Source organism: Chamaea fasciata, unplaced genomic scaffold (genome assembly GCF_029207755.1).
Source record: "Chamaea fasciata isolate MVZ Bird 193981 ecotype frontalis unplaced genomic scaffold, bChaFas1.0.hap1 SCAF_8, whole genome shotgun sequence".
Classification (NCBI taxonomy): Eukaryota; Metazoa; Chordata; class Aves; order Passeriformes; family Sylviidae; genus Chamaea; species Chamaea fasciata.
In genome coordinates this window covers 18,885,347-18,946,294 of record NW_027094093.1, presented here as the reverse complement: position 1 = coordinate 18,946,294, position 60,948 = coordinate 18,885,347, and the positions used below count along the sequence as shown (strand labels likewise).

At 44.7% G+C, this 60,948-nt stretch overlaps 3 protein-coding genes across 5 annotated transcripts; 2 read left to right on the top strand and 1 right to left on the bottom strand.

The window, feature by feature from the left end:
- The first annotated feature begins 317 nt into the window (after positions 1-317).
- METAP1D (methionyl aminopeptidase type 1D, mitochondrial) lies at positions 318-45,401 on the top strand. Of its 3 annotated transcripts, none has more exons than XM_066189940.1 (10): positions 318-374; positions 23,601-23,767; positions 26,291-26,440; positions 29,811-29,959; positions 30,634-30,676; positions 34,349-34,512; positions 42,978-43,075; positions 43,725-43,772; positions 44,661-44,739; positions 44,873-45,397. In XM_066189940.1, the coding sequence occupies exons 1-10, from the start codon at positions 335-337 to the stop codon at positions 44,949-44,951; spliced, it is 1,017 nt and encodes a 338-aa protein (XP_066046037.1). In that variant the 5' UTR covers positions 318-334; the 3' UTR covers positions 44,952-45,397. The 3 variants fall into 3 exon arrangements, with proteins under 3 accessions (XP_066046037.1, XP_066046036.1, XP_066046038.1); XM_066189939.1 differs by lacking the exon at positions 318-374 and adding an exon at positions 17,979-18,293 and having other exon boundaries at positions 44,873-45,401; XM_066189941.1 differs by lacking the exons at positions 318-374; positions 23,601-23,767 and adding an exon at positions 26,014-26,081 and having other exon boundaries at positions 44,873-45,353.
- Positions 45,402-48,756: 3,355 nt separating this feature from the next.
- Positions 48,757-52,089, top strand: DLX1 (distal-less homeobox 1). Its single transcript, XM_066189938.1, has 3 exons — positions 48,757-49,344; positions 49,858-50,057; positions 50,402-52,089. The coding sequence occupies exons 1-3, from the start codon at positions 49,032-49,034 to the stop codon at positions 50,654-50,656; spliced, it is 768 nt and encodes a 255-aa protein (XP_066046035.1). The 5' UTR covers positions 48,757-49,031; the 3' UTR covers positions 50,657-52,089.
- Positions 52,090-58,448: 6,359 nt separating this feature from the next.
- On the bottom strand, positions 58,449-60,594 carry DLX2 (distal-less homeobox 2). Its single transcript, XM_066189255.1, has 3 exons — positions 60,190-60,594; positions 59,805-59,992; positions 58,449-59,550 (listed from the first exon to the last, which is right to left on the bottom strand). Exons 1-3 carry the CDS (start codon positions 60,512-60,514, stop codon positions 59,236-59,238), a joined length of 828 nt encoding a protein of 275 aa, XP_066045352.1. The 5' UTR covers positions 60,515-60,594; the 3' UTR covers positions 58,449-59,235.
- Between the last annotated feature and the right edge of the window lie 354 nt (positions 60,595-60,948).

Sequence of the window (60,948 nt, the reverse complement as noted above, 5' to 3'; positions counted from 1 at the left end):
AGCGGTGCGGTGCGGAGCGGTGCGGAGCGGGGCGGTGCGGTGCGGAGCGGTGCGGTGCGGAGCGGAGCGGGGCGGTGCGGAGCGGGGCGGAGCGGTGCGGTGCGGTGCGGGGCGGGGCGGAGCGGTGCGGTGTGGAGCGGTGCGGGGCGGAGCGGTGCGGAGCGGTGCGGGGCAGAGCGTTGCGGAGCGGGGCGGAGCGGAGCGGGCTGCCGCGGCAGCGCGGCTCCCGCCCGCCGCCCTCACGCCCGCACTGGCGCCGGCCGCGGGCGGGCGGGCGGGGGGCGCTCCCGGCCCGCCGCCGCACGGGGCCACGTGACGGCCTCACGTGGGCAGCATGGCGGCGCCCAGAGCCGCCCGCGCGCTGCGGAGCGGAGGTGAGTGCGCGCCGCCGCCGCCGCCGGGCTGAGGCGCGGGCCCGGCCGCCGCTCCGCCCTTCCCGCCGGCCGCCGCCGCGCCGCTGCTCACTCGGGGCTCGCTTTGAAATCGAGGAGCGAAAGGTCCCGCCGCCGCCGCCGCCGCGCCTGCCGGGGCTGCGAGAGAGCGCTCCGCCGGGCGGGGGGCGGCGTGTGGCGGCGGGCCCTCGCAGCTGTCAGCGGCCGCGGCTGTCACGTCTCGGCTGCCCTCGGGCCGTGTGTCCCCGGCGCCGTGCTGGGCGTGGGGCCGGCACACGGCAGCCCCCGCCGTGCCGCGCACCCCGCCGTGCGGGAGGGCTGTAGGAATGTTTTGCTCTGGTTTTGCTGTGGTGGTTTTTGCTGCTGAAGTAATCTGACATAAGTATCCGTGTTTCTTCTACCAAGCCGATCGAGTGCAGGACTTCTTACCTGCTGGCATGCCCGTCTGCGTAGTGGCTTTTCAGCGCCCGTTGTCCCCCGTGCCCTGAGGTTCTCTGACGAGCACTTTTTTACCACAAAACCTTTCTGAAGCTGAAGTTGTGTGCCCGTGTCCTACAACCGCCTTCAGCCCCATGCGCACGTAAACGCCCAATGTCTGTCATCCAGTTGCGAGAACCTAGCGAATTAAATTTGTTAAGCCTTCTTACCTTCCGGTCAGGCATCAAACCTTGTTCAGCTTCCCCAGGGGATATGCTTTTACAGAGACTTGAGAAACTGAAACTGTCATAGTTAAGACTGATTAAACGAAATCCAATTTTCCCCGAACTGGACTGTTCAGTATAATTTAATTTGCAAATACTGAAAGACAAAAGTAATTTAAATTAGGTTTCTGCTCACCTAAGGGTGTCTGTTCTACCTTTATTGAACAAAAGTTACTTTTTATAGCCTCTTTTTTGTTTGTTTGTTTTCTTTTTAATATGTCTGATGTTACATTTTTTAAAATTATGGATGTTTTTGTAGTATGGAATTGTTTCTGCATAAGTGCATTTGAGCAGTAGAGATCTTGGAAGTTTGTATACCGATTAAATGCTTTCTGTGTGTATCAGAAGGACTTCAGCTAGCCTAAAAAAACCCCTTTATTTAAAAAAAAAGACTGAAAGATACTAGGAAATTAAAAAGTACTTTTCGGTAATCATATAGGGAAGTTATTTGAATAGTCTCCGCCTTACTGATGTCAGAATTCAAACACTTTCAAACCAAGGAGAAGTCGCACAACCCTTTAGGGTGTGAGTGGTTTCCACAAACCTTTGTGAAATTCTGCATGCTCAAATGATGCATTTCTGAATGGACTAGCAGTGGGTTGAACTGCATTTTGAGCTATCACCTTTTCTTGAAGAGTATTCAAAAAATTTTACAGGGTGATGCATAGGAGTGTGAATTGAATTTGCTATTTTGTAAAAGAAAACTAGGAAACACCCAGAACACAGGCACATCGAGCCACTGTCACAGTTTGTAGTTAGAAATAGTATGGATTGTGTGCTGATTCAGTGGCTTGTAAATGCTCTGATTAGGTATTATCACAGTTTCAGGTATTGTAATTGAATCTGCGCTACTTTATTGGTAATAAAGTAGAAGACATGAAAGAACTGCATTTATATCTACAATTGTATCTCAGATGATTTAAATCATAGTAATCTCTTAGAGATCTATTTATTTTATACAGGTGAATTATTGTACAGTACAAGCCCCTAATTTCTTATAATGAAATTTCAGGGTTTAGAGCCACAGGGAAATAATTGATGAAAAGACATCCCATGTAAAATGAGTTACTTTTGCATTACACACCGATACAACTGATTCCTGATCTTGCTTCCCTAACAATGAATAAGAATTCTGTGATAATCGGTGTGACTTACTGTGGGCCGGGTTTTTAAAGTCAATTCAGTATAGACTGAAGGGGTGTGATACATCCCTTGCATAGGTAGTTTGTGTTCCCAGGCTGGCTGTTTGCGTGGTGAGGGGCTGAGCTGCCTTGTTCAGCCTCTTGTGGAACTGGGGATTTGTCCACAGGGTCCTCAGTGAGAAACCTGGAAACTGCGTCTGACTAGAAGCTATAGCTGACTCCAGTACCACAGAATGTGAGACGTTGTGGATGCTGCTTCTTCTGTGACTACAGAGCCTTTTAGAGATGTTTGGTTTCAAAATTTTTTCTGGGAATGTTATTCTTTCTCCTCTGTTAGTAAAATGAAGAGAAAATACATAAATCTGGTTTTAAACTTTATTTTTTTATAAAAACAGAGGGACATAGCTGGAGTTGATTCTGTTGCAGTACAGCTTCAAAACCTCACACTTTCAAGTTTGCCCAGAAGTGCTGAGTCTCATTAGAAATGAGTTGGGGGTTAGTTTGTTGGGGTTTTTGTGTTTGTTTGTTTGGGGGGTTTTGGTTTTTAGGGTCTTTTTTTGTTTTGTTTTGGTTTGGTTTTTTTCTTTTTTGGGCCACATAGGTCACAAGTTTTGTTCAGAAGCCTCGTCAGTAATGCATGGTTGAGTATTTTCTGTCCTTCATAGTTAGGTTAGCCAAAACTGTGTGTATTAAAGGAATAATGAGCTGCCCTCCAGCAGGGTATTTATATGAAAATCATCAAACAATCCTGAAGCGTTACTCAAGTTAGAAACATTAGTTGAACTAATAAAGAAGGTGTAGTAAGGGACTGAGGCAATGTGAAGTGATCTGGTTTACATGCTTTAGATAGAGTGCAGACATGTAATTTTACATAGTTTTTCCTTCTGGTCAGACATAGCTTTCACATTTAGGATGGTAAAACTGGTGACTTTAAAATTGCCATTTTATGTTGGACTCTGTGTTACTATACAGAAGTGTGCTATGGGGTCTGCATCTGGGAAGTGATTAAATAAATAAAGTACCTGCTTTACTGAATCTTTTACTGAGCAGTGTTTCTGATACAGTTAATTTCTTGCATTTTTTTAAATCTGCAGACCTTGGCAATGGTCACGGTTTTACAAAATTCAAACTTTTCAATATTTCTAAGAGGAAGTGAAAGGACTCAAAATTAGATGATTTTCTTTTTTTTTTTTCTTTCCCTGAAATCAAAGTATTCGTTTCAGACTTTTTTTTGCTGCCATATGCTACTGAATCAGTCTGTTTCCATCTTTCTGATGGTGCATTTTGAAACAGGAGTTGTATTTCTTTTATAAAATTTGTCATAGCTTGCTCTTTGATAAGCATATTTAACCACAAATTTCAGCATATTAGATACCATTCTCGTGTTAAGAATGAATCACAAAAGTCATCTTACCACTATTAATATTCAAATGGTAGAAGTATCTTTTTGTCTGTATTTTCCTCACTCTTAAAAAGAAATTCAGAAATGTACAACTCATACAATTAATCCTCACCTATAGTAACTTCCAGTACTTTTAACCTAATGCTTTAAAAAAAATTAACCGTAGAATATACAGATAACAGTTTTAGGGAGACTTGACTGTTTCCTGGTATTCCAGACTTACGATTAAATACGTCCTGTAATTCTCTGTTTGTTGGGGTTTTTTTTAGAAAATGAGAAAAAGTGATTTAAAACTTGTGCGAGAGAGTTTTCAAGATAAAATGTGCTTGGCTGCACTGTGGAATATATGAGTTGTGCAATTAGCCAGAAGAAAATATTAATTCGCATTTTCCATTAATTTGTAGACAGACTCATGTCTCCAGAATTTAACATTAGCATTATGAGCTGCAAGTGATGCATGGTGGAAGTTCAAACCATTTGATTGTAGTACACTTTCAACATTTTTTAAATGATCCTAGGGTAGTTTCATCCCTGTCTCGAAAATAGTCAGGCAGGCGAGGAGTTATTCCCATTTCAACTGTGCAGCAGCTCTGGGGAAGACATGCACTTTCATGGTTTGAGGCACGAGAGAAAAATATTCCCCTTTCAATAAAGTGTTTAATTGTTCTCTTCTTTCAGTTGAGAGGTAATGTATTGTTGGCAGCACACTGTGTCTTTTTTCCTTATGAGATCTATCACTTCTGGCTGTGGGTGGATGTGTAGGGTGTGGTTTTTCTGTGAGCTTAGGTTTATCAGCATTAGCTAAGATTGCCTTTAAATAAAGAAAGTCATTAGCAGATGTCCTGGACAGCTGCTGGAACCCAACATTTTCTGCCACATCAACAGCTTTAGTGACCCACTCCTTCTCTTGTAGCCGTTTATTTCAGACTAAGAAGTCTTTTCTCCTTTGTAGGAAGATGCCCATTGCGCTGACACCAGAGCGTCACCATTGTGGTTACAGCTAAAACCCACCCAGAGACAAAGTTAGTGACAAGTTCCTGAAGAGTGCTTAGTTTCAGCTTTTTTTGAATGCTTTCTCTGCTCTGCATGCCTTATATCTTGGGTGCCCGGGTCCCAGGTAGTGTCCTGTATCTGCCTGTGTTTAGTCTGTGATAAATGTATTAGACAGGTACATTTTCATATGCCAGAAGTTAAGGAAAGTAAGCCCAGCCATAATCCTTCAGGCAAAACTGACCTTGTTTGGAAATGTATTTTGCATGTATCCCTTTTCATTTTGCAGAATTCTCCTTAAAGCTCACCTGGAGCTTTCTCTAAGCAGAAAAGACCTACTTCCTCTTTCCATTCCTCTGGCAGAGCTCTGAGACTTTTCCACCATCTGCAGAAGCTCACTACCCTGGTGTGGTGTTGTTGAGCTTTGTGCATTGGCTACTGACCTTGAAGGGAAATACCAGAAAGCTCTGGGAATGACTCTAGCAAGAAACTGGGATGCCCTATCATAGGGAGTTTTCTTGCTGCTGTGCTTCCAAAGTGGATTTTACAGTGCTGTCTCTGTCTTCACAGTTGGACATGGGGAGGGATATCTGGGAGCGAGGACTTCGACACTGCCTGCCAGAGTCTTTCCTGGCTGCAGATGTACAAGCAAAGGCTCAACATCATACCGTGTGATAGGTGGAAAGTCTGAGATGGAAAGTCATGTCTGTGATTTTAGTTCAAGATACTCAGTTCAGTGCTGCCTCTGGGCAGCACAGAAGGCAAACTTTGTCTCTTCTTTAGGTGTTGCTTCAGTCTTCTGCTCTTCAGGCTCACAAATGCGGTGTTAACCAACACACACAAATCTTAGTGTTGTTCTGCAAAGAACCAAATAATTGATTTAACCTCCTCTACACTCATACAGCAAATCAGTGAAATAAAGAATGCCACTTCACAATCTTTAGAGATTAAAGGGAACAAAAATACAGACCCCTAAAATCTATACTGGAAGATGACCCTGCCAAGGCTATGTGCAGGATCAAACTGTGATGTGCCTGGCTACTTTGTCCTTGCATGCTCTGTTGCTTAAAACATCAAGAATGGTGTTAGAGTATATGGGAGATCTCTGGTGGCCTATAAGCTTGTTTAGAGTAATATATAGTGTTTGAGGAGACAGAATGAAGAATTGAATCATTCCTAAAGAAATTCTGGACCTCAAATAGTGAATTACCTTGTATTTTAGAGCAGATAGCTTCACTCCCTGAAATCACAGGATCAAATGTCCTGTGAGCATATAATAAAACATTTTCTTCTTTTTTTTTGCCTCTGAGAGCTCACAGTGCAGATAGCTAAGGCATACAAAAGGGGCTGAAATCGTGAGCACCAGCTGATGGATGGAGAAACTCTAGCACTGAGGGAGTGATTTCTGGAGGGTTTTGTGGCAGCACAGCATCAGCAGGATGAAACGGGGCCTGAGCCTGCCCCAGTGTCTGCTGCTCCTAAGTTACCAGGCAAACATACAGCTTAGCAGTGGACATAGGTAAAGTGGCTTTCTAGATTTAGATGCAGAATTTCAGACAGACAAGTTTTTGCACTGTATTACCCTACCTAAACCAGAAGCTGAATTTAAGGTGCACATAAAAACAACATACCACATATCTGTAAAGTCTGGGATTTCTGTGTCGTGGGTGTTCCCTAGCTGTGCAGAGGAAACCCGACTGAGCCAGTTTGACTTCATTTCTTCTGTGGCTTTCCATGTATAGCTATAGTTGGAGTGTAAAGTTGAGACTACCAAAAAATATTTCTATGGTGTTATGGTATTTTCTTTTTTATATTCTGAAGAGATGTGAATTTTGGCTGAAGTCACCTTGAAGACAAGCTGCTTCTGGTTTTGAACCTGTTCTGATGCTAAAGCTGCAGTGAAGGTCTGTGTCATGAAATCTAAACTGGTTTTCCTTTCCATGGTATTTGGATGTAGTAGACATGATGTTCTGATTGTGACAGTTGTGAATCAAGGGGAAATTTAAACAAAAGCTTAGGAGATTTTGAGCATTCTGCAGTGGTAGTCCTGCTGGTCCACTGCAGTCTGTGATTTCAAAGTAGTACTTGATCGTGTATGCAGTCTGAAAAGGCCTTTTCTGTGCAAAAACTACCTGTAGGACACCCAGTTACAATGGTCTTATTCACTGGGTAGTCATGATTTTCCTTTTCTTGGTTCCTCCTTCTTTCTCCACTCCCAAACAAGCACATTGCTGTAGCACTTCAAAATGCACATCTGGTGAGAGTCTTGCTGCCTCTTCTTCTCTTTGACAGTTTGACATGATGATATGCCCTGATGGGTAGCTTGCAGTGCTTCTAGACACCACATCCCAGTGCTGTTGATCTAGCAATACTTATTAGCATGAAAATTTAATTTGAAAATATTTTGAAGTAATGTAGTGGGAGGGAGAGTGAATTACAGGGCAATGACTTCTTTTTAATGTATTGTCTATTCAAGCCATGTGTGTTTGTCTCAGTGGTTTCTTTCCTAAGCATTTGTATTGAAAGTCAATGTTTGTTAAAATACGCTTGTCTGCTCCATCCAGCTTTCATGTTATCTATGTCAAAAGGCAAGAGAACACATATAAGGAGCAGTCTGTGTGTTGTAAACTCTTTGCCTTACAGTTATTGCATCCTGTAGAAAGAGGCTGTTTGGCTACAGCCTTGTTTTAATTTCATTTTTTAGTTTTCAGTTACACATTTCTGGAGTCTCCCTGACCACTGCTGTTACCTGATGGCGCCTATATTTCATCAAGTTTAGACAAGCAGTCTACCTGGACTTAGGCCCAGAGGAACTGCCATAACTGATGAACATGATCCCCTCTGCCTGGGAATTCAAGACCTATAGAACCATGATTCCCAAGGGAATTGAAAGAAAACTGTGTTCAGACCTTGCCTCTTGCTTTTTTTATTTTCTTTGTTGTTTTTATGGAGCACTGCCTTGTACTGATGGGTAGCATACTTTACCACAAGTGAAATCTGGTCCTGGTTTGCTGATGATTAGGAAAAAAGATTCTTTTTAACCTACCCTGAAAACAGAAGCAGGAAAGAATAGAGCACACAGAGTCAGACACGAGTTGCTGTGACATCTCTTCATTACTGCACACAAATAAAGGGATGAGTTACTAAACAAAATAGCAAAAAATGCTGTGGCATTACTGTTATGGTGTTGGGTAGGTTTTTACTGCATCATCATTTTTAGGCTTCCAGAGTTTAGTGGATACAATTGCATATTTTAATTTTGTTCTTGCATGCTGCTCTTTAATCTGTTCCGTTCTGTTGGAAAAAATGCATTATATAAAGATTGCATATTATTTTAGCTGTAGAATATTATGGTGGAGTTTTTAATTTAGAAAATATTTTTAGGTTTTTTTTTTTTTTGTGATTGCAGAATGAATGTTAGTGCTCGATGTAATTAAATTTAATTGCACTTCCTGTATGTTTTATTCTTAGTTTACTCTTATATGCCTTTATTTTCATCAGGAGTTGTAGATTTGACTTTTTTTTTTTTAAAGCATGGCGTTGGTAGTCAGACACAGGCTCGCTTTAAATCAATGAAATATTAAGCTTAATAGCCTTCTAAATATGGGGAACTTGTAGTTTCTGCTTAGTGATCGGGAGTTGTTTCTTCATGTTGTTTTGGATTATGTGCTTTTTTCTTTATAAGTTTAAAACGTTTAGATCGGGAAGAGTAATTAAAGGCTGCTTCTTTCTTCTTACTCTGCTTTTTATACCCAGGTCAACTGGGCAGGCTGACAGAGCTCTTTTAGCTACATGCATTTTTGCCATTCATTTATCTTTTGCTGCTCATGTTTGTTTAACTAACATGTTATACCATTATTTGTAGAGAGAGTTTTTCTTCAATATCTTAAGAAAAAGTGGGGTTTGTTTTTGTGTTATTGTAACAGTTTGTCATACTGACCTATATTTTTAAACATGACCTGTTTACCCAGGGAGGAACTACAGTGACTGGAGAACCTAGCTGGGCTCTGGGTTTACAAATGTGAACACTGAACAGATAAGGATTCTCAGATCTATATATTTAAATCTAGTGACTAATAAACATCTGAAATAAAGATGTTATTCCTAAAAGTTCATTATTCTTTTTCTCTGTGTAAGGGAATATAAAGTCTGCTGTAGCACAGCACAGATATTGTATTGTTCACACCTTCTACGTTTCTCATCTGCTCCAGGTTTGACATTCCTGGTATTTCTGAGGTTTAAGAAAAATCATATCAGATATTTTTAAACATCAGAAAGTTAAAATTACAATCATGCAGTATAATCACATGTAGGTTTTTTTTTTTTCCAGTCACTAACAGGAAAGAGAATTACCATTCTTGAAGGCAAAATTTCATTACAAGTTTTTAATAGTTAGAGAACACCAGAGGAGTGAAGCTGTTTTCTTGAATTGTGGCAGTACTCAGAAGCAAGAGGCTTCAGGGTTCTGTTGTCTGACTTGTAGGAATCTCCTGCTCTGGAGTCTCTGCAGCAATTATAAATAAATAGGGAGAGAGGCAAAGGCTTCTGCCAGTGCAGGGGCTTTTTCAGCTCACTGCTCAGTGGTGAATCACTCTGAGAATCTATGTTGTGAGTCTCACTCTGGCATCGCATGGACTTCCTGGGGTTGGTGATCCTGGTGGGAGCTAGCAGTCCTTGGGAACTTACCAGCTTTGAGTGAGGAGGGTCTCCATTATGCTGGCACTCTGTCACTGCCCTGCAGTAAAACAAGTTCTCCTATGGCTGTGTGGCTGAAGAGAAGGTGTGATCTCAACGCAGAGTGGGGCTCAGGTCCTTCATGGCACTGGGAGCTGGGAGCTGGGAATATTTGGGGCTGGTAGTGTGCATGGTTTTGGATGGGTCATTGAACTTTCTGTGTCTTTCTCCACCGACAATGCAGATATTTATCTACCTTGCAGGTGCATTGGTTGAGATTAATTAGTTGTTTGTAAAGCACTTTGAAGATGAAAAGCTCTATAAAAATGCTAAGTATTACGTATGAGCTCTTGAGTTCATAATGGCTGTTTGCCTGCCAGTAGTTAAGCAATTTATAACACACTAAGTATGAAAGCATTGTATGAAGTAAAGTTGTAGCTTCCATTTAAGAAAAGTCACATTTTGTGTTCACCAGTTCAGGTCACACCACTGGCCTTTGGTGTTATCTAGGATGAAAACAGACTCTAGAAGATTTTTTTTTAAAGGAACTGTTTCAAAACATTAAAATTGTGTTGTTTTATACTAAGGGTTTCTTCTCAGTTGGTAATTTTTTACCGTCTTTATGCGAGTTGTTTTGATTGCCAGATTCCCATGCTATCTACCTTTTTTTGTGTTGCCGACTCTTTCTTCTGACACTTACACTTTTGTGTGAACCACTGTAACTTTTCTCTCCCTTACACTTACATCTGTCTCTGCAGTTGCCATCAAAGCTTATATTCCTCTGCTCACAGAGGAACACACAAGTGGCTCTTGGCACACAGGTTTCCCTATGGCTTTGTCTACCCATCACTCACTTTGGGGCTTCCACAGCACTCCCACCCCGAGAAGTCTCCTGCCCCAGGCGCTCAGTGCCAGCCAGTGCTGCCCAGTATGGTGCAGCTCTTCTTCAGGGTGCTTCTCCAGAAATGTCTCAGTGAACTGCCTGGCAGGCAGAAACTGCCCAACAACAGAAGGGGCACAGCTGCCCTGTGCTTGAGAGCAGACCTCCCTGGCTGTGAGCTGTTGGTTCACTGTTCTTCAAGCTTTTTGAGCATTGGTTTTTGTAAGCATTCTCCAGTGGCAACCTGGACTCCCATGCAGGAAGCTGAAACAAACTGATAATGGACTTGCTTTCTAAATAAAAGTCTTGCTATCAAATTCCTACTAATTTTTGTCGAGTCACAAGTTGAAAACAATTGTGTATTGCTTGTTATGTATCAGAACCATGTAGTCTGTCCAGCTTGGATAATTAAATATTCATTTTAGCCCCAATCTTGGTTTGCTGCATTGTGTTAGAGATGTGACAGAAGCAAATGCCCCATCTTTCATAGATTCACAGCCATATATAATTACTTAACTGCATTCGCCTTCACTTCGTAAGAGGTATCATGTAACCAGAGTAGTGCATGTTTTAATGGCAGGAGTAAAATGCAAGACAGTATGTGTGAAAATTTGCATACTGCAGGGTAAGGTCCTGTAGTTTATTGGATGCAATTCAGGCAGGAAAATATAGTATCTGGCTATGTTTAGTATAATAAGAAGTGTCAGAATTCTCTATTTTGTCATAGTTGTTATGTTATATTGCTACATTTCTGAAATTATCTAGAAGTGATTGACAAGTGTTACCAACTGGCAAAGGGCTTTATCTGCATGATAACTGGCTGTTCCTTGGAGGACAAGGGAAGTTTGAATTCTTTTTATTTTATCTTTTTTTAATTCCCTCAAGGTACTTCATATTGAAAACATTATTTGAGTGAAAAACATTGGAAATCTTTTATGACATAGAAACAAGGTATGGAAAGTTTGTTTGTATTCCTTTTAGAGATTATGTCCTTTCCAACTCAGTAATGTCTTTCCCTTCATAATTTCCAAAGAAAAAGGAGAATGTTAAAAACCAAGTGTTGAACAAGCTGCCCTGCTGCATGGAAGCCTTAGAAGGGAGTAGAAAGGGCTCTTCAGAGCTCCTTGGAGGTCTTTTGGCAGACATACCCTCTAGCTTGCAGCCTGAGAAAACTTCCATGGGCATTTTTGAAAGTCTCACTGTTCTCTTTTGAGTTCAGATTATAAATAACCAGCCACTATAACCAGCTCTATAAAGTCTCCAGCTTTCACATTTTAAAGACGTTTATGTTCAGGTATTCATTGTTAAAACGTGTTTAAAGCTATGTTTCGTTTTAGATCAAGCTCATTTTGAACCATGAAGAACTATTGCAGCAATGAACATGATCTGAATTTATACATTAATACTTACAGCATATCAGATGTTCTCTGTAGAAATTTGTACACTTCTCAGGTTATCTGTTTCATGCTTTCTTGTACATAAATTTAAATCATGTCCTGCCTGATATATTTTTTGAAAAAGAAAGTCAACAGATAGGGCATAACATTGAAAAAAATGGCAAGTTTGTTTCTCATGTAAATTCCAGCTGCTCAGTCTCAGATTTAATGATGGACACAGGTGAAGATGGAGTTGGGCGGAAGCAACAGTGAACTCCTAGCTTCCCTTCATGTAAAATGGAGATGCTTTATGTAAGAAATGGTGCAGTCATTGCAGATCTTTTATTCTGCTTGACATCTGCTCTTGAGTGTGCTTGTAAACTCATCTAGAGCTGTTGAGTTGAGGACCTTTTCCACTGGACAAAGTGGATAGACATCTTACAAAGACATGCTGGGTTGACAGTGAGAGGAGCTGTTGCCCATAGTCATTTGTGCAGATCTGAGCATCGAATCACACTCGTGCCTCATGGATGAAATGGTAGGTGATGGCAAGGCTTAATGTCATTGCCGTGTCCTTTTTGAACTAACACCTGTGAGGTGGCTAGGCAGGTCTGACCTCTCTGAACCATTTCTGGTTGTTCTGCACTGATTATTATTAACATAATTCCTATGGTCATGGTAGAAGTGGGTGTTCTTTTAAAAAGTAAATTCAGTAGTGGGTCTTGACTGAGCTTATAAAGATTTATTCATGCTCTAACATACCCTGCTAAATCAGCAGAAGCATCTCATGAGAATATTCTGGGAAGCTTAAATCAGTTGCTCTAAAAGATCAAGTTGTACCAGCAAGAATTATTTTGCTGGTATAACTGTCCCAGCAGTTTTCTGAGTAGTACCATTATGTGGTCCGAGAGTTCTGAGTTGTAGAGTACTCTCCTTAACTAATACATGTTTTCTGGCAAGAATGTTATTGAGGAGCACACCAAAGACTGCAGAAGTAGTTGTTTCTAAAATCTCCTTGATAAAGACAGTCTTGTTTTTGTTCATTTGGAGGCTGTTTTGTCCAAATAACTCTTCTGCAAAAGCTGCTTCACAGAATCAGGTATAGAATGAGGTAGCTGATGGAAAAACTTGGGCAGAGCTTGCTGCAACAGTATCCCCAGCTGTGGAAACCAGATGGGTGTTGCAAACAGGTTGGTGGGGTGTTGGCAGCTGCAAGTTCAGCCAGATGAAGATGATCTGCAGGGGTGTCCGGGGAAAGGCATCAGTTCTCTCGTGTCTTCTCTGGTGTGACAAGCAGTGACAATGGGCTACCAACCACTGCAGGGTGAGCGAGCATGGCCCAGGCATGGGCATAAGGCTCCCAATGACTGTGCCATTGCCAGGGGAACAGCCAGTCAGAATCAACTTTACTGCAACTCTTTGCCTACTGAAGGCAGGTCAGGAGCCTTGACATTTATGAATTGTGACCAGGGCTGTAAGACTCTAATTCACAGCCACATCACTTTTGAATAGGCCATGCATGTAGATTGAGATAAACTTCACATTTTCCACGTGAAAAAAATATGCAGCAGAATTCTTAGTGTGTAATTGACTGAATCTAGAAGTTATGAGTTGAGTTTACAAATAAGTAATTGTTTAAATACACGTCCCTGTAGAGAATTTCATAGATAGTTGCCCAGTTTTGCAGACAAGGTTGCTAAACATGCTCAGGAGAATTGCCTGTCATATTTAGCTGGCAAGTTAGATTATCATGATCTTGTGGAAAGCAAAACATTTATTTCTTCTTACGGATTTACTATCTGTGCAGAAAAGACTGTGTAAACTCTTTTCAGCCTAGAAAAAGGAGTTTGAGACCAAAATTCTTGCAAAAACTCTTTGCTTACTCTGTCTCGCTGAGAAAATCAGACAGTAGAATAGTCTAATAAACCATACAAAGTGAGTGAATAACCTGGTGAAGATAGTTCAGAAATGAGGTGGGTTTTTTTTTTCTTCTCCTTTTTTATCTTAATAATATATACTTTTTTACTAAATGAGTCTGAATGTTTGGTACACAATCATTCTGTTTCATGCTTGTGTTCTTCCCCTTTAGCATTGATTAGGACAGCTTCCCTTTCTGCAGAAGGGCTATGCTGTTATAAATTGCCATTTATTTGCAATATGCCATATATGAAGTGGGCCGTAGATGGTAGTTACATGGCTTGAGAATAGAACCCTTAATTTTTATGTGTTCTATAAACAATTGGCTATAAATGGCCTCATCCTGTGTCCTTTGACTTTAGTGGGAGCTCTGACAAGTGTGTTTACGCCAGAAGAAGCCGGCTGCCAGCGCAGCGGAGCGGGCAGCGCGCCTTTGCTTTCAGCACAGTTGTGTGTCCCCGTGCCAAGAATGAATTTTGCCGATTCAGATTTGCTCAGTTTGTCAACACACAGCTCCCATTGAACTTCGCAGGCCGAGAATCATTCTTGGCACGGGGCCGCGGGCAGCCCGGGGAGCGGGGCCGGCAGCGGCGGGAGCTGCGCGCTGGCGAGGGGAGCAGCGCCCAGCCTTGGCTTCTCGGCTCCCGAGGCTCCTGGAGCATCTGTGTGCTGTTGTTGGACTGGTGGGAAGAGTCAGTGATAAAAAGAGATTTCCTAGGTTAGTTTTCAAGGCTATTTTTGTGTGTGTGTGTGGCTGTCTGGATGATTAATGTGAATAGGAAAATACTGTTGACCCATTTAAATCATGTTAGACAACTTCCATTGCTCATCTACATAATGAAATACACACTGAACATTACAGCCTAAGTATAAGAGCCAGTGAACTACAAAAATAATATTTTGCTCATTTAGATTATGAAGTAAAATATAGGACATTAGTACTAATGATAGTATTAAATTTTAAGCCATGCAAATTGCAATTGTCAGTGAAAAAGAACTAAAAGTTGAAAAGGCTATTAGCATTTCAGCTTTAACAGTTAATTTGAGTAATTTGTTTTTTCTGCTAGTGTGCTGCTTAAAAAAGTCTATATGCAAAACATTTAATAGTAAGTGCCGAAGTGTTTGTTTCATATTGTTACTTAATTTCAGTCATTAAAGAAATGTTAGAAATTAATTTGCAATATTAGAATATATTAACATTTTATATTACTGAGAGTAAACTGCAATTTTTACTTTGGTAAAATCAAATATAAAAGGCAAATTGTTAGCAACCAACAGATGAGATAGTTTTAAGCATTTATTTAAGTACAAAAGCAAAAACTGAAGCCTTTAAAAATATGGATTTTGTCAAATAGAAACAGAATTGTCAGCATTTTAAACTAAATACAAATTTTGAAGTGCTGGATTTAGGCTGACAGGTTTCTATGGTTACCTACCTTCCCAATAGTTTGGTGAGATGTGTAAATAGGCCTGTGAGTCACTAGTAATTATTTGGGCTTTGTTTGTTATAGTTGTAATTCTGTGTTCAGTTTGAATCTAATACAGTTCATACCACGTACTTTGGTTTATGTATATTTTAGTGTGTATGATTGACAGTGATTGAGCATTTCTTATGGAGTGCTTGGTTTTTTTGTCATAAGTGATGTATGTTGGTACTTCTGAAAATGTAAACAACTTCTTCCTGTATCACTGTTTAATAAACAGGGATTTTTATGCTAAAAAGAGGTCTTTGTAAGTGTTAAGCAAGGAGAGAATTGAAATGTGTTTTTAAAACATTTGAAACATCTCCCAAACATTATACTGTACTCTTCCAAATTTGATCCATAATTCTATGATTATAATTCACTCAGTGACCCAAATGTCACCTATTTATGAATAAGCTTCCAAGTTACACATTAATAGCACATAGTAGTGACTGACAGGTTTAAAAATAAATGTTTTAATCAGGATGCTGCAAGTTATCTGCAGCAAGCTCTTGATTAGAACATCTCCTTGTGCAGAGCATTTTCTTGAAATAAAAATAAGAGCTTATTTCCACCACCACCATGGCAGTTTAGCAGAAAAAGCTGAAAACTCCTAGACCTCTCTGCTCATATATTTTGTAATCTGGATTATAGGATGTAATTCCCCAACCTTAGACTTGTCACTCTAGCAAAGGACGTGTTTTCTCAGTTAAGACTTACTGTCCTGGCATGACTTGTGTTTTCATATGAAAACAGGACAATACAAGTAATTAACAACTTTTAAGACAAGGCAAGAAATATTGCTAGCTGTCAATTTTATCGAATGGGTAGTAACGTAATCTTATTTTATTAAGGTATTCATCCCAAAGTTGCTGGCCATGTGCACTTTTTTTCCTTAATTTTGAGATAAAACTGACCTGTGATTCGGAAATCATCATGTGTCCTTAGAGATTTGGCCGCAGGTGTATGGAAAATACTTATTGCAGGAAAAAGACTGACTACCTATCCTCTTCCCATGTGTCAAGCTATACAAAACATCCTAATACAGTGTTCAGGAGCATTCCTAAATTTCCTATGCAAGGATTACTCTTATTTCAGCAATGTTTCTTGCCTACTGGAAGGGTGGGAAGTGGATTTTATGGTGATCCAGACATACTTTTTCCATTTCAGGTGGAAATTTAAGAGGTTAAAGCAGGATTTATTTTTAACATTTAATCTTGTGTCAAGCATGTATATAGGACATAAACATGCCAGTTGAAAAACAGAAGTTGTTTCACAGAGCACCTGAAAAGATTTTAACCCGGTAGGGTTCAATGAATGTTAGAGCTGTGGGTGGATGCATATAAACAACAAGATTTGGTATTGTGCTGTGTGTGAGGACTATTTGGATAGCTTATTATTTTGATCTGAAACAACTGCTATTTTTAAACTAACTTGTTCCAATAGTTGTTACTTCCCTACAAAATCAAAACCATAAATACAATAAACAATCTTTCAAGCAAAAGTAATTTCTCTAATCTTTTAAAAAATTTAAAGACAGATAGAATGTTCTTGGAAAACATATTTAAATATGGAAGCCTGAACAGATATGTTTCTCATTCTAATTTATTCATTTTATGATAAATTAATTTACTCAATAAAGGAATGCAGTAACATAAGAGGAATGTTTCTCCTGCTAGTCAGTGAGGTTGAAACTTGCCAGATGCTGTGATCTGGAGCCTCAATTCCCTTGATAGTAACTGTGATTGAAACCCCTAATATTGCTTTGTCCAGCTTTTGTACTGGACTTATCTCATTTTGCAGTGATATTGCTTTAGACAACACTGTCTTTTTATTTTCTTCTTGCGTTTTTCTGTCAGAGAGAGAAAATGTACTAGAAATAACACTGGGATGGAAGGCTCTGCTGGAGGACTGCAGTGCCCTGTTCCCAGTGTATGTACAGCTTGATCCCGTGTTCTGTAATAGACAATTCATTTCCTTTGGTATATTAATGAATATCACTCAGCTATAGTTAGATTGTACTCTATGTTTTTAAATCCTATAATAAAAGGGAGAATACTGTTTAATGATACCAGAATTTTACTGAGTCTGTTAATTTATTTCTTATACTGCCTTGGTGTGAGTCTCTGTGTGTGTATGTGTATATACAGAACTGCTCAACTGGTCAAGGAAGATTTTAAGGATATGATACTAATTTTTCTTCTTATTGGTTAAAGTTGCACTGTCAATTGCTGCTGATAAAAGGTGGCATCGAGCCAGCTTCCTGAAGGAGCTATGGGGAGGGTCATGGCTTGTCATGACCTGGGCACCGGTACTTGAATGTTGTTATTATTGGGATGAAGTACCCTTAGGCTGTCATCCTTCCTGTAAATAGAAGGGGTTCTGATTCTCTGTGGTTTCCCAGTTTACCAACTTGCAGAACAGCTATTTTGTTGGCCCTAAGTTGACTGAATAATGAATTAGAAGCACAGCACTATTCCAGAAGGCACTGATTCATCATTTTAGTCTGTTAGTCTGGACTAAATCATAGTAAGTAAAGCCAAACAAGAATCTGTTTCCATATAGTTTATAAATTTACAAACTCATTTGTGTTGGCATATAGCCAACAAACTGCCCAGTTCCACTCTGCATGAAGTAAGGGCAGAATTGTAATTAGCAAGGAGCATAACTGAGGGCTAAAAGAGACTTTTCTCAGTGACATGGAGGAGTCACGGTGATGCTGGCCAAGGGGCCGACTCTTCTCCCTTGGAGTCGGTCACCATTTGACCATTGCTTTGCTTTATTGCCTCTTAGGAGAGTAACAAGAGCAGTTCTGTTAATGCCTCTATTAACTAAACAAATTCTGTCATTAATTTGCAGAAAAATTAAATAAAACAATCCCAATTAGAATATAACATTTGCAAGATACTGGCCTGTGTTTCGGTTTATCAGGGTAAGGTCATGAGCATGCTGTTGTTGAAGTTTTCACCAATGTGTTGCTGTTGTAACTGAAGTCACATCTATCCTGATGAATATTTCATTTTCCCAATCATGCTATTAAAAACAGAGTGTTTTTACCCTTTCATTTCTGCTTTCTCTTTTCCAGTACCATCATGACAGCTGTGGCTGCGTCCTGTTTACAAATTGCTGCTAGTCACATTTTCAGTAGTCCTTGTGGGTTTTGCTTTCCCCTAATACATCCAATTAGGAGGAAGTATTTCTCACAAGCACAGACTTGCTCTTCTCCTTGTAATGACATAGTTCTGCAATCCAGGAAACAGTGCTGCATGGTGTCCATGTCCACGATTTCCTGATGTGGGAAAAACGTGTGGAAAGCATCTGGAGAGGAGGAGACCCCCTTTACCAGCTTGTTTCCTGTAAGCGAAATTGGAAGACCTTGTCTGTGCAAATAGATTTCAAAATAGAGTCTGCCCTTTGACTGTCTCCATAATTACACAGCGCTCTCTGTATTTTATTTGGCTGCCAGAGCAGTTAACCCCTGGAAGTAAGGGGCTGATGATGGCGTGACCAGCACGGGTATGCAGACATGACCATGTGAATACACTCTTGTTTGGAGAAGCCTGTCATTAAGACCTTCTTACAATATACTTTTACCAAATTTGAGAATTAGCGTGTGTTGGATTATGTTGATTAAGATACATTATATCCGTAATGTACGGAAAATGTGGAGGTATTAGTTGCAAAAAAGGGAAAAAAAGAGAAACAAAAAAAAAGTTCTTTCAGGGCTTTGATGTAATCAACATCTGTCAACAGAATGAATTTGCTTTTGTTTAATTTCAAGGGCTCTTGTCTTTCTACTTTGCCCAATCAGTTTCAACTTCTGCCTCAGGCATTTCCCTATGTTGTTCTTGGAGGTTTTTCCCTTTTTTTTTTTCTTTTTCTTTTTTTTTTAGCAAATGCGCAGGTTATTGCGTGTGAAATGTGAGCTGCTCGTCTGCTACACAGGTTACACAGAGCTGGAAAGGACCTTTAATCTTTCCCATCCTATTTTTCAAGCTTTTACATACCTTTGCAACAGGGGGGTTACAAAGTCAGTGTTTTATTAGACAGTTAGAGTTACAATTACAAGCAAAGGTCTTTCAAACCACAGCCATTACTTTGGATTGAAAAATGGGAACATTTGGTAATTAGCAGTAAGAAGCTATGTATTCTTACCTAGTTGCATTGGCTGGATTCCACATATTGCTACCCTTAGTGATTTTTTTAATACCTCATTTTAAACTTTAATCCTCAGAAGTTTCAGCAAAATGAGTATTTGCACAAGAACCTAAATTATGCTAGAGTATTAAAATTACCTGACAAGCCAAATGAAAGATCTCTAGTGTTTTACCTCCGAATGAGTATATGTTAAGAAAATCCCTACAGTCATTCTTTTTTCAGTTTAAAAAGAAAAATTAAATCACATATTTTGAAGAGTTGTCATAACAATGCTTTTGATGTTGTTAACTTTACCAAGAGCAAGTTGATCTTATTTCCTAAATAGTTTTGGATGTTAATTCTTGTAATCCTAAATAATTTTGGTACTCTGCTTCTGTTGATACTATGACTAAATTATTTTAAAATATGGTAATTTATTTCTTGTCTCTTTTAAGATGCACCCTGGTATTTATTGTAGCTCAGAACTGTCATGAAGTTTATCCATTGGTAATATTTTTGTTAATTGCTTGGAAAAATGAAATCTTTCATGAATAAATACCAAAAAAATGGTTGCTAACAATCACATTTGATGAATCATGTAAACGAGCAGTTTTTTTTGCCCAGCTACCCCACACTTCATTCACTGGAAACATAGCTTGATAAATTGCTGTAACTGTTAAACAAGAAGCATTAGAAAAGGGCTTATATGAGAGTTCATTTCCAACATCTCCCGTTAAAAATACTTCTTGACCAGAGGAAAATCACATTTAAATTACTAAAATCAACTTAATTAAGGGTCATTAATAGAGATACACATAAAAAACTCTTCACTCTAGGAGTGAAATGGGAGCATTTCATTATATAGTGTAACATGCATGAACAGATAACAATTAAAATAGCCCTAGAGTAAAAGGCTAATAAATATAGGGCACCCTGTGCTGCAAAATCAGTCACTTAAAAATGCTCCCACCCATCATAATTCTTGAATGCCATATTCAGCCCCTCTGACTGGCTTATTTAAAAGGAAAAGAAATGTAATTTCCACACAAGATAAATTCATCTGGTAGTTCAGAAGAGCTCCCAGTGCATATTTATCTTATTAATGCTGAGGAAGGTGTGGAAGGTGTGCTGAGGAATCCAGCGGCTCCGGCAGGCCGTGCGTGCACACGGGGTGCACAGTGGGATTCACTGGTGGCTCAGCAGAGCAGTTGTCAGTAACCTCCTGTGCTCCATGCATCCAAACTGCACTGCTGATAATTCCCCTCAGTGCAGCTGATAGTAAATACTCTATTGCTCAGGGCAGGTGACGTAGCCTTGCTGTTAGGGTGCAGAATAAACTCATAAAGGGTCAACTTTGTGTCCTGGCTGTGCTGGTCTCTTACCAGCCTACCCAGCTTTACATGCCATGCTCTCCAGTGGCTGCAGTTTCTGCTGGAAGATGTATGAATGCCATGTTTATGAACTATCTTACAGTAATTAGTATACACAGAAAGCTCAACAAAAGGATGTGCTTGAGCACCAGTGTTGCAGAAGTAAGTAAAGGCACTGAGAAAAGCTTTGATGGGTGTAAGGGGTGGGGAGGAGGGAATCTCTGAGCCAGACTTGGAGAGTACAGACAGTTGTTCCTGTCTCAGGTGATTGATGATGTTGCTATATTGAATTAGCTGGGAATATGGGAGCTTGAAAAATAAAAGGAGCTGTGGAGGCATTAGAAGGCCTTCTGAAGGAAGGAAGTGTGTGGATGGAGTCCAGATTTTCATTATAGACCAGTAACTTCATTGTATTTTAATGCCATTTTATTTAATTTTATTTTTACTTTGTAGGAGAATGTTTTCTCTTATAATTTTTTATATTTCAAATAAAGGTTTAGTTGTTCTGTGTTTATAATTCTTGTGATATAATTTAGGAATTGTATTTTAGAATGGTGATACTTATTTGCTTGTCTCATTTCATCTGTTCAAGTAGTAGATATTTTTGTATGCATCTGGTTTATAATGAGTAGTTAGTAGAATAACAACAGGCTACAGTACCTTATTATCTTGTTATTTTGTGACAACACTTGCAGTGTATCTGAGAGAACAGAGGTAAAAATTTTATTCCGAATAAAAAGCTATCCCTTCTGAATGTGAGCTAGTCGATAGACATGTACCCATGAATATGATTTGATGTATTTCAGAGTGTGTATTTGGGGAGCACATTGGGAATAGTTGACACGCATACTTACACCTTTTCTTCCCCAATTAAATAGTGGCACAGCAGACAAGGTGCCCTGGGAGCATTCTGGGCATCAAGGAGAACATTTAAAATGCATGTTCACATATTGATGTCCATGTGGACTTTAGCTAACCACATCGGTGAGTGTGGGATTTCAATATATTTGTAGTACCTTTAGCTGTGCTAAGAGCAAGGTACTTCAACTGCACTCTGTAAAAGAGACAACTTTACTTACACTGTCAGTGATTGCTACTTCTGATGGCCCAAGAGCTGCTGCCTCAGCAGATTCTGTGCTTCCAAATTCCAGAAATGTATACAAATCAGACATGGAGTTTGTAGGGTGCTTTGGGTTCTTTGGATGTGCTTACAGTTGCAGTTTAGGTGACTTTTTGTTTGTTTGTTTGTTTGTTTGTTTGTTGGGTTTTTTTTGTTTTGGTTTTTTTGGTGTGTGTGTGTGTGTGTGTGTGTTTGAACGGTTTTTGTTAATTGGACAATGATTTTTTTTTCTTGTGAAGGAGACTCTAGGAAAGTAGATTATGAGTCTGCTGTTTAAATTCTAGTTAATAGGCTACCAAATCAATCCAGCCCGCTGTTAACTGGGCAGCTCCACTTGGAGACACATTCTTCTGTTTTGAAGCAGGCAGCTTCCATTGGGTACCCAGGTTATACTGAGAACTTGAGGTGAACCTCACCCGTCAGCTCCACTTTGTTATTTATCAACATGTAGAATAAACAAATAGCAACAAAAAACCAAAACAAAACAAACAAGCAAAAAAACCCAAACAAAACAAAGGAACAGCAAAAAAACCCCAACAGCAACAACAAAAAAACAGTAAAAATTTGCTGGAGTAAAAGTTTCTACACCTCGGTTTTAACTTTTCAGCTATTAGTACGTAAATGTAACCCTGACCGGTGCAAAGAGACAGTCGGGAACATTTCTAATGCAAACCCGATGCAACTGTTTTATTCAGTCTGTGTTTGGGCCTCCAAAGCAGTGCATAACTCAAATTTTCTGTATTTCATGGAATACTGTAAAAGGGCTGTCTTTGAAAGATTGCACATGTGGAAGGATAATTTCTGCATTTGAACATGATAAATGCATCCAAAGGAAAGGAAGGTACAATAGAATAAAAACATGCAAGATATGAAGGAAACTCTTCTGGAAATAAACATTTTTGCATAGTTACAAAATATGCAGTAGATTAATTTCTTAATTTCTGTGATATAAAAATGTTTAGTTACTTCTGTTTAAACAAAAATTTTTTTTTACTGGAGAATAATTATTCATCTGGATAAGTTGGCACAAGATTGTTCTTGTATTTGTATACATAATGACATTTTTCAGAAGCAGATCAACAGTTATGTTAAACTTATGTGTCAGAAAAAAACCTATGTTTATATTGTAGAACATTTGAGTAGTGGAAATACACACTGTGTGTAATGGTAATGTAATTGAGCAGTGTCAATAATCCTCTTGAATTTCCTGTTTTTGATGCTAGCGTTGTCTTTTGTGCTGCATTATTTTGGTTTTGATGTCTCTGAGAGCCTTTGGGCCTCAACTGCCCTTTCTTTTCCCTTTTTTCTTTTTTTTTCCACTTTTTTCCTTTTTTGCAGGGGTAAAACGTGTCATTGCCCAACAACTAAGTTTGAGCTGTGAAACTTTCATCCCAAATTCCCATGTGAATAAAATGGAAATCTGATTCAAATACTCCAAGTAAATTTCAAATTTTAATCCCTTCAATTACTTCTGGCCAAGATTAAAAATATCTCCTGAAGTTTCTTCTGTTGCCCCCTGAACAATATGAACTGTCTTGAGCAACAAGACAAAGAGCGCCATTACCTTTGTTATGCTCAAATCTGTGACCAATTCTGCAAAAATACAGCTGAAAATATTGTATGAAATAACATTGTCTTCTTTTTTTGTCTTCTCTTTTCCTGCTATTGTGCCTTATTAACTGCTTTGCCAAGCCTTGAACAGTGCAGCCGCGCAAATTGCTCCAAGCAGAGGCCAGTTAGAGCATCACTCCTGTCTGTAAATAGTGGGGAATTTACCCACACTGCTGTTAAATGCATCAAACCAAAACAGATTTGGTATTTTGTAAAGCTTCAAAGTATTGTTTGGGAAATTTTTTTTTGTTCTCATTCTCCTTGTTCTTTCTTCTCTTTCTTAAACAGTACAAGATTTGAATTACCCTCAGCAACTACATGAGTTCTGTGCTTTGTTTTACATTATGTCCTTTTTGCATACTTTCCATTTTGAAATGTGGAAATAGAAAAATAAAGTTAATAAATTTTAATTTATCTGTTAACAGGTTCTGTGACTGGCTGCCACATAATCTTTTCTTTGTGCAATCGTAACTACCTGCACAGGCACTCAGGCAATCATCAGCAAAGATGCTTCTTCTTTCAGGGACAAAGAAATGCTGCTTATAGTATAGTTTGGCCAGCCATGGTTTCTCCAGCTCACCAAGTTCCTAAGGTACTGCAATTTCTGTTACCTAATCTGTTCTTCAGCCAGTGTAGAGTTTGATTGCAGTCATGATCAAGTGTATTTGTTGTCCAACAGCTGGGGGTTGGATCACTGTCCTGTTGCTTGGTCTGTTATTTGAAATCAGAGAGCTGATGTTCAGCTGTCTACCATGTTAGACACAGTGATGTATTTGGTTATGAGGCAGTTCAAACCTGGGGCTTGTTCAGTTATAGTAGAATAAATGTGAGTATTATAATTATCTGTCGACAATTCTGGGTCCAAATTCTTGTTTGGAGCAATTGTAGACAGTCTTACCAGAAGTCAGTAGGAATTATTCATGATCATCTGAGTCCCATTCTGTATAAATCTCCAGCAAGCTAATTACAAAAATGCTTGTATTTTGCTGATGGTTTTATTATTTGGTTATGTCAGAAAGAGAACATACAGTACCCGCTGGTAGCTGTCCCACAACTCCACTGCATGTTTTAAACTTGTCTTTTTTGTGCTTTTTCCCTTGCAACATATATTTTTGTTTTTATTTACTTTAGAGCCAAAAGGGACTCTTTGATGCAAATGCAAATTTAACATGTGCTCCACTTCTGGTTTCCTTTTTTTCCTTTTCTTTTTTTCCCCCCTCTTTAATTACAGCATACAGATTAACTGTTTAGTGTCTTTCCTTTAGCCGAAAGGAACCAAAGTACCCTTTTGAAGCAGTGCTTCACAGGATGTGTATTAGTATTTTTTACAATTTTGTTTTTCATTTTAATATAGATTTCTTATGCCAAATATAGGGCATTTCCATGGGCCAGATATACTAAAAAGTTGTTAGATAGGCAAGCAGGTAAGAGTGATGGGAGTAGGGCTATTAGCCCTAAGAGGCTGTGGAAGCTCTGTGTGCAGGGAGAACATAGGGTTGCTTACATGCTCTATATATGTTCAAAAGCTTAAAAATCAGAGAATTTAAAACTTTATTTTTTGTTTCTAGATGCTTCTTTTAGGATAAAGAGGAAGGAATATATTGTCATAATGAAAAGTTGTCTTCCCAGATGAGGGTTCTCGGATGTTTAAAAATCAGTCCATGTCTATGAACTCTGAAAACCTGGGGGCAAGTTATTACTTTTATTCAGAGTATGCCAGAAATCACATTGAAGTAACAGTGTTTTTTAAGATGTTGGTGTGAAACTGTCTGCACAGACTTTTGTATGTACGCTGCTTTGGGCTTCTCCCTTCACAGTTCTTAAAGGTCAGTAGGATCATGTCTCAGTTAATAGGTAACTGCCCTCCAAGGGGAAAGCAAGGGGGATGCTGTGTATGGAGTTGCTGATCCAACAAATGCTGTTGTTTTGGGGTTTTTTTTAACTAAGGCCCAAACTACTGCTATAAGATATTGTTAAGGTTGATATGGCATTCATTTTGAAGAAATGGGAATCTGAAATCCTGTTGACATAAGTTCGCTGAAAATGGTTTCACAGTTTTTATCGGATTAAATGTAAAATAACTGTAACAGTAACAGTATTCTTCCTATTTAAAGTCTCAATAGAGTTCATTAGTTGCCCCACTCTTTGTTACTCCAACACCCTGTTGTTGTATGGTTGTTTTGTGTACAGCCAAAATGACTACTTTGTTTTCTGCCCACCAGCTTGACTCTGTATTCTGTGAAGTCAGTGCAAAACTCACCCTGTGGCCAGCATGGCAGAAAATCAGCCTGGCTGTCATGGGCAAAGGGATTCTTCCACAGCCAGTGAAACAGCCCAGGACCTTCTGAGAGAAAGCACATTTCCAACTCTGTGCAAGACATTGCTGTTCTTATTAGTTTTCATGTTTGTAAACATTGTTAAATTGTTGTGGATTTTAAAAATCAGATATTAAATTTCACCTCACACAAGGGCTGAGAAGTTCTTCTGTGGAAAAAATGAGATTTATTACACTTCCCTTGACAGAGCAAATTGGGATACCTTTGTGTTATGCTGTAAATGGAGAAATTTGGGCATAGCATATGAACTAGATTAATGTGTAAAAGCCTCCAAATTAAAATAAGTTAAATCCTAAAGTTCTTAGTCAAAAAGCAATCTCATGGGTTTCTCAATAGGAGTTTTGTTTGATTGAGAAACATGGGATTTGATCAGGTTTAATTCTGAGACTAATTCTATATGTTTTTCCCATCACTTCCAGTGTTTAGATGCCTCTTGTAGAAAATGTCCCTCTTTGCAAAAGAAAATGAAGAGTTTTTAAGTCTTTCTCCCCGTTTCCTAACTTGAGACTGTCTGTGCTGGAAGTCAGCTGCAGTATCTGTGGTTTCAGCACTGGAAGGCTAGCAGACTGTGTAAGTCAGTAGTAACAGGCAATGTTAAGTTCAAAAGGGCAGTGGAAGAAATACTGAGGCAGCCTTGAGGGTTTGCCCTGATGGCTTAGGAAGGTCGATACTACGACAGAAAGGGCAAGCTGCCATGAAGCAGGAGGCAGTATCTGAGAAAATGATCCCATTGTCATGCTCAGTTTTCTGATCTTCGTTTTCAATCCTTTTTCTCCAAGCACATAAAGAAGCCAGACTATGTGACGACAGGCATTGTACCAGACTGGGGAGACGACATAGAAATTAAGAATGAAGATCAGATTCAAGGGCTTCGTCAAGCCTGTCAGTTGGCCCGTCATGTCCTGCTTCTGGCTGGAAAGGGCTTAAAGGTAACAATTACGCAAGTCCCGTAACAGCTTGGGTGTCTTTTATACTTTCACTTATTTGGGTTTTGTTCCTACTTTTCTTCTTTTAACTTTCCTACCATGTGCATCCAACTTTAAGTTTGATCCTGAAAAATAAGGATTTATTAACTTTCAATTCAGTTCATGATATGCCTGTTTCATTATTTCTGTACTTTGGACCTGCATAGTGCATAATTACTGGCTCAGGTTTAATATCTCTGTGTTTGTAATCTCCCTCTCCTCGGACTGAGTCAAATCATGTGAGTTTCTCCTAAGGCACGTGCTACATTTTTTCCTTTCATTTCATGGCTCATCTACCTCATGTTTCATGCTTTCCAGCTCTGCATGTGTACAAGCCCACACTTGGTCTGCCTTCTCCACTCCCTTCGTCCTTCAGCCCTCACAGCGCTGTGGGATCCAATACAACTCATGGAGCTGCCGTTGGAAAAACAGCTGCCAAATTCTACACAATTTTCCAGAGTGCATTGATAATAAAGCCTCATGATTTCCAGAAATGTTCCTACAGTATGCTTTTTAGGATACCTCCCAAGAAAAAAAATGTAGAGGGAGGAGCCTGCTACTGGGTTTTGCAGATGAAGAAATGCTTTTCCAGCCTTGCCTTGGTATTTCGTGTAATAGCATATTGGATAAGGTGAAATGGGTTGAGTAGCTATGAGATGCAGAGATAGATGGGGACTGTAGGTCAATACCATTGACTTAAAAGGGGATTTTTCTTTCAGCTATCATCACTCTTTCACAAAGGTTTAGTTCTGGACCTGGGATGGCAAATAGCAAAATTGCCCGAAGCTTTAATCTTACATAGCTTTGTGCATTTTTAACTTTTTAAAGTTCAATTATTTCTCAGTACAAGGAAACTTACTCATTTAAAGTTAAAGGCATATACATGTTTCCAAAGGGTCAGGGTGCAATGTGGGTTTTGAATGAGGGCAGTTTTTCACAAATACTCTTTGGTTGTTATCATGTGTAAATACACATGTACGCAGCACGGTGTCATTTATGACGCAGTTTGTGTTGTGTGCCAAATCATACATAACAGCAAAATGCTGTACATATATAATAAATGTTTTGGAGCAAAAAGGTGCATAAGGTAATAGTTACCTAACCAGGACCTGGATACTGGGACAGAGGTGGCATTTGGAGTTTCAGTGCTGAGACCACGGCCCAGGTCAGTCACAGACTGGTGGTGAGCTCTGTTTTACACAAGTATGTGTTTGTTCAAGGCTCCCCTGACTGGGAGGATGCTCCAAAACCCTCCTTCATTGACAGTGCGCATCTTCTGCTTTCCAGCCTGTTGCTGCATGTGGTCAGTTTATACCCATCTGTTCTTGTGCCAACACTGCTCTTTAATTTAAACAGCTGCCTGCCTTTCCTTGAGTCTTCCCCTTCACGCAGGAATAGAGCTGTGCACCAGACTAAACAAACCAAGCTCTTTTAGCCTATTCTCATAAGCTAAACTCTACATTCCTGTTTTACGTGAAGAGTCCCATCCCTCCACCTGTTCCTGTTATCCTGTGGAACCCACCTTGCACACAGTCCTCCAAACTGGCTCTTGCTGGTGCTTTAGCTAGTGGCAGTAAGACCCCCAGTATAACAAAGGTGCATTATAATCCATGGATACAGAGAGATAGAGTTTGAACATGGTTTTGATGTTGCCATTACTGCCTGTGGGATTTCAAATTACAATACAGTATTATATATGATAGCTTTCCTGGGTTTGAGTTACAGATTTGGGATAAAAAAACACAGATTCTATGACATGAAAATATTTTATTATATACTGTTGAATTGCCCTGTTCCGAATAAGGGATTAGGGGCACAGCAGGTGCCCCCCTAAACTTGCCTAGCTAGCAAAAGTATCTTTAAAAGCAAAGCACATACTGTAAAAAGCAGAACTTTTCACAGAGTGTAAGCCATGCAGGGACCAGAGAGCTGTCTGCTGAGTATCCAAAAACCACGTCAAATTGCTTGAGCAGAGCAGCAGTAGACAGCAGCCAGCTGGGTACATAGCAGTTCAGTTTGTCTGTGGGCTAAAGATGAAGGTGTTTGAGCAAAGGCAGGAGCAACAAACCTGTATTTATCCAGACCCAACGGCCACCGTATCCAATCCAGACAGGCTGCCAAGGCTCAGGCTGCCATCCCAGCACTGAGGCTGCCATGGCTGCTACAAGGCAGGGGGGCATGTGCAGTAATCCCAAATCCTGGTCTTGAACCCACGTTCATTGCTCCTCACCTGCCCAACAACGTTTCTGTGCTGACCAAAATTCAGCTGAGTAAACAGAGCCGGTTTTATCCTCAGCACAGTACACAAGTGCACTCTTCTGTATTGCCTGTGCATGGCCACACAGTATTTCAATATGTAACTGTCTCCTGCACCACAGCCTACCTATATTCCACAAGTTACTCCAAAATCACAGCCACTGTGACATTTCCTTCAGTGTGCTAAGAATGATACTCGTATCTGTACAAAGTATGACTTTCAAAGACTAGGAACTCATTCAAAGCAAAATCAATTTACAGAGGAACCCTCAAAAATACTTCTCAATTAGAGAGGTTTCCCTACCAAATTTGAGCTCTAACTGTTCCAGCGGCAGAGCTGATCCAAAAGAAAAGCAAGAATAATGTTATTTTAGGCATGTGCACTTTGCACTCCATGGATACCCAGAAAATGGCTGAATGATTTATGAGAGGGATTTTTTTTAATATGTAAAATCTTGAGGAAAAGATAAATCTAGAAAACACCAAGCATAGAAATGAAGATTTCTGAAAATGATGGGTAGATTCATTATGATCATCCAGGCTATGGCAACTTGAAGTAAAATATCCTTAAAATTTTAATCTAAATATTTCAATGTTTTATAAAATTTAGGAATACTTGCAAAACAATATCTTAAAATGCTTAAATACATTATGGTGAGTGTACTGGGCAATAAGAAGACTTAATATTATTTCTTTTACAAATAAAAAGGAAAGTAATGTTTTGTTTTAAGGGGCTGAAAGCATTGAAACAAGACATTTCTATAGCAGCTACTGAAACAGGAAATCGGTGTCTTTGCGAAAGTACATATGGAAAAAAGAACAGAAAGGAAGTAGACAGGATTTTAGGTTTTCTAGGAACCTCTAAGTGCTCATTTCTACTGCATGCTTTACTTAATTTTTTTTTTCCAGAAAAAAAAGTTCATACATCAATAAAGTATATCAGACAGTATAGTGTTTTGTATCAAAGCAGCCTATTTGAAACATCCAATATTTCACTGAAGCTTGGCTGCAATCACATTCAGTAAATATGAGAAACTCTCCTTGCTTTTTTAACAGGATGTTATGTTTGGTATTTTAGGTTGGCATGACAACTGAAGAAATAGATTCTATTGTTCATCATGAAATAATCAGACAGAATGCCTATCCATCACCTCTGGGCTATGGAGGTTTTCCAAAATCTGTTTGTACTTCTGTAAACAACGTGGTATGTCATGGTATTCCTGACAGGTATTTCCTCAATAATGTACATTTTACAAGCAGAAATTAAAATGTTAAACTGAAATTAATAAATTGTATTTGATATTGAATATACTGCAGCTTAACTAAATGTCGTTCTTAAATGCATTGTAGATGCAGAACCTATTGCCCTATGATGCTGATAGCTCTTATATATGTGAAATAGGAAAAAAAAATATATTATCCTGTTTGTCCAGACACTTAAAGAAAAATAGTATATTGCATTTTGAGTTTAGTGTGTGTGGGGAAAAAAAAAAACAGTATGGTCTGACTTTTTGTTCATACAACAAAATAAGTATAGGCTAAGGAATAAATGTATTTGAATTTATGTGGGGGTTTTTTTATATTCTCAATACATTCAGCTACTCACAAAGTAAAATATGAACCCTAGTGAGAGAAAAAGAATAAATATAATGGTAGATTTTTCAGGTGTTGGTATGTTTTTCTGGTAGTTGTTTCTCATTATTTTATATTCAGCTACACTTGTTCTCTAAATAGTCGGAGCTGAACATTAAAAATGGTTATTCTGTTTGCTTCTGCCTTCCTCCATCACAAAATATCTACCCCTTGATTTTTTTATGTATGTGTCATTAGGTGTTTATTCTTATATTCCCTTTGTTGGGAACTGTCTGTCACCATTATTTTTTTTTCTGTTTATGTTTCAGTCGACCTCTTCAGGATGGAGATATTATCAACATTGATGTCACGGTGAGTAATTCATATAAAAAATAGTCTTTGATCAACTTTAGAATCACTAGTAGCAACAGGAAGAATAGAGCGTTGGAGATGGGGGATGCACAGATGGATGTGCTGTTTACTTCTGAGCCAAGGCACAAGCAGCTGGTTTCCTTTTTTGTTTTTAACTGTGTGTTTATTCCTGCTAGACCCAGGCCTGACTTGAATTTAGGACTGGAATCAGATGCACTGAGATCAATGTTGGCCTAAGTGAAATGTCAACCCAATCCTGCTATGTGTCATGTTTTTGAGAAGGTGTAATTGTTATTGATCCACTGTGTAGTTAATGCAGAGCACCACAGTACTGGGCAGCAGCTGAAGATAGATATGTATGAGATGAGCTAACATGAAGAAAGCCAGCATTTTTCCTTCACTCTGCCAAGATTGATCTTCCTCTTCCTGCTGATTTTGAGTGGGGCCTGACATTATCTTACTCTGTCATTAGAGGCTGCATTGGCCTGGGTATGTCAGTCTATTTGGACAGCAACTCTTTTGCTAGCAGTGTTCCCTACATTTATTAAAATCCCCGAAGGTAGTGTTGTGTTCCATTTCTGGTACAGAAGCCCTGAACCTTTTGAGCAGAAACAGAAATAGTGTGATATAACCGTGACTTAATATTTCCAGGGAATCATCAATTACAGCTATTTAAATAAACACAGGCTGCATTTTCCTAGGAGCAAGAAAGCACAGGAACTGGAAACCTAATTCTCATTTCATTTATGAAAAAAAACAAAACAAAACAAACTTGTGTCTTGTGGAAGTTTTTTTTTTCTTTTTTCTGTACATGTTTTTATTTTTCTGAAGTGCTGTTTATTTCTAATATTAACACAGATGTTTTTTGAATCCCACCATTATTTTGCAATAATATGTCACATACAAGGGAGTAGAATCTCATAAAAACAAGCGTTTTAAATCATTAGAGAATCTAGTGGTAACTTGAAACTATTTTCATACTGGCAAAGAAATCTTTAGCAGACCTACCCCTGAGCATGAGATTCAAGCTTTCTAAAATATTTTTTCTATTAAAATTAGGGTCAGTGACCTTTTTCCCGTTATATACTCACATGTGATCCAGAACTGGATTTGGTTTGGCTTGGGTTTTTGATCTTTTTTAATTCTTTCCCATGTCCATGTTTTCTAATCTTAGAATTCTGACTATCAGGTTTACACAGTGAAATCTAGTGTTTTTAAACTTTATTTTTGGCCTTCATTTTTACTTTGGTGAACTGGTGTTGCTTTGCTCAGTTTATTAAACTGAATAAGTTTGTGACAACTAAGGATTTAAATCATATTTTTTATCTTAACGTAGTGTGCATACCTTGTCCACTCTGCTTGACAAATGTCTGACTAAATGTTACTGGCCTTTTTGCAGACATCTATTTATTTGCTTTTAATTTACTCTCATAAAATAAAATAAATCTTGACATTTCTGTGAATGTGAAGATTTCTGCCAGGATGGGAATTGCGGACTATCTTTGTAAGATTTCTTTTATCGTTTGAAACCGAACTGTGCTGTGTGTGGTAATTGCTTAGTCCAAAACAGCTGAGGAAAAAATAATACTTTTCAACATTATTAACTGATCTCTTAACTTATTTTTAATGAGCAAAACTGGGACATTTCACAGCTGGACAGAATAAAAATCAAAGTAAATATTGCACAACAAATTGTTTATAATTGTGTACAGGTTCTATAAAGTAATTAAATAATACTCAGGTTGTTAAGTGTAAATTCCTAGCACTATGTACAAATTATCTGAACAAAAAAATCCATTTTAGCACAATTAAGATGGTAGCATTTCATAGAAGAAATATGAATTTTTCAGGCTTGAAACATGTAGACTTGAAAATGTGTTTTAGTATAGAGACAATAGTGTTATCCATTACTGGATCCTCAGCATAGTGCAATTTTCAGCCTATTGTTACCAGGTTAATGTTTCTTCCGACTTGGTTCTTTCACTGAATTTTAAGGAAATAGTATGTTACAGTTGCTGCGGTTGTAGTTTATTAACATCAAAAATATGTAATTGCAGCTGATGGTGCTGCAGTAAATATTATCATTTGGTTTTTTGCTGGGGTTTTTTGTTATTGTTTGTTGGGGATTTTTTTAACTCTCCTATGTTTTAAATCTGTGTTTGCTTTTCCAGGATGATGATGGTGTTTAATGTTGGGGATTTGCGTGTTTTACTTCAGCTAGAGCTAAAAACAAACTAATTCAGTTTAAATATGAACTATCTACTTGAAAACCTGCCCAATGGGCATTAAATAAAAAAATAAGAACTTATTTTGTGGTGGTCTGAACTGGCAGAGGAAGGTGTAGAGCAGAGGATTGCAACTGCTCTTTGCCAGAGCAGTGGCAACACAGTTGGGCCCTTGCTGGCATTCACCTTTCTTTAAAGTACCCCTTGCGCCTGATGGCCTGCATTTTCTTTGTATTTCAGCCTGAAGACAAACCTGGCCTTGGGATAAACTGTCTGTAGCATGGGGTTTTTGGGGTTGTGGGGGGTTTTTGTAGTTTGGAATGAACCAAAAAGAATGTGAGTCTGTCTTTCACAAATAACTTGCCAGTGGCAAAAGTTCAGTGGTTCGAGCTCGGTGAGTAATTAGTTGTAGAAGGATAGTTGCCCACTGTTTGGGGGGGGGGAAATGTTTTAGAAGATCAAAACTGTGCACCATTATGATTTGTCTTTTTGTAGGGAAATATCGCTTGGTCTTGCAATTATGGGCCTGCCTGCCATGTGCAGAGCTGCAGACCCCATTTTAATGGTGTGTTGCAGAGCTCCATAGTGCGTAGCCAGGATTTCTTGTGCTCAACAGAGAATTTCAGGAGGGCTAACATTTAAAACCTATGAAATGTCAAAAAGAAAAGAAAAAACCCCAATATGTAATTAATTCAACAGCATGTTTCATTTTCAGAACATGAAATTTTTCAATGCTACAGCAGTACATTTATTCTCTCAAAATTCATCTCTGGAAATCAGAAGTAAAAATCCAGTGTTAATGCCACATTGTAGCTTAAAAATGAGATCAAAGAAAACCTGCAACAGCTGCCAGTGGATTTGGTCCGTGTTTTCTGTTGGGTTCACTCTGGCTGTTGGTAGCAGGGTCTGGCTCTCACCTCAGAGCTCCAGTGGGGGCCGCAGGCTGCAGTCATTCACCTCCCTGCCAGGCACCAACGGGCTCCCCGTGCCCACGGCCAGCGCTGGGCTCAGTCCCTGCCCCTCTGGGGTACGAGCAGGTCCCTGCCTGCAGGGGTGGGGACCAGGAGGGGTGGGCACCTGGCAGCCCCCAAGACCTGCTTCAGCCCTTCCATGGCCCCCACCCATCTTCAAACAAGCAGCCCAGTTATCCTCGTGTCCTGTGGCTGAGCAGTGTCACCGCCTGGTGCACTGCTGGGCACTGATGCGCAGCTTCTGCTTTTCCTGAATTTTTAATTGGCAATGTTGGCAACCCTTAGGCACTTCGCAGTCTTTTAAGCTGCTTTTTTTTTTTTCCCCCCTCTGCAATGTTTTGTCTTGAAAATATGACTTACCTGTCTATCTGTTGTAATATATAGCTCGTTCCTAGAAAGCATGGATTTAATTAAGGCAACGATTTGTTTCTGGATGCAAAATGAGAAAATGTCTTTACATTTCTGCATATGTTTAGGTGTATTACAATGGCTACCATGGTGACACTTCTGAAACCTTTTTGGTGGGCAATGTGGATAAATCTGGTGAAAAGTTAGTGGAGGTTGCCAGGAAATGTAGAGATGAAGCAATTGCAGCTTGCAGACCAGGGGCTCCCTTCTCTGTAATTGGAAACACAATCAGGTAAGCCTTATATTGACAAGTAAAAGGAGGGCTGGCAAATGGGACAAAGGTTATTGGTGGTTTGGTATAAAGCTGATGACATGTTTTATGATTCAAAACCATCATTTCAGTCTGATATCAGTATGTGAACTGCCAAGCTATAATGTTGTTCCTTGGGTAAGAGGTATTTTTTTTTAAGTGAATTACACCAGGGTCAGCAAAGATAAATGTAGAAAAAGACAAAGATATTCATAAAGTAGATTTAAATTAACAGATGTAATTTACAGTGGGCTTTTGTTTATTTTTTATTTGAGTGTGACACTACAACACATCTAACACTGTAAGACAGTTAGAAACCATTGTTTTCATTGAATGTTACAAAGGAATTAGTCAACATAAATAAGCTCTTTGTTTAAAAACTACGAAAATATTTAACTCGAGAGCTTCTGATCTTACAAAGAGCAGTGCCTGCGAACGTCACAGGGAAAAAAGAGCTGACATTCAGAGATTTTTCCCTATTTTGCATCTCTTCTAGCCTTCACATAAATGCAGTCATGACTCTTCTGCTGATGGATTTAAATAAAAATGCGTCTTAGTTTTCTGAAGGTACCTATGGATTATTTTAAAATGTTTGCCAAAAGAAAGAAATAGACATATATCATATACATTTCATTAAGCAATACTTCTTCGGACTGCTGATGGTCCCAACAAGCCATTGAATTCATTCTGATTACTTAAAAGCTGCAAGGCTTAGTCACCTTGAAAGGATGCTGCCTTTTTTTTCTTTGTAAATCTTCGAATACTTTAAGAAAAAAAGAGAACGGCAAAATATCAGTTAGATGTATTTATAGCTTTAAAAATATTGTAACAGAGTCTGAATCAAACTTTAGTAAAACCTCTTTGGGTTATATCTGAGAAGCTTTTATTGAAGACTTTGTATAAAATTGTGTTTTTGACAGTTTTAAATTATAGGCTAACTAGCCTGGAGAAAAAGGATAGTGTCTTTCTGTTCTTTCATAGGAAATGTTGAATCAGACCCCTACTGGGAAAAGAAATTTAATGCATATCTCACTATCTTACTGTCCATGAATATAATAGAAGTGAATTCAAAATGTAGTTTTATTTTTGCAAATGGGATGAGTCGATAGATGCACCTCATATTTTTGAACACCTAGGGTTCAACAAATTTACTGGTGGTGCTCTTGCATTTTAACAAAATTTATTCTTGAGTAGAAGGGGGCACAGAACACTGGATTCTTATTCAAGCATTCTATCGAGCTCTGCATTCATGGCTGTGTCTAAAGGGCATGTCAGCCTTTGATTCTCTCTGAGAGGTAATTATCCTTTTCCTGTCACGGAACAACAAATGATAGCTAACTACAGAGGCACATTTGCAGTAGTCACATTCATCAACTGCAGAAAAAAAATTCAATTTAATTGTGCAACACAGCTGCACATAGGCTTTTTGAGCATTTCTGTTGTTCTCCCTGTCTTGCTATTCCTCCCTCCAGATCTATTTTTTAAACTTTTTTTTTTCCTGGTTATTTTTTCCCCCTTTTTGTCTCTTCTTCCATTTTTACTCTCTGTACTTTCTTGTTAAAGTAATTTTCTTTTGTGGCTCTCATTCTTTTTTCCCCATTGAAGGCTATGAATGTAGAAAATTATCACAATTACTCATATAATTGAGCCTCTTTGTAGCAAGTGCAACTCCAGTAGCCTTTCTCCATCATGAAAATGGTTTCATTATAGGGTTTTTCATATTCTCTGACACCATCTACACAGAGGAACAGGCGTGCAGATGAGATGTACTAGGAACAGGGTAGATCAGTAAGGTCACAGTAGGAATAATTAGCTCTGCTATGGAAAGAGCATCTAGGCCTTTTACTGCTACATAAATGTACTGTCCATGGCTTTTAGTCACAAAAAAACTTACTAACAAATGGAGCTCCCGCCTACTACTTTGAAAAAAAGATTTGTATCAACACTACAATTTTCCATCATTAAGACTAATAACACAGAGCCTAGTATACATCAAGGGGAATAAAAAGAAAAATCTCACATTCAAGTGGCGGCTGGGTGCTGACCTTTGTTCCCTTTTTTTGTGTTCAACTTAACTCTTTACAAAAAAGAGCCACACGCCACACCAACATGCAGGTGAACTCCAGCTACTGCTAGCAAAGCATGGCATTCAGTTGGAAAATCTGATAAATCTCCATGCAGGATAATGCATTTCATTACAGATTCACGACATTAATTCTAGCTGTTTAAAAAAAAAAAAAAAAGAAAAAAAAAAAAAAAAGAAGAAGAAGAAAAAGAACAGAGTTGAATGTGACATTGGATTTTTGCTGTGTTGTTACAGAGGTCAGTTTACTTGCAAAATGTAAATATATAGTCAGTGTCCCCTCTGCAAAGCAGATTAATTGAAGGTAGTAGCTGTTCAAAACTGCATATGAAATAGCAGGTCATTAACTTTATTTCTCAAGATTTTATCCTGTTGACGATTTAAATGTGCTGATTTGTTTAGAACTACTTCAACACTCCCTCTGCTGAAAGCTCACCTTGGCTTGGTGAAGCTGTGTGTTTCAAGTTATTTGTCATTTGACATTTGCTTGCAGACAGACATACAATACATATATATACATCAAAATCTCAAGTTTCACAAGAGTTAGATATTATAAATGCCTAAGAACAAGCACCTGCAAGCTGAAGACATTTAGGTCCATCAGAACGGAAATGCGTCTAGGTTTCTTTCGTCAGTTTTTCTGTAAAGGTGCTCCAGTCATATGCAGAATATATCTTATGCACAAATTATGAGAATATTTCCTTTCTACAGTAGCTTTCAGAATAATTATATCTTGAAGTAAGTTTGCGGTCAATATTCTAACATAGTCTTTGCTATGGAAGCTCAATAGCTGACACTGAGTATTTCATTGATAGCAGTTCATTCTCCCATCGGCTACAGGTTGCAAATAAAAGATTGCATGGAGCCGTGAGTTAGAAAAATGTGGGTTCTGTGCTAGCCTCTTTCTACTGGAAGGCATATCAAAACTATTGGTCAGTTCCAGTGTAAATGGAATTGGTCCCTATGATCCATTTTCTTCTACCGTTTTTGACATTTTCAGACAAAAATATGCTTTTTAGACAGTGAGTCTAAGTGCATGAAAATGTTATGAGTGTAGAGAGCTAAAGAACTTAAAAGTGATGTTTTTAAATAAACCAAATTTCAACTCCTACAAAAAAATAGTGATGAAAGTATTAATAAATGGTTTAAAATGGTTAACTCGTAAGTATATGTTTTGATATTAATTTAGAAAAATATAAAGCAGATTTTAAAAAAATCTGTTTCTATCAGATTATGCACATTTAAACAATAAGTGGCTCAGGCAAAATAAGTCATTTTAATGTCATCTGTGATAGATTTTCCTTGACAGCTACTGTAAATTACAATTACACTGCTTCTCTCTGCACTTGAAAGTAAGCATTGCAATAAATTATCTTTTATTTCAATCCATCATGTCTGCTTTCAGAAACAGGGAACCTCAAATAAAAGTTCAGCACTATTGTAAGAAAAATACAGTAATTTGTGTTCCAGTTTGAAACTAAAATGTACCTTTCTTTCAAAAAACAATTGTTGGCTTTCAAAAATATTACTAATTATACCTCAACATTTATTGTCATTATAGGGAATCCCTGAACTTGTGTATTCCCTCAGTCTAAGATTGCTATTTCAGAAAAAAACCCATTTGGATATTTTTCCTGTAGACTTTTGTAATTTCTCAAATTAGATACTATGGTACTATTCTAATCAGGTATTTTTATCACAAATAAATATAGTTTAGGATGAGTCTCGTATCAATACTTTAGAAAAAAAAAAGTATGCCATTCAGTGTCCATTTTGCTAATAATACAGCTAAGACAAACATGATTAATTCTGATTTTTAAAAAAAAAATCTGATCCCTACATAGGAACACAATTATCATGGGGCTGTTAGCAGTTTCAGTGTTTCTCAAGTATATTCACTGCCAAGAAGTGTACGACAAATTTGTTTAACAACTTCAGCCATTCATGTCATGCTGCTCTGCAGGACTGTTTTGGGTAAAGTTTCATCCCTGGTAAGAGAAGCTGGCACTGTGGGAGAAGCATCCCTGGCTGAGGATCAGTTCACCAGGATGCTCATCCTTGGCAGCAAAACAGTCTGTGCCATCTTGTCCAGTCAGTCAAATTCTTTCTTCCCTTGTGCCACCACAGAGCCCAGAGAAGCAGTAGCTATCAATGCTGGAAATGGGATTGTTTCACTTTCTTTTCTTCGGGGAGTGCTAAGAATGCTAGACCAGACCTGCCTTGAGGATGAAGTGACAAAATTTGGTAAAAAGAAAAGAAAATGCTCCTCTAGGTGCTCCTATAGGGTATCTGCACAGGACAGCCCCCTAAGGAAATTCTTTCAACCTGCTTTTCAGCTTAACAGGAGGGATTTACCACCCAAGAGCTCCTTCGAGGGGAAGCTTGAGTATCGGGGAAAGCTTTCTAGAGAGTCAGCACTGCCTGTTCCTCCATTGTGGCAATTTCCCTGTTAGGCTGCTGTCAGGACAGCAATGCATGTCTCCACACTTATCCCTCCTTTCAGAGAATTAGCTGTTGTCTGGCAACATGGGAAGAGGATGCTCAGATGGCAACTGACACCCATCTCTCCTCTCTCCACTCTCCGAAGCATGACACCACCATATGACAGGCTCTGACAATGGCTTCAGGAGGATAGCTTGGCCCTCAGGGATGTTCCTTCACCAGCTGGGTCACTGCCAATCCATCCCAATGCCAGACACTTGGCCTGGCTTTGCCATCAGCAAAAGAAAAGCAGCACTGCAGCTACTCTTGACTCTGCAGCCACTGGGCTGGAACACATGGCAGCAAAACATAAAATCAAGTACTGGGCTCACTAAATAATTATACTTTTAATCCTGCCTGATTCACCTCTGCCCAAGTATGCAACAAAGATCAGTATGTGTGATAATAAATGTTGTCAATGGGTATTTTTAACAATTATTATGAAGAAGAACCTTTTTTTTTCTTGATGCTGTCTTGTGAGGTCTACCTCTGCTGCCCCAACATTTGCTCTGGAAATGATTTGCTGGGATGTTCCCCATCCAAGGGGAACTGGCAGACTGGCACATCCTTTCCCACAGCAGATGCCAGGCAGCCCAGCTCAGCCATGCCAACCTCTGCCTCCTGCCTTCACTGCTTTCCCATTTGCAATCAGGGTTCCTCCAGCTGTCTAAGCTTACGCTGCCTGTCTGCGAGAAGCATCTGATGAAGCTGGGGCTGCAATCTTGTAAAATTGTCTTATGGGAAAGCCTCAATGAAAGGCCACCACTGACAGGTCCTGAGCTGGGCAGTGAGACAGTGAGACCAAAATGTTGAGCTTTTGTCACCAACAAATGGTAAATGTGTGCAAAAATGCTCCATTCCCTGGCATCTTGATTTTTAAATCAGATTCCACAGCCTGGGAATCCTGGAGACCTGAGACGCTAACCAGGACCAGTCGTTCAATTCCCTCTTCTCAGAGCTGTTTCAAAGTTACAGCCAACATGTACATTTACAGGACTACCTTTGCAAGTTGTAGCTAGGATTAGCAGCTTTGTTTTGTTATGAAAGCTGGGTGTTTTACTGTAACTCCACAAGGATGTAAGAGCTCACTAGGATTTATTAAATTCTCCAAAGTAAAGCTAGTAGTTGTGGAGGGAAATGCCTCATAGGACCTTCTGGAGCTCATGCAAATAGTAAAACCAGATTGAAAGTGGCTGAGTTTAATACCTGCAGCTTATTTTCAGTGTGTCACTTCAGGTCTGTTGACCATGTTACATTTTATGTAGAGAATACCAAGGCTCTGTATGTAAACAAGGGGGAAGAAGGAGGGGCACGGTGTCTGTCAGTGTAGATGTCAAAGCCCTGTGAGCTCCAGGATTCCCTCCAAGATCCCCTCTTCTGATCACACACAGTAACCACTGAAGTACTGATGCTAACAGAGTTGTTTTCAAGCTGTTTGGCAAGAAAGTGGTAGAATTCACCATTGAGATGCATATGAATCATTTCTTTGACTGCATGAGGACAGGAAACTGTTATAACACTGCCTTCTGCATGCCCCAGTGCTTGTGCACTTGGTGCCCAACATGCAGCTCCTGCTGCTACTGCCACCCTCCTTGGCAGCAGCTGAATGCTGAGGCTGGAGCTTCCCCTGCCCACTGGAAAGTGTGTAGCCATGGTGCTCAGAAGAATAGCTGCACAGTGAGAAACTATTTCTGTCTTGCTGCAGAACATGGATTTTTCTGGAAGAAAAAATCCTGTAGTAATACAAAAAAAAAGACCATGCTCTGTCAGTGGTCAGGGATGCCATGTAAGGACATCAGCAAACCTGAACAGTTAGTGTGATTGTTTATAATTTTGCAAAAAGACTGGCAGAAAAAGATGAAAGAAGACCTTATCACATGTTGCGTGGATGGCTTCTCCCATCTCTCTTCAGAGAATCACTTCACTCATATGGGAGTCATCATCTGCATTGCTCGGTGCTTGGTAACTGGAGTTCTTGGATTTTGTATATGTTTCTGAGGAATCTGGCTTTCTAATTCATCTCCATTCTCTGTACTTCTTTCTTGGCCTTCAGCAGCATCATAGCCAGCAGGCCAAGTCTCTGACCCCAGATATGGGGGACATGATAGAAAGTCAGGGGAGAACGTGTTTTCCGTCTCAAGTAGGACTTCTCATTGCATAATCCTTCATTGTTTTTTCAAAGTAATTGATGTGTAAAGCTTATATATATAAATAAATGATTTATAAAGTCTGGACTTTGAGTGCAAACAAATGAAGCCCCAATTTCTAGCTTTATTGGTAATTTGGAATTTGGGGGTAGCTAAACCTGTAATTTCCATTCTTCTCCAGAGTTAATGAAGAAATATGATCAGTCTTTTTATCAGAGCAATGGGTAGGTAAAAGGTAATATACGAATCCTGTTAAAACATGTTCTAAGGTCTGAACACGGGAGCATTAACCAATTCTACTCTCTCATTGGTGTTTTACTGTGATGGCGCAGCATGTCCCTCAATTGAGTGGCATTAAATTCTGGGACAATGACCCGTGGGCACTGGAGCCAGCACTGCAGAGTCTGTGGAGCCTGGTGTGCAAGGGGTTTACTTTGTACAGCAAACTGAGGCCACTTTGCACCTGAATAAAAGCTACCCCACGGAGATTAACAGGCTTTAATTTCTGCGACAGCTTTACCTTTAGTTGAGTTTCTTAACTTTTTCAGCTTTCCACCTGTAGTGAAACTGTGAGAGAGAGTTTCCCAAGATGTAAACACAGACAAACCTGAAGTTCTTCAGTGCCTACCTTCATTCAAAGAGGCAAATGAAGCTTTTAATGTTATAGGCAAAATCTCTTCAGGCTGAGTGCCTTCCTGTCTTGCTTCTTTTTGAGTTTAGAAATAGGATGGGGATGATATGCAGGGACAAGGGTAACTTTCTTGTCACTTCTAATCCATCTCCAGATCTTCCTGAATCTCTGCATTTTTCTGGTTTGGATATGGGCAGCCCTTCTGGCTGAGCTACCTCAAATCACTCTATCCACCACTGCTTCCACCACTGCTTGAGTACAGGGAGAGCCTGGAAGTGAAGCCTGCAGACATGGGGTGGGCCAGCAGCCAGAGGATGCCCCATGTACCCTCCAAGTCCTCTGGTTTTGGGGAACTGGGATAGGAATTTGCTTTCCTACCATGTGTAGGGATCAGTGCCCAGCCATGGTCCTGCAGGCAGTTCTCAGAGATGCTTCTCCCCGAGGCAGGCCGTGAAAGGCAGGACAGATCTCGCAAACAGAACTGAAACACTCTAATTGTTATGATTTGGCTTTGCCTCTCTGGCAATAGGTTCATTAGAAATATATTGTTATTTAGCAAAAATGTTCTAGCTGGACTTTCAATACATTTTTCTACTAAATGTTTGAAGTATTATGAAAGCAAACTAGTAGGGCTCTTAACTCTGCCTGTTAGTGGCAGGAGCCTCTTCTCCTGCAGGAAACCCGGTGCAGGCCCTGGGTGTGCAGCGCAGCACAGACCCTGCACTTACAGAGAACTCGGCAGGGGCTGTGGTTTGGTACTGTGCTGGGGCCTTGGCTGCCCAACTTGGCAACTTCAGCTGTGCCATCTTAAAATGAGTTCCCAGAGTGCTTGTAGAAAAGGTTACCCTCCATCGAGCGGGGAGACAACACACTGCCGTTTTACCTAGACAGCAGGGCTGGCACGGGACTACCAGCCTCTGTTGGCAGGCGCGTTAACTCTGAAACCTAACAAAGGCTCAGCCATGCTCGCTTCAATGACTGTCTTTCGGAACGGTCGCAACGAGGTGACCCAGTGTCGGTAGCAACGTGGTGGCAGAGGCTGGGGCCGTCTAGTGGGGATGGTGGTCGGGACACGCACCCTGACACGTCCTGTTTGCCCCCGCAGCTCCGTGGCATGGCAGGGTGGCTTCCAGGTCTGCCCCTTCTTCGTCGGCCACGGCATCGGGTCGTACTTCCACGGGCACCCCGAGGTGTGGCACCACGGTAAGCGGCCCCCGCCCGCCGGGCCCGTGTCCCCCCGCGCCGCTCCGCCCGGCGATGAGCGGGCTCCGGGGAGGGGGAGAGGGAGGGCGGTAAAGCGAGCAGAGCCCACCGCACACATACACACCCCCACGCACGCTGCCGGTCCGGCGGGACGGGGCATTGCCCGTGGGGACATTATATCGCTGGGAAGCTGGAGGGCATCCTCGGCCTCGTTTTCTGGGGGTCGCGTGGGTGTTTTTGAGGACAAGTCGCTCGTTAACGGAGCTGTCGGGGCAGCCGAGCGCCGCGGACCGCCTCCCTCGCCCGCTCCGGGCGGCAGCCGCCGTGTCCCGCGCCTCCGCATCCCGCCCGCCCTCGAACCACGCCGGCAAAGTTTGTCACGGGGCAAAGAAAAATCTCTGCCAAAATATTAAAGTTCCCGGCCTGGACGGAGCCGCCGTCGGGATGGTCTCGCTGCGGCCGGGATGGGATCGCTTTCGGCGGGTGCTCTGGCTTGTAGCGGGGCTCGGGTGCACAGTACCTGCGAGCTAAAAAGGGGTTTGAACAAAGGGCTTGGTTGCGTTCTCTTAAGGGGGGGGGGGGGGGGGAAGGGGGGGGGTTGGGGAAGAACCCAAGATGCATAAACGCGTTTTTTTTTTTTCTTTTGTAGCCAATGACAATGATTTGTTAATGGAAGAGGGAATGGCGTTCACAATAGGTTAGTAACTCTCTGCTATGGTTTCTTTTTTAAAAAAGCACACACGGAGCAGCCCAGATCTGTAACATTTCTTTATTGGGATATAGAAATAACCGTGCAGACAGAGGGACGTCGGTGAGATTGACCTCTTAGGAAATAGATTAAAATAAAATTTTAAAAATGCATTACGAACTATTTGGATGAAATAATTTTCAAATTACAAGATTTAAAGAATGAAATGTTAATTATAAATTTTGCCGATATTTGACTCATATTTTGGCAAGGCGGAGACTCTGCCAGCACACTTGATTTGAGGAGGGTGAGAAGGATGCGATCGTGTCCCCGAAGCCGAGCAGCCTGGTGGCACTTACTCATTTGCTGCCTGCCAGAGCTGCTGTTGGGTTTGGGGACTGCGGCGGCGGTTACCAGCCGGAGCCTCGCCCCGCAGACTGATCGTGCTCACTTCCAGTCGGGGAGAACTGCTGGGGGAAAAGCCTTCTTTCTCACTGTGTGGCTAAATGGCGCGGCAATTAGAGGGAAATAAGAAAATTGTTGTTTTGCTCATTTAATGAACATTTTAAGCCTGTTTAAAAAATTCAAATATTTAAAACTATCTGTTGTTTATAAATGTGGTTGGAGCTTTGGTTATTATCCACACGGTCTTAATTAGAGCTTGATTAAAATTCCATGCTTTTACAAAAGAGGAATGGGCAACTTCCTACCTTGCTATTTTGTCTTCCTTTTTAGTTCACATTCTAGTGTGTCAAGAGAATGCCAGCCCAGGGAGATGGGACCTGTGTGGAAGGGGAGCTACCTGCTGGGACACCCTCCCTCCCCTTCCTTGCTTATTTCACAATCCACACAGGAGTGCAACTAACTTTAGAATGCATTTTGTTTTTCTTGCTGCAGAGCCAATAATAATGGAAGGATCCCCCGAATTTAAGATTCTGGAGGATAAATGGACTGCAATTTCTGTAGACAATAAAAGGTGCCTGATTTTATTTTTTGGTATTTTCTAAGACATGGAACTCATCACTGACAGCCCAAAAAACCCAAACAGATGAGTTTCCAAGCATGGTGAATGTGTTTGCCCCCTCATAACTGCTAAATGTGAATTTCAGATCGGCACAATTTGAACATACCCTTGTGATTACCTCAGAAGGAGCAGAAATCCTCACCAAACTGGTGGAAGAAGCCTAAAGATGGAGCAAGGAGTGGAGAGACTTGCTGTACTTCTGGGACTTCAAGTTTCACTCAGGACAGAGGCTTCTGTAATTTCTGAGGGGAATGGGTGTTGCGTAAGTCACTCCAGGGGACAGAAAAAGCAATTTGAAGGGTTGGTTCTGGACATAGTTCTTTCTGTGTATTACCTGGTGAGTATTTAATAAAAGTCCTTAGGTTTTTTGTGACCCTTGGAGCAGCCTAGCACAGTCTGCAAGTGGCAAAGGGTTTGGGTTATTTGGGGTTAGGGGCAGAAAGTGACTCTCTTCCAATTCCTATGTGGGACAAGTAGATATCAGGTGATACAGTCTTTAAGCAGCTGAGAGGACAGAGAAACATAGCATTTTCCCTTTATGAGCTGAGGTATGGAGTCAATTTGTCTTCATTGTGGTTAACACAGTGTTGTTTCCCAGACTGTAACTTCTACTAGGATGGAAAAAAAGTTTCCCAAGAGTGTCAGGCAGAGGGAGCAGATTCTTCCCAGCAGCCATCCCCCACTTCTTGCCTCTTTTTACACTGCACAAAAAGTGATTAAAAATGAGATGCAAAGCACACCTCTCCGGGGATCAATAATTGCCCTGCTTGAAGAATTAGCCAGTTTGGGGTAATCACTGCTCTGTGGTGCCCAGGTTAGTTAAGGAAGAAGCACTCTGCAGTTTAAGCATTTTATGGAGGCAAAGGAGTTTGCAGTCTGGGAGATGAGCCCTGACTCCTGCACAGAGTTTGGAACCGATGGACCTCATGAGCTGCGGGTCTCACTTGCCCTGTGCTCTTGGCAGTCCTGTCTTGGGCCTGCCCGGGGTGCCAGGGTTGATTTGCAGTTTAGCCAGGCCTGACCCCCCTGTGGGGCCACACAGGCCTGGCACTGGTGTTTGGAGACTACCAGAGCAGGACCTGGGCCTGTGAAACGTGGGGTAGCCTTGGAGATAATTAAAGGACTTCCAGAAGTTGTCCAGGCCCGCAGCAACAGTGGCACGGTTTGGTACAAATAACTTGCCCCTCATTGCAGGCAGATGGGGTCGTGTGCTGAGCGCTGGCCACTTGCACGTTCTGGCAAGCAGAGCGGCTCAGCGCTGGCTCCCTCAGAGGTCCTGGACAGAAGCAAGCTGCTTTCTTACAGCTTTACTCTGCTGTTTGCTTTCATTCAAGTACGGTTAGCTCTCAACTCTAATGGTTTCTAACAGCAGCTTTTCAAAAAGCAGGGACCCCCCTCACTGAATATGGCTAACACCGCGGGGCAGCCACTCAGCTTCATCCTCCCTGAGAGGAGCTTGGAAGGCCATAAAACCTGCAAAACAAACGATGCAGCCAAGTTTACAAATACGCAGAGATTAAACAGTGTGAAGGACAGTCGGCGTTGACTGGAGGGGCATGTATTTTGTTCCCTTACATTCCATCGCCCAGCCGCGCTGCCCCTTCTGAGGGGCACTGGGGGCAGCTGGGTGTCCGGCACGTCCCGGAGTCTCACCAGAGGCACCTCCCGTGGATTTTGGCCACGCCGGGAGCCCCTGGGTAGCACCGCAGGTGCCAAGCTTCTCACCATCGTCTGTCCCCTGTCTCTGTCCTGCTCTTACCGCGGCGTGGGATGAGGCGAGAACGGGGCAACCGGGAGCAGGGAACCCCCCGCAGCCCGCGGTAGGGGGACTGCCGGCGGCTCCTGGTAATCACTGCTCTCTGAAGTTCCGCCGGTAACTCTGGTGGGACTGCGAGTTTTAGCGGCCGCTGCGGAGCGCTGGCGGCCAGGAGGAGGCATTGGTAGCGCACCTTTGTAATCCTAATTACGAACGAAACTGAAGAGACGTCTCGGCTGTTCGGGGACAGCCAGCGCCTCGCACAAGCCCGTCATGCAGAATGTCTTGGTAGGCCAGCACGATGAGAGTCCCGACGTGGCAATCGCTCCCGTGGCGTCAGGACGTCCAGTGGCCGCGGGCCCTCCGCGCCCGCCGAAGCCGCGCTGACCGGGGCCGGCAATGCACGGAGGAGCGGGGGCTCTGCTGCGCAGGACGGGTGGGAGCAGAGCCTCACCGACCGGTCCGCGGGGTTTTGGCAGGGTTGCGGGGACTCTGCTTCGCCCCGGGACTGCCTGTGTCCGGCCGGTCGGAGGAGAAGACGGCAGCCCCGGCGGATGCGGAGCGGCCTCCCCTCTCTGCAGTTGTCAGGCTGAGGTCGGCGAAGGCGCCGGAGCTGCCGGGGCGCCCTGTCTCCTACCCGGTCAAGCTCGGTGACCCACCTCGGGTGGTCACTCCCGTGGCCAGGAGGGCAGAGCTGGCTGCCGAGGGAGACCGCGTGCCTGCGGAAACACCGGCACTGGCCCTTCCGCGCCAAGCCCCGGAGAGTTAGCGAGAATGAACTTTGCGCATTGCGAGCAAAGCAAAAAAAGCCCAAAACATTGAGAAGGAAAAAAAAAAAAAAAAAAAAAAAAAAAAAAAAAAAAAAAAAGCGGGGGGGAGGGAAAGGAGGTAAAAGAGTCGTTAGGAAACGGGCAATTAAAACCGACAGAGCCACTAATGAAAGGAGGAAAAAAATGAGGGAAAAAAAAAAAAAGAAAAAAAAAAAGAAAGAAAAAAAAGAAAAAAGACCGGGAGCGGAGGGGCTCGGTTGTGCCAGCTTTGCACAGTCAGGGGCCGGCTGCTTTCAAGGGCCGTCGCTGTCCGAAGGAGCCTGAACACTATGTGGGCTCTGCCGGGGGTGCCCCAGCCCCGCTGCCGGCGCTAATACCTCTAACGACATCAACGCTGCGATTTGTTTTGAATGTTCACTTTTATTGGTGTTCTCCCTTTGCCAAAATGTGCTTGATTACATAGATGTAGTGCCGAGATAACTGCGCACCCTAGACAGCCTAGGTGTAACCGGGAAAGTTCAGCCCAGGCCAGATCAAATCCCAGGCTGTTTAATGCTGGAAGGCTGCATGTTGCTATTAGTGTTAAATATATGGCTAATTATGCGTATGAAAATTAAACATCAGTGTTATGCTAATGGGGCCGCCTTCAGCTGTGGATCAGAGCACTTGAGACTAGCATTTAATCAAATGAATCAGTAACTAATACATCTGCACGTGTGAACTTTCACAAGATCATTTTCCTGTTACAGTCACACCGCAGAATTATGAAAGAAATAATTATCAACACTTTCTAATTATCTAGCAAAGTAATTTGGGATTCATCGTGGGCTTTCTGGGGAGGATCTCCTAAGTCCCACCTCATTTACCGCTCACGCACGCGGAAGTTTTCATTTTAAGCTCAAATGCGCCGTTGGGCCCTTTCAGGGCGATTTTGTTTGGTTGGATTGCTTTTTTTCCCCTATAAAACAATAACGGCAGCAGCCGGGCGGCGCGATCTGGAGGTGCGGGCGGCGCTGGGACCCGCGGGCCGGGGCCGGGAACCCCTGCGCGCCCGCGGAGCGCGCGGGGCCTGGCGGGCGGGGGCCGCTCGCTTTGTCCGCGGGTCGCGCCGCCGTCTGCCGGAGCGGGGCGGGCGGCTGCAAGAACCCCTGCAGCCCGCCGAGGCCGGCGGAGCGCGGCTGCCGTCCCCTCCGCGCCGCCTTCGCGGCGAGGGGCGGAGAAGGGCGGAGGGGGTTACGGTGCCTTCCGCCGAGCTCCGGATCGGCGCCCTCGGTGGTCGGCAGCGGGAGCGGGCGGCCCGCGATGGGAGCGCGTTCCCGGGCGGCTGCAGCCGGGGCCGGCCGGGAGCGGGGCGGGCGTGCGGCCGGCGCTCGGGCAGGCGCGGCGCTGCCAGCCCGGCTCTCCGCGCTCACCGGGGTCCGGGCGAGCCCCGAGCGCCTCGGACCAATCCAAAGCGATTATGCAAGACGGCGGACCAATCAGCTCCGCCGTCTCATGAATATTCATAGACTTGGCTGAGTCAAAGCTTTTAGGCGAGTTTGTGTAGATCTACAGCATCATGCTTAGACTTTTCAAAGAGACAAACTCCATTTTCTTATGAATGGAAAGTGAAAAACCCTGTTTCGCTTAAATTGGGTTCTTTCCTGTCCTGAGAAACACCACAGACCCCAAAAAGGCAAGCTGAAGAGAGAGCACACACACAGACCAAGCGACAAGAAATGACCATGACTACCATGCCAGAGAGTCTAAATAGCCCCGTCTCAGGGAAGGCTGTCTTTATGGAGTTTGGGCCGCCCAGCCAGCAAATGTCTCCTTCTCCCATGTCCCACGGACACTATTCCATGCACTGTTTACACTCCGCGGGCCACTCTCAGCCTGACAGCTCGTACAGCACAGCTTCGTCCTTCTCCCGACCGCTGGGCTACCCCTATGTGAACTCGGTCAGCAGCCACTCGACCAACCCCTACATCAGTTCAGTGCAGTCCTACCCCAACAGCTCCAGCCTGACTCAGACCCGGTTAGAGGAGACAGGTAGGTGCACTTGGCTTTGGGAAGGGGGGGGAGGGGAGGAGGGAAGGCAAGGCGGGAGGGAGGGTGTTGTATTAAAAAAAAAAATCTGTCGGGGGAAAAAAATTAAATTAAGTTACAAAATATTAGTCAAGAGAGGCTGAAGATCACAGGAGACCGATACACAGAGCATACAATGCTTGGCTGGAAAAGAAACCAACCCAGATGTGCACGTATTAGTCTTCGTAATTATTTATTGCGTAGCGCTATAAACAATGTATGCAATTAAGGGTAATTAAACCTAAACTGCAGCCTGTAAAAATAGCGAACTTTCTCTGGGAAGAAGCCTGGGCTGCCATAATCGCCCGGAGCCTTTGTTAGCGTTAGTCGAGCTTCACTTTTCTTCCTTCTCATTATTGTTATTGTTGATGTTGCTGTTGTTATTGTTACTGCTGCTGCTGCTATTACTGTTACTGCTATTATTGCTGTTGCTGCCATTATTATTATTATTTATTCTGCATTGTTTATTGTTTGTAGGGGCCGAATCGGAGAAAAGCACTGTGGTAGAAGGAGGGGAAGTTCGCTTTAATGGGAAAGGAAAAAAAATCCGCAAACCCAGGACTATTTACTCCAGTTTGCAGCTTCAGGCTTTGAACAGGAGGTTCCAGCAGACTCAGTACCTGGCTCTCCCCGAAAGAGCTGAGCTCGCAGCATCTCTGGGACTCACCCAGACCCAGGTACAGCTCCGACTGAGCCGGCCCCTCTCCCGTGTCCCCACCGTCGGCGTGGGAGACCACACGCGTAATGCACACGGGTCACGGGCAACGGGGCCCGGGGCCACTCCCGAGCCGCCGCGGGGCGCTCCCGGTGCTGTGAAAGCCCCCGCAGAGCCCGCGGGAGTGGGCCCAGGGGGCTCCCGCTGGGTGGCTTGGCGTCACAAAATAACACGGCAGTCGCGGCGGGAATGAGGGAGAGAAGCTGGGGGGCCGGCGGGTGCGGGGCTCCGTCGTGCCCTGGGAGGGATGGGGGGATGCTGGACCGTACCGAGGGATGCTGAGCCCTGCCCCGCTCCCCTTTGCAGGTGAAGATTTGGTTTCAAAACAAGCGCTCCAAGTTCAAGAAACTGATGAAGCAAGGAGGGGCCGCCCTGGAGAGCAGCGCCTTGACCAACGGCAGGGCTCTCTCGGGCAGCTCGCCACCCGTGCCTCCAGTGTGGAATACCACCTCCGCCTCCGGTAAGGCCTCGTCGGGGACCCCGGGCACCTACATCCCCAGCTACACGTCGTGGTATCCTTCGGCCCACCAAGAAGCTATGCAGCAGCCGCAACTGATGTGATTATATATACGTTCTCCCCTAACGCAAGCACTATCAGTCCCAAAAAGAATTAAAATTATTACGGGGGAAAAAAAAAAGGAACTAAGTCAAATAAAAGGAAAGAAAAAAAGAGGGGGGAAGAGAGAGAGAATTTTAAAAAAACAAACAAAACAAAACAAAAACAAAAACACAAAAGAAACCCAAGCAAACAAACAAACAGGAGGTCTCTTGCCCATCCAGCCATTAGGACGCTGCACGGTAGCTCAGTGCAGGAGAGCACAGATGTGATGCGGGCCGGTTCCCACCGCTGACAGCTGACGGAGCGGCCCCGAGCACGGCACAACAGCCTGGGAGCAGAGCGAGCGCCGGCCGCGGCTTTGTGGGACAATCAGAAAAAGATGTCTGGGGGGCGGGGAAGCCCTCTCCTCTGTCCTGTCTGTCTGTCTGTGTCTGTTGAAATGTAGGTCATTTATTTACTACACCGATCTGACGGTCTCTTCGATTGCAAGGGGGAAGGAAGCTGTACAATTTACCGGACCTTCTTCCCCGCGACATTTTCTGTACCTTTTACTATCCATCTGTATATTTTTTGTTGTTGTTAAAAGGGGAAGACAGGGGGTTTATTTATTGATTTAAATTACCACTATGAGAGTGCTAGAAACAAACTCAGCTTGCTGAGTCTACTGCTTGGAAGCACAGTTTAAACAAAACCACAGACGGTCAGTCGTCCCGTCCCGTCCCCCCCCCCGCCCCCCTTCTCCCCGAATAAATCACCACGAGGGAAGGATGCGATTTTAACTTTTACGATAACTTTTATACTTCGGTGGTGTGGAGAGTTTTGGTCCGAATGATATGCATTTCTCGCGTATTTAACAAAGGAAATAAATGCGCATTGTTTGGCACTGAAGTGGAATTGCAGCAGCTGCCAGCGCTTTGCTGAGGTGAAGCAAGGCACAGAGGACGGAACGGGAGCCCGGAGGGCGGCGGGGGGGACCCACCGGGGGGGCGGGCGGGCGAGCACACCCGCACAGTCCCGGCGCGGCCTCCCCGAGCAAAGCCGGCCCGAAACCGAAATGCACAAACCGACGTGCAGGAGCTACTCGCTGTACATATTTTATTCTTAATTATTATTATTATTGTTCTGTAAACATGTTGCACAAATTTAGCTTTTTTTAATTATTATTGTTATTATTATTATTATTTCCGTTCTGTTTCGTGTGGCTGTAAAACATGATGCTTTGTGTACTGAGATCTTGACATTTTTACTTGTGAAATTCGGAAAATGTGATAAACTGAGCTCGGCTGTGTTTAGTGTTCTATATGTCAAAGTTTAGTTTTATATTGAGAATGTTAACTTATTGCTTTGTATCTGGGGGAGGAAATGGAAAAAAACCCACACAAATCTTTGTACATAAGTTATAAAGTTTCTTTGAGACAGTAAAATTATGGTTTGGAAAAAGAGACATGCGTGCTCCCTGCCTCGTAGCGCGGCCGGGAGCGGGGTCCGGGCCAGGCTCCGCTCTCCGCGGCGGGACGGCGGTGGCCGTAACCGGGAGGCGAGGTGGAGGAGCGACCCGCCCCGGACAGGGCAGCCTGTCCCCCGTGCCCCCGGCCGGGCCCAGTTAGGCGGCGGCAGCCGTCGGGATGGGTCGCGGGACCCTCGGCGGAGGGGTCGCTCGGAGCCGGGGGGGAACGGGCGCAGCTCCTGGGACGGGAAGGGGATGTGGTGAGGCCGGGAGAGCCCCGGCGCCCGCCCCGACAGCCGAGCCGGCTGCCTGCCCGCGCATCCCACGGGAGGCGAAGCCGTGCCGGTATCGCCGCGGTTGTGCCAGCCCCGGACCGAGCCCTGCCCGCTCCCCGGGCTGGCGCGGCGCCGGGCACAACCCGTGGCTATTGCTGGGATGGGCAAAGCGCTGCAGAGAGGAGGGAGCCGGCGGCAGCTGGGCTCGGCCGGCTGCCCGTGCGCTTTTCTGCCCGCAGATTCCTCGGGGGATCGGCTGTGCAGCCCCGCGGGGGCCAGGCTCACTCACCCCGAGATACGCACCCTCTCCCCAACGCGCGGGGCCGGTGCGCGACAGCGCAGCATCCGCCCTAGCGCGCACAGGCGGCGCGGCGGCCCTCGGGGTGCTCTATCCGACATGGAAAACGCTCCGCGGCTCCGCATTTCCCGCAGGGCCACGGCCCGAGGCCGGTCCCGAGCAGCCCGAAGTCCCGAGCGGAGCCGGAGGGCTCCGCGGCCCCGTGGCGCCCCAGGACCCGCACAGCTCCCGCGGCGGCTCTGCCGGAGACCGAACGCCTTTGACCGGGCCGAAGCGGGGTGGTCAAGCAGCTCAGAGGGCTTTAAAGGTATATTAACTTCTAATTCAATAACGCCTTGCTAACAGTTCAAATAGAGAAATTATCAGTTTTCTCTCAGCGAGGCGGTCTTGAGTTAGAGGCTATTATAATTGTACATTTGAAAATGTTAATCTCAATACAGGCCTAATTAATTCTGCCTTGTTGCTGACAAGTAGTTCATCAAATATCTGATTCAAAGATTTTCATAATGAGGATATTAATTAAACTATGAATAATCCAAAGGTGCTTATATTGAAACAATACCTCATTACAATGATTAAGCCCTGATTTCGAATATTATACCTTTACCAATTGTCACCCGGCAAATACAACCTTATGGATGAGCCTGTAAATGGCAAAATGTAATTTTGGGATATATTTTTCCTTGTTGGGGGAAAAAAAAAAAAAGTGCCCCTCATTTTCAAACACTTCTGAAATAGGTTACACACAGCTTAATGATGATCAAAATGACTCTTTTCTGCAAAAAAAGACCCCAAAGTGCGCGTACAGCTGCAAACCCAAGAGGGTCAGCATCATTTCACTGTATTCTCTTCTTGATTACAAGCCGAGCCCATCAAACACAACATAATTACAGTAATTTCAGGTTTATTTATTCTAATGCAGTTTCCCCATCTCTCTGGTAATTATGAGCAATTTTTTCGCCCAGGGAATCTTTTTGCATTAACAAAAGAGATAACGCACTGAAAGCCAAATTTGCTGTGCATTGAGAAAAGCGAAGAAAAAAAAAATAAAATAGGTGCGAGCTGCCATCTCTGCAATTCTCCTATATTGGAGCTCTGCAAATTGCTTGCAGGTGTATGGAGCAGAGCTGTCAATAGGAAGGGGCTTCCAAATTAGCAAATGCACAATGTTGAAGTAATGAAGACAGACTTAGCAAAATTGCCAAACAACAGATACCTCTTTAATATCTTCCACCCAAAAAGAAAAAGGGAAAAAAATCCCCTTGGAGTGTCCCTGCGAACCCCCTTGAATAGCTGGGGATGTTGTACATGTGTCAATCTAATTGCAGAGCACAGAGCGGCCTCTGAAACTAGAAAAAAATCAAATATCAGAGCCCAAGCCCGTTTGCATTCGGAATTTGCTCCTTTCGTTTGACAGAGGGGGATAAGAAATCCCCGCCGCCGCCCGCTCCGCTCTCCTCGCCGCCGCCCTCCTACCCCGCTCCTGCCACCACCGCCACTCTCATGCCAGTGAGAAAGTGCCGTGTCCCCCCCGCGCCGGCGCCTTTCCCCCCCGCCTCCCGGCTCGGGACCGGGCAGTAACGCTCCCCTTCGCAAGAACCGACAAACGCACCACCGACGAAACCACCGCCGAAAAAACGAGCGAACGCCGGCGCCGGCAGCCCCCGGCAGCGCGGCGGCCCCGGGCGGCGAGTGCCCCCGGCCGCCCTGCCCGCGCCGCCCTGCCCGCGCCGGGCTCCGCGGCTCGGCCCGCGGGACGCTCCGGCTCGGCTGTGAGCGGCATCCCCGCCGCCCGGCCCGCCGTCCCACTCCCTTCCTCTCCCCGGTGCCGACGGCGGGAAGTTTAGCCGGGAGACTGGGTCGGCGGAGCCGCCGCCGGTATTTCCCCCCCCTCTCCCGGCCGCGCGGGGCATCCGTCCACGCCGCGCCCCGTACACTCACCTACCCCCTCGAGAAAGCAGCCTGTGTCGCCACCCTTACCTTCCGCCTCACTCCCTGAGGCTCTGGGCACAAGTCTTTGCTTTACAACAAACCGAGGGACCGAACGCGGCTTTTTGCTACGAAAGTTAGAAGAACGAGAGAGTGTGTGAGAGAGGGAGAGGATCGGGGAGGGAGAAAGAAAGCGAAAAAAAAAAAAAAAAAAAAAAAAAAAAAAAAAAAAAAAAAAGAAGCCGAGCATAATAATAATATCCTGAGAGTGCAAATGTGGATTGAGATCCCCCAGAGATGCACATGCCTCTGAGCGCAGCAGCCTTTTTGCAGCTCTGCTCTTGCAGAATATGACTGAAATTTTCTGCTATATAGCCTCTGTCTTTATAGCTGATGAAAAAAATTGCAGATTATTAGCATAAATGTTTACTCTTCATTACGCTGATGACATTGTGCACTCGAGATCTTGGTAATCTTTGGGAAAATTATGAGTAATTTTTAAAAATTTTAAAGCAGCAGCAGTTACCATGCAATTCAGGCTAATTCTGCGTAGGCTCCGAACGGATATAATTATCGAGGAGTCAAGATGTTATGCTAAAAACTATGCATTGATATTCCCATTTATTATGTACATACAACTTTGACAATGTTGATGCTTGAAATAGCAGGAAATTGTCTTGCGCAAAAATTACAGTCCATATTAGGACATGTGAAATTGCGAAGAATTATATAGTAATTGCAGGCTTTCAGATGGGAGAGCCAGAATGCTCAAACTAGTGCAAATGTGGATAAAATTACAGATCAGAGCAAAAATTAGGGAAAAAAGGGGTCTGGGATTTTTCAAGTTGGCTATAGGATTCCGGAAGTGTCTAATGCCACATGATTGCTGCAGCTTTAGGGGAGACATTCATGCCTCAAATAACTCCTTTTGCCAGAGCCGCTTTAATTGAATTTCTCGTGCTTTCTCTTTTCACCGGGCAAATGAGTAAATTGCCTCCCCACGGTACAAGCCCGGCCGGCCCCTCCCGTGCTCCGGGGGGGCAGAGGGTGCCCCCTCGGCCGGGCGGCTGCCGTGCCGCCCTCCCGGACCGGGCTGGTCGCGGAGCCGTCACTTACCCTGTCGCCCCCCCGGGACGGGCCCCTCTCAGCCGCCCCCCCGGCCCGGTGCCGAGACCAGGTCCTACGGGGGGCGGAGGGGGAAACCTGGGCTCTGGGACGTGGGGTGGGATCGTGCCAGCCCCCCCGCCAGGCTCCCTCTCCCGCTCCGCAACCCTTCCCGGAGCGCTGCGGAGGCCGGGGCATCTCACGCCCCCCGGTTATCCCGCTCCCCGCAACTTTGGCCGGCTCCTGGCGGCCGACCTCCGTGCAACTAGTGAGGGGGAACATGGTTCTCAGCGGTGCCTGCCCCGTCCTATCGGACAGGAAAAGAGCAGAAGAATACAGCTTGCAAACGCACGAATATCTGTCTACGTGTGTGCATCTGCAGTGCGCGCGGGAGCTGCTGTAACTCGCGTCTGCATCCGCTCGCCGTCGCCGACCCCGGCGCGGTGTGAGCCGCATCTGGGATGCGAGCCGCGGGTGAAATACGGCGCCGGGGGAGGCTTTGGGACATACAGGGATGCTGAAGCACGAAAAACTCCATCGCATACACCAGGTGCGGACAGCCCGGAGAGGAGTGCTACCAGCAGACAGCAAATAAATAGTAATAAATAAATAATAAAATACTAAATAACAGAAAGAAAGCACGAAGGTTCCCGTCCTGGGTGTGGCGTGCTCTGCTCCCCGATCGCTGATCGCATTCCCCCGTGGGGCAGGTCCCAGTCCCAGGGACGCGCTGTCGGCATCCTGCCCGACCCCGAGGAGCCGAGCGATGCTACATCGGACTGGAGAGTCTGGGCCAGGAGAGACCGGGGCGCAGATGTTTTGGGGGAACTTTATTTAACTGCGAGAAGCGCCTGTGAAAACGATGGGGCGGGGGGCGGCGGGGAGGGAACAGGAATGGGAATCGACCCCGTCCCGGCCGTGGCCCGCGCCCACGGCTTCCTCGTGCGTCCCGGTCGACCGATTTAGCAACGTTTGTCACCCGCCAGAGGGGTGTATCCCACTTTTCCCCCCTCTCCGGCACCCTCGTCGTAGCCCGCGGAAACACCGCGCTGCCGGGAACACAGCTCCTGCCGGACCATGGGGGCGTGGGGCTCCGCGGTGCTGCTGGCCACGCGTGCCGCCCCGCCCCGTGCTCGCCGCCCTGGCGCTTCGCCGGCCGCCAGCGGGAAGTTTCTTCTCCCCGGCCGGAGCGGACGGCTGAGGCCGCTGCCACCAGGTCTCTCCGCGGCCGGCGGGAGGGTGAAGGAGGGGAGAGATATGGGATGGGTCGGCTGTTTCTTGGGGCGGCTCTGGGCTCTCGTCCCCGTCCTCGCCGCCGGGTCAGGGCCAGCAATGGACGGCAGCTATCGTTTCCCCCTTTGTCTCTCCCACTCCCTCCCCTCGGTTTCTTTGCACCCGACTCTCCTCTTCCAACATTCCTCCGTCATTCTTCGCTTTTCTTCACTCCTCCTTCGACCCCCGCCTCCCCTCTCCCCCAAGCTTTCCCCAAGCTCTCAGAAGCAATCTGCCCTCTCGCTTTCCCCCCTTCTTCCCCCCTCCCTCTTTTCCCCCTTCTTTGCCCTCTCCTCCCGACGAGTCTCCTTGTGGGGCCGCCCCACTCCGCCTTCCCCAGCTCCGCCCGGGCTCCTCATGCCAAGGCCTCTCGGAAGAGTCTCGGCCAGGCTGCGCATTCCCGACCCCGGGCAAGCTGGCCTGGGCCTTCTTCATCATCTTGTCTGCAACGGGATCTTCCGCACGGCTCTGTCGCCCCGTGCCCTCTCCAAGAATGGCGGGTCCTCTCGTCGAAGAAGGCCAGAGATCCCTTCTTTCACCCCGTTTTGCTTCTTCCAGTAACAGTGCCTCCAGGGATGCAGCCCGAAGGTTTACAGCTTGGAGGGGCACAGCCGGGAGGTGGCATCCCGAGTGGGGCAGCCCCGAAGGATGCAGCAGAGGTCATCAAAGTGAGAGTTCAGCTCAGAGGGGGGCAGGTAGCATTCCAGGGGTTACATCCTGGAGGAGTCCAGCCCTCGAAGGATACATCCCATGAAGCTGCAACTTGAAGGGGATGCTGCCTGGAAAGGGGCTCAGCCGGGAGGTACAAGCCCTTACGTGGTACATCCCAGAGGATTTCAGCTAGGGGGGATGAAGCTGAAGGGTTTGCACCGCAGAGGGGAACACCTTGAGGGGTCTGAGGGGTTCAGTCCTCGAGGGGCACATCTCAGAGAGAGTCCACTCGGTGCCTCCAGCCCTCGAAGCACCACAGAGGGGCTTGGGGCAGCCACCAGCTCTGGCCCAAGCAAAGATCCCATGCAGGTTGCCACGGCTGGAAGGGTAAAGCAAAAATGCCTCTGGGTCAGGGCTGCACCCAAGGACCGGCTCCAGGACTACTGCAAATCCCGGGCACGGCCCAGCCCCAAAGCCCTCCGGACCGCCCTGGCCCTGGGAAGCTGTGAAACGGCAGGAATCTGTCCCGGGTGAAATGCCTCTGGCGCCAGCAGGCGGGAGAGGGGGAAGGGGGGGCAGCTCTGCGCTGCTGCAGGCAGCGTTGAGTGATTCATGGCCTCGCCGAGAAGACTATGAGGGGCGAGATTTTATTGTGGACGGGAAAGAGAGGAAGGAGGGGGGAAGTTGCAGCTTGCGGCCACAGCTACAGTGGGGAGGAGGTGGAGGGGACGCAGCTCTCCCTCCCAGCGAACGCCCGGTTGAGGTCGACATCCTCAACCTCCCCCATCCCCCAAAAACTCAGCGTGGGCACCATGGAAACAATAATTTATTTAAATAATCTCTTCTTATTGTAAAAGAAACATTAATGAGTGTATAAGTTTTCCATAATAAATAACCAAAAATACCGTTTTCTTTCTTTTCACGACGCTAGACATCAAAGAGATCAGGGGCATGTCAGTGGCTAGGTTGCCGGCGGGGGAAGAGCGGAGCGGGGCGGAGAGGACGGCTTGCTGCGGCTGGCGCCCGACCCGGGGAAGCCCCGTCGGAGCACGAAACCAGCCCGGAGGCAGCGCACGGGCGGGAACCGCACCGGCACCGCCGCCTGCCACCGCTCCCCGCCCCTGCCGGACGGTTTCGTTCACGGCTAAAAGGGATACCTTAAACACGGGAGGCTTCTGTTTTAAATCTACATATAAAAATTATTTATCTTTTTTTTTAATATTTTTATTTTTTAATCCCCAACATCAACGTGAGGTTATCCGCAAAGGCACCTATCAACTTTAAAAAAATAAAAAGTAAAGTTAACCAGAGTTCTGCAGCGGTGGTTTGATGAAAACGCCAGGGAAGAGGAGAGATGGAGAGGAAGAAGGGAGGTGAGTACTTGTTCCACAGCGTGGTTGTTTTCACGGCGGGAGGGAGGACCCCACGGGGCCGAATGCACATGGGCCCCGACGGCGGCGGCAACGGGGCGGGACAGGGCGCGGAGCAGTTCCTCTCCGCCGGGATGGCCGGGGCCGGAGCCACGCTTCACCAAACACACCAGTGCTGCACGTCGGTGCCCCGCGGCTGCCGGGTGCGGCCCGCGGGCTCAAGTCTCTACAGCGCCTAGAAGATGCTGCCGCTGCCGTGGTGATGCGGGGGCTGCGCCGGCTGCGGGAGGGGAGCGGCCGCTGGCAGGTGCGCCGGGCCGCCGGGGGCCGGCGGGTACCACGAGTAACTACCGAGGAAGGCGGCGGCGGGGCTGGGGCTGGCGGTGCCGGCGCCGCCCGCTGTACGTGGATGCGGAGCGAAGTCCCAGGCGGGGGGCGAGGAAGGAGACGGCGGCGATGAACTGCGGCGGGGAGGCGGCTCCGCTGGGATCTCTCCGCTTTTCCACATCTTCTTGAACTTGGAGCGGCGGTTCTGAAACCAGATCTTTACCTGCGGGGAAAGGGGCGTCAGGCGGCCGCTGCCTCAGAGGCGCCTTCCCGGCGCCCAGACCGCCCGCGGCGCGGCACGGACGCGTAGCTTTCGCAGCCCCGAGCACTCCCGGCGCTGCCTCAGCGGCGCTGCCGCTTCGCCTGCACTCCCACCCGGGGCTGTCGAGGCGCCACAGGACGGCCTTCCTCCCACGCTCGCAACCGACTCCCGGCGGGGCGGGACGTGCCCGGCGCCCCGCGGCGGGAGAGCGTTACCTGCGTCTGGGTGAGGCCGAGGGAGGCCGCCAGCTCCGCTCTCTCGGGCAAGGCGAGGTACTGGGTTTTCTGAAAGCGCCGCTGCAGAGCCGCCAGCTGGAAGCTGGAGTAGATGGTCCGGGGCTTCCGCACTTTCTTCGGCTTCCCGTTCACGATCCTGACCTCCGGCTCGCAGTCTTCCTTCTCTGCTGCGGCAGAAACGGCAACCCGAGTGAGACGAAGCGCCCCCGCCACCCCGGGCCCTGCCCGCAGCTCGGATCACCGCCCGCCCCGTCGGGGCGACCCACCGGGAACGAGCGCTCTCCCGGCCCACCCCGTGTCCAGAGCCCCGATCGCCTCCTCGCCAGGCTCATCTAGCCGTCCCCCACGCGGGGCTCGGACGTACCAGAGTCGTTGTTGGCCGGAGAGGCCCTGCTGCCGTAGGGCCCGTAGGAGCCGTAGGCGCCCCCGTAACCCACGTCGTAGGCGGCCTTGGCAGAGTAGGGGGCGGTGCCGCCGCCCGCGTAGGGGTAGGAGCTCACGGGGCCGTAGGGCGGCCCGCCCGATGCCCCGTGCTGCTGGTTGGTGTAGTAGCTGCTGTCAGTGGCCGTGGAGACGGGCAGCGTGGGGGACTCCTGAGGCTTGTGCAGGCCGCCGTGCTGGTGGTAGCTGCCGGCGGAGATCTGGCTGGTGTGCATGTCCGGCATCAGACTGTCCAGCACCCCCGTCATCCCGCGCCCCCCGCCCGCCGGGGCACGGGTCGCCGCCCCGCGGCCGTCCCCGCCGGGGACAGGCGGTCAGAGCCGCGCCACCATGCTCGCCGCGCTCCGCCGGGGCGGTGCAGCCGCGCTCCCGCCGCCGCCAGCGGGACGGACTCTGCGCGCCGCGCGCCGCCGGGACGGCATTTAACACCGGTCACGTGGCGCGGCGTACGTCACCTAGCAACAGCCAATGCGGAGCCCGCCCGCGCCGGCTCCCCGCGGGCTCGCGGACTGCGGGACGGGAGCGGCCGCGGAGTCGCTGGGCGCCGGGACCTTCCCCGTCGCACCGCTCAGGCTGCTGCCCCTTTGGCTGGATAAAGCGGGCCGCACCAGCGAGGGCTCGGGGCCGCGGCTCGGCCCCTTCTGCCGTGCTGTGTCTCTGGTGTGTGGCCCCGTCTGGCCGG

What these genes read in the sequence shown, in the direction of transcription:
- METAP1D (XM_066189939.1), top strand. Translation starts at nt 18,230, where the DNA reads ATGTGGGAAAAACGTGTGGAAAGCATCTGGAGAGGAGGAGACCCCCTT. An exon ending in CAGCTCACCAAGTTCCTAAG is followed by an intron (nt 23,768 to 26,290) that starts GTACTGCAATTT and finishes TTTTTCTCCAAG; the next exon opens with CACATAAAGAAGCCAGACTA. An exon ending in TGGCTGGAAAGGGCTTAAAG is followed by an intron (nt 26,441 to 29,810) that starts GTAACAATTACG and finishes TTGGTATTTTAG; the next exon opens with GTTGGCATGACAACTGAAGA.
- DLX1 (XM_066189938.1), top strand. Translation starts at nt 49,032, where the DNA reads ATGACCATGACTACCATGCCAGAGAGTCTAAATAGCCCCGTCTCAGGG. An exon ending in GACCCGGTTAGAGGAGACAG is followed by an intron (nt 49,345 to 49,857) that starts GTAGGTGCACTT and finishes TATTGTTTGTAG; the next exon opens with GGGCCGAATCGGAGAAAAGC. An exon ending in TGGGACTCACCCAGACCCAG is followed by an intron (nt 50,058 to 50,401) that starts GTACAGCTCCGA and finishes TCCCCTTTGCAG; the next exon opens with GTGAAGATTTGGTTTCAAAA.
- DLX2 (XM_066189255.1), bottom strand. Translation starts at nt 60,514, where the DNA reads ATGACGGGGGTGCTGGACAGTCTGATGCCGGACATGCACACCAGCCAG. An exon ending in TCCGGCCAACAACGACTCTG is followed by an intron (nt 59,993 to 60,189) that starts GTACGTCCGAGC and finishes TTTCTGCCGCAG; the next exon opens with CAGAGAAGGAAGACTGCGAG. An exon ending in TCGGCCTCACCCAGACGCAG is followed by an intron (nt 59,551 to 59,804) that starts GTAACGCTCTCC and finishes CTTTCCCCGCAG; the next exon opens with GTAAAGATCTGGTTTCAGAA.